The sequence below is a fragment of the Monodon monoceros genome, unplaced genomic scaffold, assembly GCF_005190385.1.
Source record: "Monodon monoceros isolate NGI ecotype Baffin Bay Population unplaced genomic scaffold, NGI_Narwhal_1 Super_Scaffold_13, whole genome shotgun sequence".
NCBI classification, from domain to species: domain Eukaryota; kingdom Metazoa; phylum Chordata; class Mammalia; order Artiodactyla; family Monodontidae; genus Monodon; species Monodon monoceros.
In genome coordinates, this window is record NW_021703769.1 from 25,949,944 (window position 1) to 26,022,032 (window position 72,089).

The following is a 72,089-nucleotide window of genomic DNA, read 5'->3' on the forward strand; positions in this document are numbered from 1 at the left end:
CAAAATGTTAATAATGGTTACTTCTGGTTTGTGAGACTACAGCCAATTTGGGGGGAGGGTGTTTCCTACAAAGTATTACTTTTTTTTTTTTTTTTTGTGGTATGCGGGCCTCTCACTGTTGTGGCCTCTCCCCTTGTGAAGCACAGGCTCCGGACGCGCAGGCTCAGCGGCCATGGCTCACAGGCCCAGCCGCTCCGCGGCATGTGCGATCTTCCCGGACCGGGGCACGAACCCATGTCCCCTGCATCGGCAGGCGGACTCTCAACTACTGTGCCACCAGGGAAGCCCACATTATTTTAATTGAAAAAAATTATTTTTCATCTAAACCACAAAACAAAGTGCTTAGATTAAGGTGGCAGATATAATGTTTTTCACTTCTTTACACTTGTCTGTAGTTTCCAAATCTTCTAGAATGAGTATGTGCTACTCATGCTCATTTGAGTATGATGAAAAAAATAAAGATTTTAATGCTTAACAGTATGAGAACACCTTTAATAATACTTCTTTTCATTTTACTTAAGAAGATTTGTGGGGGGCTTCCCTGGTGGCGCAGTGGTTGAGAGTCCGCCTGCCGATGCAGGGGACAGGGGCTCGTGCCCCGGTCCGGGAAGATGGGCCCGTGAGCCATGGCCGCTGAGTCTGCGCGTCCGGAGCCTGTGCTCCGCAACGGGAGAGGCCACAACAGTGAGAGGCCCGTGTACCGCAAAAAAAAAAAAAAAAAAAAAAAAAGATTTGTGGGATCCCCTCCCAAACGGCCTCAAAGGATGACCTGAGCTAGTTTTTACTAGAAGTATAGATAATAAAAGCCCTCTGCTTGATTCTTTAAGGTTTTCAGGTGGAGATTTCAGGACCCCATTAAGAAGCCCATCCCAATTTTCAATATCTCTTAATACTAAAGAAATGTACTCATCTACCATAAATCTTTCTCATCTCAATATAAGACATTTCCTCTATTCCTTCTCTGTGAAGAAGGAAAAGAAACTTTAAAGTGCATTTAAACACCAAAATTTTAAGAGTGGTGCTAATTTGATGAAATTGGGTTTCTTCATTTTCAATTTTTTATACTGAAAACATTAACTTACACACTGCCTCAAATGGCTTTTGTTCCCCCTCCTCTTTAATGATTGCTAATAACTGAATGTGAAGTTGAGGGTTTGAATAAATGGCTTTCACAGGCTTTGACTCTTGAATATCACAACCCACCATGTGAGCTGAGTAAGAAAATTGGCAGTGCCAGTAAAGCAAAGGAGCTTTCCCCAAGATCACACAATTAGTTGTTGTTGGAGTCGAGATTTAAACTTAAAACTCCTCATTCCAAATTCCTTCTAAGGCACTGTGGTAGCCAGCCTCCAAAATTCCCCCCCCGCCCCCGCCCCATGATTCCCAGCCCTGACATTCATATCCTTTTTAGTCCCCTCCCACTTTGAATAGGGCTGAACTATGGAACCAATAGGATATTTTGCAAATGACCACGTGTGGCTTCTGCGGCTAGGTCATAAAAGACACTGCAGCTTCTGCCTTGTTCTCTTAGATCACAGGCTCTGGGGGAGGCCAGGCACCCTGTCGTGAGGACACTCAAGCAGCCATATGGAGAGGTGACGCCTACACGGCCAGTAGCCCCAGACAAGCTTTCAGATGACTTCAGCCCTGGCTAACATCTTGAGAGATCAACCTCATAGGAGATCCAGAGCCAGAATCACCCAAATATGCTGCTCCTGGGAACTGTGTGAGATAATGTTTACTGTTTTAAGTCACTAAGTTCTCAGGTAATCTGTTACACAGAACTAGACAACTGAGAAAGACAGTGCCTCCCTTCTGCTTAGTTTGTACATTCTGTGAAAGCTGCTGAAAATCAAGGGACCCTCTTTCTGGACAAGCTTTACTTACACCTATTTATACAAAATTCTTTATAGCATTTCAGGGTGTGCCCAGACCCTCTGAAGCCAATATAGTAATGCTAGTAACAGTAGTACTCCCCCTTTTCTCAAAGGCTCAGAGAAATAAAACCACTTGTCCCAACTTGTGGAGCTACTATATGCCGGAGCCAGGATTGAAACCCAAGTAACCTAACTTTGCACATACCTCACACTCTTTGCCACCTTGCTCCTATGATCCCGGAGCCCTAGGTTCAGAACCACTGCTCTAAGCTAAGTAATCCCATCCCTTCTCTAACTTCTGTATCCTTCCCCTTCAATTACAGAAGTTGCATTTCTTTACCCTATTTTAATTGCAGTTCCCAAGTTATCCACTGCGTCCTAGTTCCCACCAAAGAGACAAAGTCAAGGTCACTGACTCTGAGGGCGCCCTGGTCTAATGGGATCACAGATGTGGAAACAAATAACTATACACATTCTTAACACCCACCATCAATTTTGGACAAGGATGAAGTAGCAAACGCTGGGAGGGCAGACTTCACAGAGCTGGTGATTCCCTGGTTCTTGAAGGCCCAGAGGAAAGAGGAGTGGCTCAGGGGAGTTCTAGGTAGAAGTGACAGTGCGTATGATGGGGGAAGGGGGTGACAGCCTCCACGTGTGTATGAAAGTACAAGTGTGTTCAGTTGGGGAGGGGTCAGCAGTCCAGTGGGGCAGGAGGACCCATGGGCAGAAAGGTGGGCTGGGGCCTAGTAGGGGCATAAGGGAGGGACAGGAGGTAGATCTCCAGGCTGAGGAGTTTTGATTGCCTCCTGTAACTACCAGGAATCAACAGAACTCTGATTTGAGCTCAGATACTGGCTCTTACCCAACTCTGTGGTCCCAGACCCAACAGCACAGGGCCTGACACAGAGCAGATGCTCTTTGTTTGCTGAATGGATACGTTCAAGCAGGACTGGGTGCTAACACTGGTCTGCAGTGGAGGGAGAGCAAGACGGGTGCAGTCGCCCCAGACTCCTCCTTGAATATTTCTTCGGCAAGGCCTTCTCTGCTGCCCTATACTCACTAAGTCCTTTACGCTCCCATAGCATCCAAAGCTTCCTTCAAAATGTAATAAGGAAAAATATAATTCACTCTTGACATTAATAATGACTTCCTCAATGTCTGCTCCCCAATTAGACTGTCAGCCAGATAAGGTCAGGGACTGTGGGCCTATTTACCGTCCTGCCCTCTGTCCTAGAAGAGAGGCTCTTCTATCCCAGAAAACAGTAGTACAGCATGGGGCACCTTCTTTAATTGGCACTGATAAGTTAGTACTGATACAAGCCCTGTGCTGAGCCCTGGGGACTAACAGTCCAATTAGACACAGTTCCTGCATCATATAGATGGATTTCAAGTGATGGCAAGTCAATATGGGAGGTGCCCTAGTGATAGAAACCTGGGATGCTCCTGGAGCTGAGGGAAGGGGATATCTCAAAGCTGACACTATGTAGAGGAGAAATTATTTCCCAAATCAACAATTATAGGGCTTCCTTGGTGGCGCAGCAGTTGAGAGTCCGCCTGCCGATGCAGGGGACACGGGTTCGTGCCCCCGTCCAGGAAGATCCCACATGCCGCGGAGCGGCTGGGCCCGTGAGCCATGGCTGCTGAGCCTGCGTGTCCAGAGCCTGTGCTACGCAACGGGAGAGGCCACAACACCGAGAGGCCCGCGTACCGCAAAAAAAAAAAAATTAATGAGTAGATACAGAGAACAGACTGGTGGTTGCCAGAGGCGGGGGTGTGGACAAGATGGGTAAAGGTGGTCAAAGGTACAAACTTCCAGTTATAGAATAAGTCCTGGGGATGTAATGTACAGCGTGGTGACTATAGTTAATATTACTGTATTGTATATTTGAAAGTTGCTAAGAGAGTAGATCTTAAAAGTTCTCATCACATGAAAAAAAATGTACAACTCCATATGGTGCTAGATGTTAACTAGACTTATTGTGGTGATCATTTTACAATATACACAGATACAGAATCAATATGTTGTACACCCTAAACTAATATAATGTTATATGTCAATTATATCTCAATTTAAAAAAATGAATAACTTTCTTATGTACTAAGAAAGTCACATTCACAACAACAACAAAACTTACACCATCTGGAAATAAAGTTAATATAAAATCACACATCTTATATAAAGAAAACTATAAACTCCACCAAGGAGCATAAAGTCTTGGACCAATAAAGAGCACAGCTTGCCTCAGGCTGGAACACCCTATAACGTGGATATTCATTATCTCAAAATTAGCCTATCCAGTAAATGTCATCCCAATCAAGATCCCAGTGAGATTTTATTGTCAAAGTGATCCTAAAATTCAACTGGAAAAATAGATGCATCGTTTTCATAACAAAAAGACTGAACATTTACTGACAACTTGCCATGTGCCAGACTCTGGCCCAAGGACTTTCTATGCATCATTTCATCTTCACAAAAACACTGTAAGGTAGATACGGTTACTATTAACTTTAAACAGATGAGGAAGCAGAGGTTCAGAGAGAAAAAAATAACTTGCCCAAGATTACACAGCTAGCAGGTGGCTGACCTGGGATTAAAGCTCAGGCTGGCTGAACGAACCCAAACTCTGCGAATTTAACCACTCCGCCATACTGCCAAAAGAAGTTTGAAGATGAATGAGTTGGGACTTGTTCTACCAGATACTAAAATGCATTAGGTAGCTACACCAAACTAAAACAGTACAGTTTTGACAAAGGAACTGACAGACCTATTAAACTGAACAGAGTACAGAAATAGAGCCAAGTGTATAAGGAATTATAGTGTACAATAAAGGTAACATTTCATATTGGTGGAGAAAAGATGGAAGTCAATAAACGGAACGGGACCACTGGGTCGCCATTTGGAGAAAAATTAAATTGGAGCTCCATCTTCCTCCCTAAGTTTAAATTCCACCTCTTAGATCAAAGATGTACATGTGATAAAAGAAACAATAAAAGCATTGGAAGAAAAAAACAAGGGAATGTTTTAATAATCCTGGAACCGGAAGACTTTCTAAACATGTTATAAAAGTTTTTAAAAAATCCGTCCAGTAAAATCAAGTCAAGATTTGACTTTATAAACTTAAAACTTCATATGTGGCAATAAAATACCACACACAAGGTTAAAGACAACCAACGAAGTGGAGGAAGATATCTGTCACATACATGACAAAGAGTTAAAATTCCTAATAAACAGGGACTTCCCTGGTGGCACAGTGGTTAAGACTCCGTGCTCCCAGTGCAGGGGGCCTGGGTTCGATCCCTGACCAGGAAACTAGATCCCACACACGTGCCACAACTAAGGAGCCAGTGAGCTGCAACTAAGGAGCCTGCCTGCTGCAACTGGTATGGTGCAACCAAATAAATAAATATTTTTTTTTAAAGCTTCCTAATAAACAAAGAGTTTTAAAAAGTCAATAGGAAACACCTGAATTAGAAAAATAGTCAAATAACAATGGCCTAAAAAGGCAATTAACAAAAGAAGGATCACAAATGGAAATAAATACTTGAAAATATTTTCCACCTCATTAGTAATACTGGAACTACAGATAGAAACAAAATTGAGATACCATTTTTCAAGAGAATTGAAATTTTTCAGACTGGCAAAGGTTAAAAAGATTGCCAGAACCTAGTGTTAACAAGGATATAGGGAAATGGGCATAATTTATGCACTGCCGGTGGGAGTGCAAATTCATATAGGCATTTTGGGAGGCAGTTTACCAATATGGGACAAAATTATAATGGGAAAACCCTTTGATCTAGTAATTCATTTATAGTGATTTATCCTAGGAAGGAAATTAAACAAGTGAACAATGATCTATATATAAGGTTGCTTTATACAGTATTGTATAAAACAAAATAATCTGAAAATGACTTCAATGACTATCTATAGCGTTAAATAAATTCTGGTATTCCATACAATAGATTACTAGGAAGCCATTTATTTATTTATTTATTATTATTATTTTTTCCTTCCTTTTCTTTCTGCGGCACGCAGGCCTCTCACTGTCGTGGCCTCCCCCGCCGCGGAGCACAGGCTCCGGACGCACAGGCTCAGCGGCCATGGCTCACGGGCCCAGCCGCTCAGCGGCATGTGGGATCTTCCCGGACCAGGGCACGAACCTGCGTCCCCTGCATCAGCAGATGGACTCCCAACCACTGCGCCACCGGGGAAGCCCCCTAGGAAGCCATTTAGAATAATAATATAAATCCATATTTATTAACTGGACATATGTCCATAACATATTATTGAGTGAAAACAGGACAGGTGTGTACTATGGACCCATATATATTATGAAGGTCGAACTAAAAGAGTTTGCATAAAGAGATATCTAAAAAACTGGCTATCAGCTATAAGAAATAGAATTTCCAGTGATTTGTAATTACTCCTTTAAGTGTTTTTGTATTGTTTGTTTTACCATCAGAATATATAACTTTTATAATCAGAATATTCAATAAAGCTTGCTATATTTTGATTTTGAAATAGCACTTAACACTTATTATACAACCTAGGAAATTTATATTATCACATTTATCATATATCAACCCTACAAGGAAGGTATTATTCATTCATTTTACAGGAAGGGACACAATCCAAGGCTCAGAAAGGTTAAGCAACTTGCAATGGAAGTATCAGGATTTGCACACAGGTCTGGCTGACACAAGAGCTCTTTCCATAATGCTGCACTGTTACTAATAATTAATAGTGCTATTAATATTTAATAATATATGCCTCTTATTGTATGCCTATTAAGTGACAGATCCTTGATGGATGTTTTCTTTCATCCTTCCAGCAACTCTTGAGAGCAGCGGGGTGGGTATTAACCCTCCTACCAAGGTGCAATAGCTTGCTTCGGGCAATAAGTGCTAACCCAGGTTTATCTAGCTCCAAAACCTCCCTGCGCCGTTTTGCCACATTTCCTGCTGATCTGGTAGAATACTGTCTTCACCTTGAGACATTGTTTGCCCCGAGGTCTTTGCTCTTCTACATGTCCTTGCATCTCCATCTTGTAGCTCTTTGGATAGATTATAGTGCTTAAATAGAGATTATGTATTTGACCATAATGCAAATGTTTTCTTTTACCATGCAGTATTTAAACAAGAATGTCGTGAAGTCTTAGTTTATCTGCTAATTTTATCACTCGGCTCAGAAGCCTTGGGGTCTCCCTGGACAGACTAAAACCAAGGCAGCCAGGATCCTACACAGTCTAGCCCAGAGTGCCCTGGGCTCCCTCCATTCACACTCCTGACCACACCCCTCCTGGGTTTTTCAACATAAAAGCCCCAGCATCCGGCAGCAGGACTGGCCCAAAGTGGCATTCAGTAAATGCTAGCTGAAGGGAGGAAAAAAGAAAACTCTACCATGAGAGACAAAGATTTCAACCAGGCAACTCGAAAGGGGCCTTGGAGGCTGAGTGAAATTTAATTGAGCGGAGATGAGGGTAGGCTTAGATGAAGGCAACATGCTCGCAAAGTCACCTGGAGACCCACCTCCATGCAGTGCTGTCCAGCTTTACAAAGTGCTTTCATATAATAATCGTAACAGCTACTGTTGACAGAATGCTCGCCACATGCCAGGCGCCAGGTGCTTTACACATCTGCTTTCTTATTCATGTATTTTATTTATTATGATTATTATTGTCTTTACGATTAATATTTACTTTCTGTCTCTCTCCGCTAGCTCCACACAAGCTCTAGGGGAGCAGGGATTTTTTTCCTGTTGTGTTCAAAACAATACTTACTGCTGAATACATTACTGAATCCTCCACAGAGCTCACAAGGTAAGGAGGACTTTTCATCCCCACTTTACAGATGAGCAACCTGAGGCTCAGAGGGGACAAGTGACTTTTCCAAAGGTAGAGATCCAACAAAAGGACAAGACTAAAAGTACATCCGTGGTCTCTCTCTCTCTCTCTATTACCTCTGCAACGACCTGGATTCAGAAATGTCCATTTCTGGCCTTGACGTTGGGAGCCGCCACCTGCCTGCTCCTTACTTGACTAATAATGACAACCACTCATTGAGCAACACTGCCCACTCACTGAGTACTTGCTACAGGCCAGGCACTGTTCCCAGTGCTTCACACATTTTGACTCAGAGCAACTTAGGAAGTACCTGCTATGATGCCTTTCTGGTAGTTGAGGAATCTGAAGCCCCAGGGAGGTTAAAAAAAGCCTTGCAATAATCATACAACTAGTCAGTGGTGAGTTCAGAATTCACAATCCAGCAGTCTGGGTCCAGTGCCCACGCGTTTCACCACTGCCCACGCTGCCTTCGTAAGATGGCAAAGCAGGAGTCAGAGCAGTGGGGGAGGGCTGGGATTTCTGGAGCACTTACTAAGGCCAAGGCCACTCGGCCTGGCCTGTTAGGCATGCTCTCCTGTATTCTTTTCACGTTCTCTTTCCAACCTCATAATCACCCTGTGAAGTTACAGATGAGGAAACGGGGAGTTCTGAGACCTTAAAAGCACCAGGCAGATGAGATAGAGAGTACATCAGTGGGCTGCCTAGGGCTGTGGGGTTGGGAGGAAATGGGGAGTGGCAGTCAATGGGTACTTTCGGGGTGACGAAAATGTTTTAAAATTGGTGGTGGCGATGATTGCACAGCTAGGTGAATATACTAAAAAGCAATAAATCATACATTTTAATGGGCAAATTGTGTGGTAGGTGAATTATATCTTAATAAAGCCTTTTATCTTAAAAGCGGGCTGGGGGGCACATGGAAGGAAGTGGCAGAGGTGGAATTTTCACCAGCTTCAGATCAAACACTTTGGAGCTACTGTTGCCTCTTCTTTTTCTCTCACCTCTCACATACAGTTATCAGCAATCAGCATGCATCTTAAGACATCTTACCACTTCTCTCCGCCGCTCCCACTGCCTGGTCCAAGCCACCACCTCTCCTCCCAACCACCGCTCCCCTTCCAGGCGGCCTCCTTCCTCTCCCCTTGTTCCCTCTGCTCTGTTCTCACAGAGCAGCCAGAGGGATCCTTTTAAGCATTCCTGTCGGATTTCCCTCTCTTACTCTCCACCTCTTTTGCTTAAAACCCTCCAATGGTCTAAAAATAAAATTCACTTACAATTCAGCCTTGGTCCCCCACCACCTGTCGAACCCCACTGCCTACTAGCCACACTTTGCTGTCCCCAAACACAACCCCACCTCCAGGCCTCTACACTGTGGTTCCATTTCCCTGTAATACTCTTCCTCCCAGTACCAGATACCTACACACTTGCTCCCCAGTTTCACTCAGGCCTCTGCTCGAATAGAACCTGTCACCACTGCAGAGAAGCCCCGGCCAACCTCCCAACCTCCCAACCTAACCCAGCCACCCCCGCCAGCTCTTCACTCTCTAACCCCTGCCCTGCCTTGCTGTCCTTCAGGGCACCTCTGAGCACCTGACAGTCCATTCTTTTTTGTTACCCATCTGTCTCCCCCACTAGAATGTGCCAACCCTGGGAGCAGGAGCTTCATCCTGGACCCCGAGGACTAGAGTGATGCCCACAACATAGTAGGTACTCAAAAAAATGAAGAAAGGAAGCTGGTGCTAAAGCCCTGGCTCTTCTCACTGCCCCAGGACAACCAAGCAAAGAAGACGGATCCCTGCGTTGAACACACCCCTCACGGAAATCTGCGCCCCCCGCCCCCAAGCACGCTCTGAGCACCGGATCTGAGCCACTGATCACTTTGAATTGTACATATTTGTGAATGACGATACCTCCCTACCAGAATGGGAGCTCCAGAAGCCCTGAGCCATGTGTAGCCCATGACATGTGGTACAGAGTTTGAACAGCATTATGTAAATCTTTTGTTCACTGGCCAAAGAAGATAAATTTCAAAACCAGTGGCAGAAGTTTAATTTCTCTGTTCCTAAACGTAGCAAAGGAACCACCTTCCATTCTGCTACCCTGAAAAATGCCTCAGCCCCATTCCTAGGGAACCAAGCCACAGTCAACCCTTGGAATGCCTTGGGTTCTGAGCTGTGCCAGGGAAAGCTCCTTGCAGAATGGAATTTGCCAACCGAGCCCAGAAAACCTGTGTGAACAGCAGGCAAACTTAAAGCAGCACTTAGTGAAACTGCTTCCTGTTATCTCAGAGAGAAATAGTAGCATGAGAGGCTGGCTTAAGGAGAAAACGCTGCAGTGCAATAAATAGGGCTGGGCGTCACCCCCGCCCCCGACAAACACCCCCAAAAGCCTCCGAGGGCTGCCCCTCTATCTACAGGCTGTGCCTTGGAGTTGAACCCCTTCTCACTCTCCACTCCCAGCACTCCAGGCCTCGGGTTCCCCAGCATGAGCCCCGTGTCTCGTTCATGCTGCTGCCTTCGTCTGGCATGTCCTTCCCTCCTCTCAGGCGAGTGAAACCCTACCCAATATTCAGGAGCACCGCTCAAATGCGGCCTCCTCTGTGAAGGCTTCCTCCACCTCTCCTGTCCTATCACTCCTTCCTCTGACAGAAAACACTCTGTCCTGAGCTGTGGGTGTCAGCACCGACCCAACTAGCTGATCCATCTAAGTGTCAAACCTAAGAAGACAACAGGACATGCCCTCAGGGAACTTATTGTCTAATTGGGGGAGACCAACGCAAAGAAATACATTCATCGCAAGTTGGGGAAAGGGCTAAGAAGGAAGCACGGTTTATTTAGTGAGAGACACCACACAGCCAGGTGGAGATGGGGGGAAACCAGAATGCGTGGTTGGGGAAGGCTTCTTGGAAGAGACGACATTAAACTGGTACCTGATCAATGAGTACGAGTGAGCCAAGCAAAGCGTGGAGAGAAATTTCCAGAGAGAGGGCACAGCACACGTGAAGGTGTCACGGCATGAACGCGCTCGGCATAACCCAGAACCAAAAGGAGGCCCGGGAGAGCAGCGGGAGGAGAGGAGGCTGGCCTTCTCGGAGGTCCTAACCACTCTGAATCACCGTCCTTCGGTGTTTTTGTCTCTCCCCGCCTCAGAAGGGCTGGAGAGCATTTCACTCCTCTCGGTCTCCAGTGCAGAGCAAGACACCTGGCACTCAACAAGCATTCAACAAGTTCCTGTGGGCTGCACTGTCCCCAGCCATGCGGGTGAGCCACTTCTCTCCCTGCCCGTTGCCCCGCCCCAAAAGCCAGTCCCCAGTCAGCTCGCCTAACCGAAGCACCCGGGGACGGTTTACCACAGGCTGCTGATAGAAACAGAGGATGAAACAGGAGCAGCTGTGAGAGCTACAGTTACGTCCTTGATAAATGCCACCGACAACCCAGTTGGCAGATGTGACCACCGCATAGTCCTTGGAGACCAGATTCTCAGGGTAAAATTCAATCAGATGGCAACTCTAGTACAAAAGGACCTGCCAAAATCACGCGCCCCGAGACAAAATACCAGTGTGAAGTTCAAAACAGTTTCCAAGGTCAACTGTTTTTATTCACAGTACTTCTGATGATGAAATGTATGCGTTTTTTCCCTCCACCCGATAATTAAGTCTCTGATTCTCCAGACACCAAGTGGGTGTCCTACAATTCAATTCAGTACTGACACTAACTCCCAGTATTTCAGGACTTGGTCCCACAAGACTGCCCCCACTTCAGACGCTAGTCCAAAGTCCCAGGTTGCCACTTGTACCTCTGACCAACCAGCTATAACTGTCGAGGGTTTCCACAGTCCTGTCCTCAGGTTAAATAATTACTAGAATGAATGGCTCACGGAACTCAGGAAAGCACTGTAGCTACTATTACCGGTTTACTATAAAGGATGCAACTCAGGAACACCCAAATGGAAGAAATGCATAGTGCAAGGTTGGGGGAAGAGCGTGGAGCCTCCCTGCCCTTTTCGGGCATGCCATCCTCCCAGCACCTTCGTGCGTTCGCCAACCTGGAAGCGCTCCAAACCCCCATCATTTAGGGGCTTTTATGGAGGTTCCATTAGGTAGGCATGATTGATTGAATTACTGACTATTGGTGATTAACTCAATCTACAGTTCCTCTCCCCTCCCTGGAGATCAGGAGGGGTGCTGAAAGCTCCGACACTAATCACATGATCGGTTCCTCTGGCAACCAGCCTCCATCCTGAACTTATCCATGGGTCATTTTATTAGCATAATCTCAGGTATGGTTGAAAGGGGCTTGTTAGGAATACCAAAAGATACTCTTATCACTCAGGAAATTTCGAGAGTTGTAGAAGTTTTGGGGGGATAAAGACCCTATATATTTCTTACTACATCACAGAAGGTTTGAGTAGTTTCTTGATTTTTTTTTTTTTTAAACAACCCGGAAGATGAGAAGACAACTTGGTGAGTCAGCAGGAATTTCCAAGTTGCCCAGCAACCCTGCCCTGTACCTCCCCTGATATATAGCCCCTGACCAACCCAGATTTCTGCCACTTTCAAGAACACATTCAGAATTCTTCAAGTCACACTCTGAACCCTTGCTTTCTGGCTAATGAGTTTTGATCTGTTCTCAACCAATAATTATACAAGCTAAGCTAAGCTAACTCATTTTGGAAAGAAAGGGGGCTATAGGGACATTACACATAGTTTGAGGCCATCTTATGAAGAGTTAAGAATCATTTGCCTATAGGCCACCGTCTTCTCTGTGCTCTTCACATTTCTTGTTGGTATATATATTTTTAAAGTCCTCTACTAAATTCTATTCTATAGTAGTTCTCCATGCTTCCCCCTAGTGAGGGTAAAAAAGGACTGCAGATAACTTCCTGTGAAATTCTACTTGTCTGTTACACGAGGCCTTCACAAACGCTGTTCCCTCTTTTTTTTTTTTTAATAAATTTATTTATTTTTGGCTGTGTTGGGTCTTCGTTTCTGTGAGAGGGCTTTCTCTAGTTGCGGCGAGCGGGGGCCACTCTTCATTGCGGTGCGCGGGGCTCTCACTGTTGCGGCCTTCTCTTGTGGAGCACAGGCTCCAGACGCGCAGGTTCAGTAGTTGTGGCGTACGGGCTTAGTTGCTCCGCGGCATGTGGGATCTTCCCAGACCAGGGCTCGAACTCGCATCCCCTGCATTGGCAGGCAGATTCTCAACCACTGCGCCACCAGGGAAGCCCTGTTCCCTCTTTAAACAAATTCCCTTCCTTACTTTCTTGTCCAGATAACTCCTTGTCCTCTAAATCTCACTTTATGCCATTTCTCCAGAAAGCCCTTCCCTTCTTTACTCGCCCAATCCAAATTAGGCCCCTGTTACTCTCTCATAATGTCTTATAATATCACTTTACGGCATTTGTCATGATTTGTAATTCTACTTTTGTGTGCATTAGGTTACCATTTACCCTGCCTCCCTCCCCATTAAAGCACAAGCTCCATGCAGGCAGGGACCATGTTGCTCACATCTCTATATCCAGTGCCCAGAACAGCATGGCACATAGTAGGTACTCAACATGTATTTGTTAAGTGATGAGCAGCTTTTCTACAGAGGCCTAGGGTTTTCTAAACATAATATGCCCAGTACTAGCTTCTAGTTTCTTAGGATACAAATTGTTCATGGTGTCTTCTGAACACAGGGTCCTGTCACAGCAATAACCATATTTTATTATTTTTATTATTTTTTGGCCATACCGCGTGGCTTGCGGGCTCTTAGTTCCCCGACCAGGGATTGAACCCGGACCATGGCAGTGAAAGCATGAAGTCCTAATCACTGGACCACCAGGGAATTCCTAATAACCACATTTTAAAATGTCTGCTCTCACCCACATACTTGAGTACTTGCTGCTTTAAATGTAATGCTAATCCTCCACAATGGCCCTGCCAGGTGGGGATTATTGGCCCTATTTTACAACAGACAAGGACCCCAAGGTTCAGAGAGGTAAACTAAATTCCTCATAGTCACACAACTAGTAAGCAGAGGCACAACCAGGATTCAACCCCAGCTCGGAGTCCACGGTCTGAGCTCCTTCTGCTGAGTCCCCACTCCTCAGACAGGGTACATGACCCCCAGGGGGACACGCCAGCAGGCCTGAGCATATGAGAAACCATAAGACCAACAAGTGACCCATTTCTGGTATTTTTTTTCTTGATGGTAAATAACATGAAATATTTCTGTGTTAAAAAAAGATATATATTTTAAAGTACAATATGTAATAAATTTAAAGAAACATAAAAAACAAAACACAGAAATTAAAAGAAATTTCCTGCCTGTCTCAGGAACCTTCATGGAAAAACACGAGAAGCACTTGTCACTCTTTCTTCATTTCATGTCCCTTTACCTCATTGCCATATTTTTAAAATACCAACATTCCAACTCAATCTTCATTTTCCATTCCCACCCTCCTTTCACTAGAAAAATTCAAATGTTTAGAGAAATTGTCAGTGTGTCAGCCACAGGCAAGTCATTTTCAAAAACGTTAGTCATTTATGAGGACACCTTTTTGTAAGTACAATAAATCTGACTGATTTTTATTACACATCTTAGTTTAGAATCACTTTTACATTCCTAGACAAAGAGATGATACAAATAAATATGAGTTGTAAAATTAGAGCCCCAAGTATTGGCATATTCTTTGTCTAAAGGTAGCCAAAGAGAAGGTCAAGATCAATAGTAACTCCAAAGAGCCATAAAGCCCACTGCCTCCTGCCTGCCCCAGGATCACTCCTTTCATAAATAACCTCAAAAGCATTTCATTCAAGAAACAAGGGTGGGGAGAAGGGGGGCAGGTTTCTGAACAGTACAAGACAAAACCCTGCATGACAGACAATAGCCAGGCCCACTCTTCTTATCCAGGTCCCTCTGAGCATTCCCATTATGGCTTTCAGAGAATATTAATAACCCCCTTTTCGTCCACTGATGGCGCTGAGATGGCCCAAGGCGTTGTTTGCAGTGAGCCTCGACCTCAAGTGGGAAATGTGAGACAGAACTGATATCCCACGTTAACAGGGAATCTACGCTTCTCAGAAACCTGGCAACGATTCTACATTCAGTGAAGGAGGACTTACAAGAGTCAGACAGAAGTGGGGCATGGCCCACGTCTGAGCTGCAGAACTCTCCTACGCCCTTGGTCGTGGAGGTGCGGGTGGTGAGATTCAAGCAGCATGCAGGCATTCGACAGAGGACAATCCAATATTAGGGCGGAGTCTTAAGAAAGTGCTTCATGCCTATGATTTGTGGCCTTGGGTTCTGAATCCAGGGGCCTGGGAGACATGGGATTTGAAATCTGAAGCCAGATACATTCCTACCAATCAGAGCAAAAGGGGGCCTCACTGAGGGGGGTTGCACACTCCGTCTCAAACTCCTTCTCTCAGATGAGCTTCTTAGATCCTGTTAGACTTGCTGCCAGACTTCATTAGCTGCTGCTGACTTGAAGGCCCTCAGATGGCTTGGAACATTCTAGCATGACTACAGACGTGAAAACCAGGTCCCTCAGTCGACTTGGTAGGTCTACACATTTGGCTCAATTCAGAGCCCAAAGCAGCAGCTTTCCGGCGGCAGCAAGACATTCTACTGTCTACTCTATTCGAACATTTCTCGGATCCATTTTGAGAGAAGAAAAGCACCGGAGACTGCTCTGGGACGGGACGGCTTCACCTCCACCCAGGGGTTCTTCTACTTTGTTTCACAGACCACCAGATGAACACAGCCAAGTACAAGGCAAGCCTGTTTTCATAATCCTGCCTGTCAACTTGGCTTTCTTCTTTTGCCTTCTTAGAAAAGTTCTATGGTCACTCAATCACCTATGGTCAGAACAGCCACCTCGAGACATCAGTATTCAGCTACAGTGTTATCTGCAATTTTCAATTCTCAGATTTGCCAAATGGATATGTTCAGCCTAGAGAATTCAGACTAGCTTCGAGGAAATGTGGTGCAAGAGAGAGGTGTAACCGGCAGGTCACCATCTTAGGCTACCCACCCATTATCTGGTTTCTGTTCAAACAGGTAAATTCTTAGTAAATAATAAAGAAGCCGAGTTTGATCCCGAGAAAGATGAGGGATGCCTCCATTATGCTCTGCGAATTGCTGAAAAGGGCCCTGGGTTCAGAAAGAATGGTTATAAAAAGGAGACAAGCTGTCAGACGACAGAGCTCCATTTGTAGAGCACTAAGACATTGCACTTGGTACCTCCTCTTTCCCACGGGTTCTGATCCAGAAATGTGCCCTGGGAACTGAGCAGCTAAGTTAAAGTATAACTCAAGGCCCACCTGAGTCGCCACCTTCCCGAGGCACCGTGCCAGCAAGGTGCGCCGGTGTGGCCGACTGGGGACGCACGTTGTCCCCTCAGGCTTGGCTCGTGGACTCAGACACCAACGTGGGAGCTTCCAGCCTGGATCAACCATTCAACGGGCCTTTAATACAGACAAAAGGCAACAACTGCACCGCAGCGTATTTCTAAAGTCGGGCAAGTTCTTGATCTCTCTCTCTCTCACAAACACACGCAGACACACTGGAAGCTTGTGCTTGCACACCCGCACACATTTATGAGCTTCTCTTAGGGGGAAATGAGTAACATTCACCTAATGACCAACGTAAAATGAAGCTTTGAATTTCAATAATACAAAGAACTAAAACTTACAAACCAAACTAGTATATGTAAACGGAAATTCCTAACTCTCTCCTCTGAGCCTATGCGATCGCACAGCCACACCTCGCCACCACCTTTGGCTCTGCCTGAGAAGAGCCACAGTTCTAGGATTAGGTGAGTTTTCCGCTGAAGGCAGGCAGGATTCCTCTGCATCCATCTGTTATGCCTTCCCTTGCCAATGCACCAAGCCTCTTGACTCTTGACCTGCCTAGTCACCCCAATGCTCTCTACGCAAATACGGAACAAAACGGGGGATGCAAAAGTGCCACTATGTGTCTCGTCCCCCCAGCTCTCGTCCCATCAGAGAAGGCAGAGCCAGCCTCCCTTCTCCCACAAATCAGGCCCACTGCAGAGCATGCTCTGGAGGCAGAGGATGGGCCCAGGCAGGGATGCTCAGAGCATGCGTGCATAGGGAAAATGGTGACAAATGAAGAGTAAAGTGACACGGTGTATGGACATGGCATCAACTTACAGATTTATGTCTTTGACAAGATGGTCATGGTTTTGAGGTTTTAAAGAAGCCGTTTCCCTAAACTCTCCAAGGAGGCAAAGGGAATGTTATTTCTATTGCCTCTGACATTGAATCCTTCTGGAGCAGAAGTCGGTAGCTTCCTCGAAAAACATCTGCTCCTTCAGCAGATCCCAGAGGGAGATCCACTTCTTACTGAGGGGCATGGACCGTGCCCCTCGGAGGCTTGGCTCCAAATGAGATTTCTCATTTCTACCTACAAAAACAAGCACCTGTTCAAGTTCTAGGGCTTTCGCTTTCCAACCTCAGTATCATTTTATCCTGAGCCTCCAAAGACTTGGTCCTGCTAAGGTGACTCCTGATTCTGCCCTATTGTTCAACAAGAAGGGAGCCCAGTGTAAAGAACAGGCTAGAAAGGAGAGGGGAGAGGGTGGGAGGGCAAGGGAAGGGAGAGGAGAAGGAGGCAAGGGAGAAGGGAAGCAAGGTCACTGGTCATTCTCTTGCTTTCCACTTCGGCTATCGCGCTTTACCTTACCCATGCATTTCTGAGATGCTAATTAAAGGACGGTTCCCAGAGGAGCTGAGTGCCAGATTATGACCAGCATGTTTCAACCAGATTAAGTTGGTTAATCTGCAAAGAGGCCATCGCTCCCCCCCAGGGGAATGGTTCTGAGTTTGGGCTCGAGTCCTCTCTGCGGGTTTTTGCTTGTCTCTTCTCTCAGAAGGCAAACGCTGTTTATACTCTGGGAGAGGAGGAAGTGGGTTTACTTTGGAACCAGCCCCCGAGACTGTGGATAAAGCTGAGATGCGGGGGTTCCTGAGGAAGAGGAGGAGGATCCCGACTTCCTTCCACTTTTAGGTCTGCAAAAGTCAAGCACATACGTACATTACACATCCCGTCTCTGACACAGATCAGATTCCTTTCCCATCCAATGCCATTACATCTCAGGGTGGCCTTGCCTCAGTGGACTTTCAACTGTAAAACCACCAGAGACTGGCACAGCTTGCCCCTCTTCAATGGCCAACACAACCTGCTAACGGAGGAGTGAGATCTCAGGGGAGGGCCTCTGATTCCCAGCAATTGTTATTCCATTAAAATCATATTTTGACTGTCTTCTCCAAATTGGTAAAAAATACTAAGTTTGCAGGTAGAATTCACTCCTTTTTTGGTTTTTCACTCAATTATTTTCCTTAAATTTCAAATCCAGAATTTAATAAGATAGAATTTCTAATTTAGCACCAAATTAAATCCTTGGTCATTTAAACTGAGGCTCAGAGCCTGGGTTGTGGATTCAGATAGACCTAGGTTAACTCGGGCTCTGCCACTTACTTCCATGATAAACAAGCACTTTTGCCACACTCTCCCCTCATTTGTCCTTGTTCAAACATGTTCTGTTCGAACATAGGTCACCAAAAGCCACTCACCTGGCCTTGGGTTTCTTATTTGCAGTGCTTTCAAAGGATGATGCGTCCACCTGTATCTCATCTTCATCCTGCAGAGCCGCATCCAACGCGGCCTGGACTTTGGGGGCAATGGCGGGCCCCTCGTAATCTCTGGTGGTCCGGCTGGGCATGTCCAGCTCCAGCAGCACGATGTTTTCTGCCTGCAGAAGCAGAGCAAAGACCAGCTAGGATGGCCTCCAGTCACACAAAGGAAGTTCAAGCAATCTAAACCCAAGAACAGAACCGCAAATTGCATGCTACTCAAAGCCTACCAAGGGCCCGCCTGGAAGAAGTGATGTAGTTTTATAACTTTCTTCCTGGTGCAATTACAGATGATTTTTATTTTCTTCTCTATGCTTTTCTCTATTTTCCTTTTTTTTTTTTTTTTTTTTTTTGCAGTACGTGGGCCTCTCACTGTTGTGGCCTCTCCCGTTGCTGAGCACAGGCTCCAGACGCGCAGGCTCAGCGGCCATGGCTCACGGGCCCAGCCGCTCCGCGGCATGTGGGATCCTCCCGAACCGGGGCACGAACCCGTGTCCCCTGCATCGGCAGGCGGACTCTCAACCGCTGCGCCACCAGGGAAGCCTTACTTTCCTTTTTTTCTTTTTTAAAAAAAAAAAAAAACAAAAAAACACCCAATGAACATGTATTCTATCCTAAGGGGAATAATCAGGGGAAAAGAATAAATTAAGTAGAACCCATTTATTGTAGACAATGTGAAAATACAAAAAGATACGCAGGAGAAAATAGTAGTCACCAATAATCTCCCCACCTACGGCAGCTTTGATGAACTTTTTGGTTGCAGAGGGAAGGAGGCAGGTATGGTGTATATATGTGGAGGGTGTGTGTTTGGCAGTATATGTGCTTATTACCACATTTTAAAAATCAGACTGGGCCCTGCCTCATAACTGGCCTTGGAGATAGATTCCCTCACTTGATATCCCGCGGTGGGCCTTTACCTAGCTCCTAAATACCAAGTTGAGTGTGAAGAGGGAAGAACACCCATGGTTCTACATCTTCCCCTCTAGCTCCTCCCACGCAGTGGAGTTCAAGCCCCAGGGCCCCAGAGGGGGCACGAGGGGCCCCAGCTGGGAGAAGGTGGGGGAAAGAATGGGGTGGCTCCACTGATCAATTTTATATGTTGAGATACTGCATAACATTTCTCTTATGGAGCCGGTCCACTGCTAAAAATCATCTGAGAGCCACTGCTTTAAATTCTACCTTTAGATCAAGGTAAGCCACCTGGAAACCTACATATTTGACTTGCAGGCTTTAAAATCATGTTTTTGGCTTAAGACATGAAATAACCGGCACTCTCTGAAACTGCTAGAAAAAAGTTTCTGAGGATTGTGTGACACATCACTCATCCTCCACTACATAAAACCTCACCTAATACATCTTTTTTGCTTTCGTTTTCTTTATGTAAAATAACTCAATGCCAGGAAGAACAGTGCCTGAGGAGCTAACTAATCCTATCTGTTTTGCTCTGGCTGCTAAGGGAGATTCAAAAACATTTAAAATTTTTTAAGTGAAAATCTTTCATTATAAACGTAATACAGGGAATCCCCTGGTGGTCCAGCGGTTAGGACTTGGTGCTTTCATTGCTGTGGTCCAGGTTCGATCCCTGGTCGGGGAACTAAGATCCCATAAGCCACAGAGTGTGGCCTAAATAGATAAATAAATAAAAGTCATACCAGTTCCCCACTGACAGTTAGAAAATACAGATAAGCAAAAAGAAAATTTTAAATGAGTTCACTTCCATTAACCAGCGACAACCAGTTCACATTCTGATCTACTTCGCACCAGATTTTTCAATTCATAGATACACTTCCAGTACCAATTGCTCTATAACTTAAAAACACATGTGTCTCCTGATTCATCCACTTACCAGCTACCTGACCTTTGAGCCACAGCACTGAGCGGACAGAGCAGGTGAGAGGGCTCAATTAGAGAAAGCAGCCAAGTGCCAAGTACAGTGCCCGGCACACAGCAAGTGCTTATCAATAGAAGCCTGTACGGTGTTTTTATTGTAAAATATGTTTGAGTCATTAAACAGTCATCAATTATGTCACTTCAAATAACTACTTGACTCACACACATTATGTTAGACGGAAGGACCGCCAGCTCTTTAACGCATTTCCATCTCCTGTTACTAGACATCTACTTTCCTTCCCATCTCCCCGCGAGGCCATTCTGAAGCTCATTATTGGCTACGTGGACAGTATGTTTGGACTCTCCTCCTTCCCTCCTGATTTGCTAAATCTCATTCTCTTTTACCTTTTTATTTATTATCATTTGTTATTTATTAATTATACTTATCTATTATTTGTTATAATTGTTATTATTAATATTACTGTCCTCAGGTCCCTCTGGAAAAAGGATACAAACTGTGACTTTGCAGACCGGTGCCTAAGGGTTTACATAAATCTAATCTCTTCTGAGAGAGAGGAGAGAGAAACGCGAGTACAATCCTCTCACCCTGTATCGAGCCTCTGGGCGAATCATCATGGACATTCTCGCGTGCTGGCTCAATGGTCTCTTGTATCCCACAGCTGATACCGGCCGCTTCATCATCTGTGGACTCCTGGAAATGGACTGTGGTGGTCAAAGCCCTGGCTGGAGTGTGTTCCACAGTCCCAGGATCGGTACTGTGCAACCAGCACTCAGAAAACTGAGCCTTCTTTAGCTAGAACCCGAAGCAAGGAACTCCCTGGACTGAAGGCTGACATGTAAACGGGGCAGGAGCTGCTTATATTTTCTGCTGGAGTGGCTTTCTGATTCAAGTGTGAGCGTCACGCATCTCTCAAGCTGGAAGGGCCCTGAGTCATCCTCCAGTTCTTCGACAGCAGGCACGAAGCCTAGCTGTAGACACTCTCCACCCCCGCAGCCTTAGCAGACATCTGCCATCTTTCCAGCGGAATCCAGATGCAGACTGAGAATCCTTCTCCACATTGCCAGACTGACACGTAAGAGAACACCTATGTACCGCCCCTCCCTTGGCCGAGCAGTTTCACTTGACAGCTGGGGGAGCTGAAAAGCAGGAACTTGGGAAAGGTCATTAGTTCACTGTGATAAAATCTCCCAATTCCTAATACCATACTCATCACCAAACTTTTACCTCATGCACTTATGGCAGCCACAAAGACCTGCAATTGGCTCCAAGTTTAAATGGATCAAACTGTGTTCTTACCATAGCTCTCTGGCCAAGCCCAGCTTATCAACATTCTTTCCCTCCTCCCCACCTTAAAGTCTACTTGAAGTCATTTGTGACTTACTCCAGTCTGGTTATAGGATGTAATTTCCAATGATCTTCCTCTTCATCAAAGAAGGATCTATTCATAATTTTACTTTTTTCTTCCAAAGGGATGAAGTTTTCTATAATAAGATGCCTGTAAGAGCACACATACATGGGTGAATAGATGGAGAAAGAATACGAAAGGGGTGTTGGCTATCTGGTCCCACGTGAAGTAAGTAATAGGTAAGGGTCAAGTCACTCAGCAAACATTTACTGAGCAGGTACTATGGGCCTAGCCTCATACAAAGAGCTGGTTTACAGATATGAATGACACTTGGTTCTGCCTGAGATAGACAAACACTCTTAGGTATGCTGACAGGTCTGTCCTAGGAATATGGAAAGGTCACTTACGCCCAAGGAGTAGCAGCTTGAGGAGGTGAAAGGACTAAAGAGGAAGGCAATGCCTGGGCTACGCTGGAGTGAACACGTGCTAAGTGACGTATTTTGGGAGGGCCACTGGTACTGCTAAGCCAGCTCGTTAACTTCCAAAATGCTGAAAACAGGTTAGAAATTAAACTGCCTTCCTCCAATCCTATGCATTGTTGCCCAAGGTGGAGAACTCCACATTCTAATCACCAGAACAAAGAGCAGAACGAGATGGATTTCAGTCCCTTAGACCCCTGAGAATGAAGACCATTCCTGAGAAGAGTCTCTGCCTAAGAAGCACCCAGGGAACATGGCAAACAATGAAACTGGAACCCACTGGGTTGTGTCTCTCCATGGTGATGACGACCTCCTGCCCCCTCTCTGTGTTCACTCTTTCAAAACCTCAGGATAGAACAATGCCAAAGGGGTGTTAACGTGGGAGAGACACAAAACAAACACCACAGAGGTGTAGGGTGCTATGAGAAACGGGCTGACTCGCTGTTTATTCAAAAGATATTAATTAGAGGGACTTCTCTGGTGGCTCAGTGGTTAAGAATCCGACTGCCAATGCAGGGGATACGGGTTCAAGCCCTGGTCCGGGAAGATCCCACATGCTGCAGAGCAACTAAGCCCGTGAGCCACAACTACTGAGCCTACGCTCTAGAGCCTGCAAGCCACAACTACTGAGCCTGTGCGCCACAACTACTGAGCCCGTGCGCCACAACTACTGAAGCCCACGCACCTAGAGTCCATGCTCTGCAACGAGAGAAGCCACCGCAATGAGAAGCTCACACACCGCACCGAAGACTAGGCCCCGCTCCCCGCAATTAGAGAAAGCCCGAGTGCAGCAACAAACACCCAACACAGCCAAAAATATATATAATAATAATAATAATTTTTTTAAAAGATATTAATAAGAGACATAGCAATGAAAATGGCTTCCTTAAAGAAAAAATATTTTGGAGAGAAGAAATTTTCTCTTTATTTGATATTTAAGAAACTATTTTTTATAACATATATATATATTTTTTTCTTTCTGATTTTAAAGGTCCTATTTATACATTAGAAAATGTAAGAAATACAATTACACACAATTTCACCACCCAGAGATACTCTTATTATTTTGGCATATTTTGTTCTGACCTTTTTTCTAGGTGTACATGCCTAGAAAGAGGACTGACACACACATTTAATATTAAGGGCTCCTTTCCAAATTTAAAACTTAAACATTAAAAGAATCTCTTTGAAAAGTTCCTCTTTTTTTTTTTGACCACGCCTCGTGGCATGTAGGATCTTAGTTCCCCGACCAGGGATTGAATCTGTGTCCTCTGGAGTGGAAACGTGTAGTCTTAACCACTGGACCACCAGGGAAGTCTCCTGGAAAGTTCCTCTTTAAAGAAAACTTCGAGCAGATGTGGTGGAAGAACCGATATTAAAAAAACATCATTTTGCAAAACCCCTAATGAAATAATGCAGCCAAACAAAGATCATTGCTGGCTGAAACCATTAGCTCAGTGGTTCTCAAGGCAGGCTGCACATCAACAGCAGTTACAATATTTTAGCCGAACCTCATGAGAGATCAACGGTTCTCAAAGTGTGTTCACCAAACCAGCAGGAGCAACAGCTGGTACTTGTGAATGCAAATGCTCAGGCCCCACCCCAGACATACTGAATCAGATTCTCTGGGTGTGGGGCCCAGCAATCTGCATTTAACAAGCCCTTCGGATGATCTGGTGCCTGCTGAAAGTTTAAGGACCACTGCCCTAGACCAATGAAATTAGAATCTCTTAGCAGGGACCCAAGCATCACTATTTTTAAAAACTCCTCAGGTGATTTTGGTACGCATCCAAGGTTGAGCGCTCACTTCCAGTTACAGAGAAGTAAGGGAGATAGAGCCACAAGTTAAACGGCACTGTGAAGAAGCAGACTGACAAATCCAGAGCGTGGGATGTTTCTATAGGCTATCTGCCCTAGACTTTTCAACAAGTCAACTATGAAAAAAAGTTTTTAACAGGAAAAAGGATTGCTCCAGATTAAAATAAGCTTAAGAGACATAATAACCAAATGCCATATGTGGTTCTTATGTAGATCTTAATATTAACAAACCAAGAAAATCTGAATATGGACAGGGTACAAGAGAAACAATGTTAATTTTGTTAGGTGGAAAGATATCATTACGTACGCAAAAATCTATTTTATTTCTTCTACACTACACTAGCAATAAACATTCTGAAAATAAAATTAAGAAAACAATTCCATATACAATAGCATCATAAAAATAAAATACTTAGGTATAAATCTAACAAAAGAGGTGTGAAGACTGCACTGAAAACTATAAACATTCTTGACAGAAATTAAAGAAGGTTTACATAAATGTAAAGACATCCCATGTTCATGGATCGTAATACTTAATACTGTTAAGATGACAATACTCTCCAAATTGATCTATACAGTCAACACAGTCCCTATCAAAACCCCAGCTGGCTTTTTTTTTTTGCAGAAATTGAAAAGCCAATCTTAAAGTTTATATGGAAATGTAAGGGACCCTGAATAGCCACAAAGAATCTTGAAAAAGAACAACAAAGTTGGAAGACTCACATTTCCTCATTTAAAAACTTACTACAAAGTTACAGTAATCAAGACAGTATGGTAATGGCGTAAGGACAGACATACAGCTCAATCGAACAATACTGAGAATTCAGAAATAAACCCTTACATTTATGGTCAACTGATTTTCAGCAAGGGTGCAAAGACAATGAAAGAAGAGCCTTTGCAACAAATGGTGCTGGAACAACTGGATAGCCACATACAAAAGAATGCATTTGGAACCATACCTCAGACTTTACAAGAAATTAACTCAAAATGGATCGCAGACCTAAAGGTAAGACCTAAAACTGTAACACTCTTGGATAACCTAAGAGAATTGCAAACCTAAGTCCACAATAAAACTTGTACACACATGTTCACAGCAGCATTATTCATTATAACTGAAAGGTAGGAACAACCCAAATGTCCATCAACTAATGAATGGAAAAAATGTGGAATATCCATACAATACCATATTGTTCAGCCATTAAAAAGAATGAAGTGCTAACATGCTACAACATGGATGACCCCGAGAGCATGTTAATTGAAAGAAACCAGTCACAAAAGACCACATATTGTATAATTCCATTTATATGAAAGGTCAAGAATAGGCAAATTTATGGAGACAGAAAGTAGACCAGTAGTTATTAGGCTGGGGTAGGCGGTAATGAGGAGTGACTGATAATTGGTACAGGGTTTCTTTGGGTGGGGGCGGGGGGCACACACAGATATTCTAAAATTAGATTGTGGTGATGACTTTACAACCCTGTAAATGTATTTTTTTTTAATGACTTGTAGGGGAGTTCCCTGGTGGCTCAGTGGGTAGGATTTCGGGCTTTCAGTGCCGGGGCCCAGGTTCAATCCCTAGTCAGGAAACTGAGATACTGCGAGCCACGCGGCACAGCCAGAAAAACAAATGACTTGTATACTTTAAACAGGTGAATTGTATGGTATGTGAATTATATCTCAATAAAGGTTTTTTAAAGAAAAGCACTGTGGTCATGTATGTAGGTATACAGGAACGAGATAACATGAGGTAAGATTTGCTTTAAAATATTTTTATGAAAGATAGAAGACAAAAGATTGTTTATCATGGAATCTGGGTGATGGGTATTTGGCTGTTCATTATACCATTCAGAAAATTCTAGTTAATAAAAGATTCCCTTTTATCAATAGATAGAAGCCTTCTTTAAAGGCAGGAAGGTAGAGTGGATAGGAACTTGGAGATCATCTCAGTTAACAGATGGGACCCAGAGACAGAAAATAACTTTCTTTGGAATAAACAGAAGACAGACAAGGTGGCAGGAGATGGGGTGGAGAGAAGTAGGGCCCTGTCCTCAGGGGTGTGTTTCTGACTGAACACACAGCAACCCAGCAAGTGCTAGGGGAGCCCTGGAAGGCCCAGACCTTACTTGAGTTTCAGCTCCCGGGTGAGCTCATTCTGTGTCTGTTCCAGCTCCTGCCGCTCCTTGATGTGCTCTTCTTGGAGGTCATGGATCTCTGCCTTCACTGCCTGAAGCTTGGAGAAGAGCTGGAACCGACAGGAGAGGCAGGTGAGAGGGGCAGCCCTCTGGACAACAGAGTTCTCCCTCTGCCCCAAGCCTCAAGGCACCTCTGCCTGGCCTCGTTTCTTTCATACCTTTTTGAGCTTCTTGGTCTTGATGTCCACCTCTTGCTGCAATGAGCTGTACGTCTCTTTCAGTTCCAAGGTCTCCTCGTCGCGGCTTTCCATCTGTTGCTGGATTTCTCTTTCTCGACGTTTCTGAGCAACATCGCAAAATCGATCAGTGTGCCTAGAGACAAGGTCTATACAAGAATATGGGGCTGGGGGCTCCAGATCAGGGTCTCCCGCCAGGAAGGGGCTGACACACTTCAGTTCCGTTCCCTTTGAAGAGTCTAATACAAGAGATATTCGCTCTGTCGCATTAACACACCTCACCCCACACCATTCTCTCCAAAAAGGCATGAAAAGTTACCTGCTCTGCAATCTCCTGCCGTTTCTGCTCCAGGATTTTCTGCTGTTCGTTTGTATGATCTACTATATTTTTTCCTCCAACAAGCAGCTTACTCTCCATGGCCTTTGTGAGGAAAAAGTAGAATCCATCTGATGAGCGGTCTCCCTCAGAACACAGCTCCTCACAGGGAAGCCCATGAAAGATAAAGAGCTCAGGACTGAGCCCAAGGGGATGAACTCTGGGGGAAAATATAGTGTGCTCAGCTGTACCCTTCCCATCACGGGTGGGGCTGAGGCCGCTTCACTGGGGGCTTTATCTTGGAAACACTGAAGATACAGCTTCCCCAGACATACATGAATTGCAGCTTTCTTTTTAAAAAACACAGTTTGGGTTTGTTTGTACAAAGTATTTGACCCCACTAAGAACCTATTAAGCACCTCCTATGTGCTAGGCACTGAGGATGCAGCTGTAAATACAAATCACAAAGCTGAGAGTCCACTGAGGGCCACAGACAAGCAAGCGGCCTCTTACCCTATGGAGTCGGATCCCATCAGGAGGAAAAGACCGAGTAATAAGGGGAGAGGCACACTGGAGGGAGAGAATTCTGGCTTTTGGAGGGAGTCAGGGAAAGCTTCCTGTCTCAAGGAATTAGCTAAGAAAAAAAATTTTTTTCAGAGGGTAGGGTAGGGAGTGGTGATACATGAAGTTGGCAAAGCAATCAGGGGTCAATTCAAAAACCTCCAAGCCCTGTTAAGGGAGACTAAGCTTGACCCTGAGAACCGCAGGAACCACGGACGTGTCCTTTGAGCGTTAGGGTACAAAATCACACTTGTGTTTTAGAAACAAAACTCCCCTGCGACAGGAAGAATAACTGGAAAAGGGCAGGCTGGGTGCAAGGAGAGCAGACAGGAGGCAGTTTTAAGGGTCCAGGCCTGGGCTAGGGCAGCAGTGGTTGGGGAGAGCAAAGTGGATGGGTCCGAGAGAGGCAGCATTCAGAGGCTTACGGGAGAGGGGCAGCAGCTAGCAATGATAACCCTTCGGAGTCTGGCTAGACTGAGAAAAGGCAGGCAGGAGCGGACTCTGGGTGGCCGCGGGCATCTCCGTGGAAATGTCCAGTAGGCAGAGGCTATCGGGCTGGGATATTAGGAGACAGCTCTGGGCTGACTATACAGACTGCAAGGCTTCAGCATTTAGGTGGTGGCTGAAGCCAGGGGAAGGATTTGCACCTGAAAAGCATGGAATCCAAAAACCCCACAACCTTGCTTTTAAGAAACTTATACCCCTGCCGCCATGTTTCAGGGAGCGCTTGAAATTTTCCTCTTCTCTCAAAACAAAGGGGCTGGACTGATTACTAACCCTCCCCTCACCACACACACCCTTCCGCCTCTAAAATTCTTTTCTCCTGTGATCTTACAGCATCCAGGGATGGAGAAAGGCAGATGTAATGTCATTCTCCCATAAATAAAACTTGTAAGAGGTACAGTGACCTTGAGGTGATGCTGAGTCTTGCCACACTAGGCTTCTGAGAGCTGCCCAAATATCCCAGGTTGTTTAGAGGGTCTAGGCGGTTCCTGGGCTTGAATAACAGATGTGATCTTAGAAAACAGCATGGAGGGGCTTCCCTGGTGGCGCAGTGGTTGGGAGTCTGCCTGCCGATGCAGGGGACACAGGTTTGTGCCCCAGTCCAGGAGGATCCCGCATGCCGCGGGGCAGCTGGGCCCGTGGGCCATGGCCGCTGGGCCTGCGCGTCCGGAGCCTGTGCTCCGCGGCGGGAGGGGCCACAGCAGTGAGAGGCCCGCGTACCGCAAAAAAAACCAAAACGGCATGGAAATCAAACATGGGTACACCCAGTTACACAAGTGCAGGAGTGAGGAGGGGTGAAGTGACATAATGGAATCCCATAGTAAGCCCCTCCCTGGAACACAGTTACCTCCTAATTGTGTTGTATGTGACTCCATTTTCACACCAGGTCTTGAAAGTCTTGGAAAGGACCCCTGCCTCTGAAGTAAAATAGGACCCAGCTCTGTGAAAGGGCTACTTTGATGCCACAGATAAAGTACAGCTTCGTATGGTCGGGGAAGGGGAAGCAAGAAAGAGATCACTTGTCATTTTTAAATTAATAAACACAGATACATCTTAGAGTAGAAATTGAAGTTTGCACCAATTCCATAAGACAGAACTTCAAAGGAATTCTGGGCTGTGGTCGGGCGTTGGCCACCCTCAGGTTTCCAGAGCTAGCTCTGCACTCTCTTCTGCCATTAAAGCCCTGTGGCAGCCCAGGGTCCAGGCGCCTGATGGAGTTGTACACTGTGGACAGAAAGAGCACTCAGGACACTCACAGGGGGCGCCTCCACGCTCTACAATACAATTCAGCCACTGCCACACAGTGGTTGACTGCAAGGGAGCCTCTGGGCGGGGGGTGGTGACGGAACTGTTCTGTATCTTGCTTAATCAGAGACACAGCATATGAAAACCACGAGGAGATACCAGTGTATATCTACCAGATATACAAAAAGTCAAGTCTGCTAATCACAAGTGTTGGTAAGGATGAGGAACAACCAGGACTCATACCCTTCTGGTAGAAGCTTCAATTCACAGGGCCGCGTTAGAAAGTGACATGTCACTGTCTAGCGAAGTTGAAGCCACACACACCCTAGGACCTGCCGGTGTCAGGCAAGAAACTCTCGCGCACACATGTTCTCCTGGAGCCAAGTACAAGGAATTCAGGGCAAAAAAAAAAAAAAAGAAAGAAACAGAAACAACCCACACTATCAGGAGAATGGAATACCACGGAATTCTCAGAACAATTATAAGGAATGAATCACAGCTTCAGGCATCGATATGGATAACTCTCATTAACATAACATTTAGCAAATAAAAGTAGATCACAGTAGTGGGATTCCATTTATATAAAAGATAAAAATTATGTGAAACTAAAACTATCTTTTATGTAGAGATATATATACACATTTGGGAAAACTATAAAGAAAAGCAAGGAAAGAATAAACACCAAAACCAAGATAACAGTTACCTCTGAGCGGCGGGGACACAAAGAGCTTGTAAAGCTATGGATGCTGTTCTGTTTCTCATACTGGGCCGGGGCGGGGGAGGGGGTACATGGGTGTTAGTCTTATTGCTGTCAAAGAAAAATTGTTTTTCTTCATCCAATTCAACAAATGTTCCTTGGACACTGGGTATCACAAACCCTAAAGAGACACCATCCTTCATATCATTTTTTTGGATAAAACAAGAAGGTTTGAAAGAAAAAAGACCACGCCTAAGGCAGGGTACAGTACCTTGATTTTGGCGCCCAGCATCTCGGCAGCATCCTTTTCCCGCCGCAGATCCTCCATCTTTTTCTCCTTCTCCTTCAGCAGCCTCATCTTCTCCTCTGCAACCAAGCTGTGGTCCTCTACAATGGCCCGCTTCTCGATCTCCAGTTTTTCTTGCTGTTCCCGCCAGTAATCATCCTTATCATCCCCTTCGTCCTCACCCTCTTCTCCCTCCTCCTCCTCCTCTTCCCCACCCCCACCCCCGCCACCACCTTCCCTCCGCTTCTCTCGCCTCTTCCTTCTGCCAATGGACCGTTTTTCTAGCTGGGCCTTGAGCCGAGCAATCTCTTCCTGGAATTCTCGAAGGAGGGCATCCTTAGGGTCCTCATTGACCCTTGGCTTGTTCTTAATGTTCTTGGCACGGTTGGCGTATCTCAGAGTGGTTAGAGTCTCTTCTACGTTGTACGAGGCAGGCCCCACGTTGGCCACCATCACAGTTTTAGCATTGCCACCGAGAGAATCTTGGAGGAGCCTGGTAAGCTTTGAGTCCCGATATGGAATGTGAGTGCTTTTGCCGTCCACCAGGGCAGAGATGACGTTACCCAAGGCTGAAAGGGACAGGTTGATCTTGGTAGCTTCCTTCAATCTTTCCCCTTGCGCACCGGTCTTGGCCTGCCGTTCGCTGCCAGCAAGATCTACAAGGTTCAATTTCCCTACCCGGATATGGTTTTCGCCATCGAGGCCCACCTCACTGCATTCGATGGTGATGACAAAAATTGCATGCGAACGGGAACTGTGCTCGTTCATGTTGGTAGCACCGACAGAACGGTTCTGGTTCCCCACATTCATCACGTGCTCTATTTCCTTCACGCTCTTGGTGACAAAGGAAGACAGGTCTTTCACGTACACTCCAGTGTCCGGCCTCTCCTTGAGCTCAAGCCTTTTGGTCTGATCCTTTGAGAGGAGATCTCGGATCTCCTCCTGGTAGATCTCTAAGTAAGAAGCCCTGACCAGGTACTGTTGATTCTGGGATCGAGAGATATGGGTGAAGATGTGATCAAAAGAGTTAGGGATGACCCCTCTTTTTTCAGGGTCACCCCGGACTCCTTCCATCGTGTAGGTTTTCCCAGTCCCAGTCTGTCCATAAGCAAAAATCGTCCCGTTGAAACCCTGCAGGACGGAGTCCACCAGCGGTCGGAACGTCTCGTCGTAGAGTTCAAACTGCTTGGCGTTCCAGTCGTAGACGGCATCAAAGGTGAAGGTCTTGGGCATTTCATGGGCCACTCCCTTGGGGTTCTTCACCGACACCTGCCCCAGCTTCACGTCCACATCCACCACCTTGTCGTACGAAGCAGCCTTTTCCTTGCCATTCATGGGCCGACAGCGAACCACCACCCGGACTGACTCTGAGCTTTTCAACTTTGACATGATGAGCTCTGACCGGGTCGATCTTAAGGGCTGTGAATCCAAAGTGAGTCTCACAATGCTAGGGTCCTATAGGAAAAACAAAACAGAGTAAGCAAGGACAGTACAGCTGTCACTGGGGGCTGCTGAAAAGCACATGACACACCCAGGTCCCCTCCGTCTTGACAACCTTCCGACAGCTGCACTTAATAACTCCACTACATCGGATATTTCCTCATGGGATCTTAACCAGCTGCAGTGGGAAAAATAAAAGCACTAGTCCACCTATAGTGTTAACTAGCGTGTCCTCCCTTCAACTGATACTTTATCTTATACTACAGGCTGAGGCAGCTGGAAACTTTATAAAAGCCTGGGTAATCTGACGTGCTGTGGAACTACTACAACCCCTGCACAGAGCCATTTGGAACTATCTATCTAAATTTAAAACGCACGTCCCTTTTGATCTAGCAGCTGTATTTCTAAGAATTTATCCTACAGATAGAAGGATATCTGTGTTGCGGCATCATCTGTGGTAGCAACAGATTTCAGGCGACCCCAATTCCCATCAAGAGGGGACTGATGAAGTAAATTTAATATATTTAATATATACAAATCCTGGGCAGTTACTAAAGAGAATGTGCTAACCTAAACGCAATCCTAAAAGAAGATATGTCGTTACGTGAAAGACGCAGGTGAGGAACAGCGTGTATAGTACAGTTTACGTATGCATGCTACAGTGTAAGTATACATGTAAAGGCGGTAACAGTGGTAGCCTCAGCAGGGGAACTACGGGCCCCGATGACACTCAGAGGTCTAGAGAGAGGAAAATGACTTTTCACAATACAACTGTTTGTACTGTTTGAATTTCCTATCTTGTACTGATAATACTTTTCCATTCTAAAATCATCAACTATGGCTTGTGCAAAATGTATTCAAATAAACAAGGATGTGGGGTAATACATTACAAAGAAAGCACTTGTCCAATCAATAAATTTAATACAATTTGAATGCAAATACGAAAACAGATGTTAAGAAATTTTTAAATAAAACCAAAAACAGAACTTCATTTGGTGCTGAAAAACTCAGGGAGCAGAAGCAAGTATGATTAAATGGGTCCTTTGGGAAGGGGTAGGGAGCAAGCAGATCAGAGCAAAGCGGTATGTACGAGGACCTTAAACTCCCGAAAACCTCAGTGCAAGGGTTTTTAAAAAACAGGTAATTCACATGGTTCTTGACTCAAAAGGCCCTTTGGTGACAGGTCTCTCTCCTTTACCTGTTCTCCAGCCACCCGGTTCCCTGCTTACAAGGTGAGTGTTATTAGATTTGTATCCTCCTGAACTAGTTTATGCATAGCACGCAAATATGTATTAATACATACTTACCCTCTCCCTTTTTACACAAGTGTAGTATGTTATACACAGTAATATGCAGTGTCCTGCATCTTGCTTTTTTTCATTAGACAACCTATCTTGGAGTTCGTTCCCCTCAGTAAATGCAGAGCTGCCTTATTCTTTATGACAGCAGCAAACTATCCCTCTGTATGGAAGCACCATTATTTATTTAACCCCTACCCTAGCACTTAAGCTGTTTCTGATAATGTTACTGTGAAAAACCTAGGACCACATCCTTTCATGTGTGGGAAAATCTATCTGTAAGGATAAATTTCTAGAAGCGCAATTGCTGGATCACAGGATATACGCATTTGTAATTTTAGTAGCTACTTGAACAGTAATAACAGGGTCCTTTTTAGTTGTGAGAATGACCTATTCTTTGCCAACGAAAGGTGGGAAAATGCGAAGCAGGGCTGGGCCGCTCTAGGTATACATGCTGCAAGTTAATAAATACAGAGTCGATATGTTCCTCCGTTGGTCTTTCATAAAAACATTGTTCTGCTGCTAAGCGCATGGAAACATGAAAAGTTACTTTTCATACTTCTTCTAGTTGTTATATTAATAGAATAATGTTGTCTAGAATGCAGAACCAGAAGACCTCTTACCCTCTCTTCACCCATTTTCTGTAAAATCTGTAAAACAGGGGTAATTCTTTGTTTTGGATGCTTGTGAGACTAAAAGCCACTTACAAAGGTGGAAGTACTTTGTGAACTAATATAAAGCTGGATTAAAATTAACTAATACAGTTTCATCCGAAACCCTTGTCAAAGGGTCATTCCAGGGATTACTAGTGAGCCCTAATTTTATGCATTAAAAAACAGAAAGGGGTGGGTGGGGAACGGGTCACTGGAGAGGATCAATTCTTTTACATTACATACCCGGGAAGAGGCCGAGCTGTCCAGCTTTTACCTATCAAAACAATGTGGCCCCAAGCCTGTTTAATAAAGAAAGCCTGCGGCAGGTTTTCTTGCAGATCTTGATGTTCAGGTGCTTCTGTTACAGCTGCATATATTTTTAAGCTCTCCAGAACAATAAAAACAAAGGAATGATAATGACCTACAATAATCTTAAAAATCTTTTAAAAGAAGTAATTCCCAAAGCCTGAGTCCCCTTAATTAAATCTCCTTGATTTGGAACACAGAACACCATTTCTTTTCTGAACTCACAGAGCTCGGCTGAGCTAGTCATGTACTACTGACATATTATTTCAGGAAGATGGACTAATTTAATTTCCTGCCACCAGGGCTTAAAATCTCGCTGTGGGTCCTCCTCAAAGGAGAAGGTTTTCTTGGAAGGATGCCCTGATTCTCTTTCTTTACTTTATTACCTTCCTTCTCCTTCTTCTGGTCAGTCTAATTACAGTGATAAATCTTTAAAGGAACTCACAGCATTGCCAGGAAAGAAGGAACCGCAGGTCAGCAGTTCAGCATTTTTGTCCTGAATACTTTTTCTGCTAGAACTTGTCATCTCGATGTTAACAACCACTATTTGAATGGCTACTACACGAGAAAAATTGAGTCTTCCCCTAACTTCATCTCTTTTGTCCGCTGAGGAAATCAGTTGCACATTTCTCATGGCAGCCACCCTCTTCCAGAATCTTTGAGGACTTCCCTGGTTGCGCAGTGGTTATGAATCCGCCTGCCAATGCAGTGGACACAGGTTTGAGCCCTGGTCCGGGAAGCAACATGCCACGGAGCAACTAAGCCCGTGTGCCACAACTACTGAGCCCACACACCTAGAGCCCGCGAGCCACAACTACTGAGCCCACGCACCTAGAGCCCCTACTCCACAACGGGAGAGGCCACCGCAACGACAAGCCCACACACTGCAGTGAAGAGTAGCCCCTACTCGCTGTAACTGGAGAAGGCCTGCGTGCAGCAACAAAGACCCAACACAGCCAAAAATAAATAAATAATTTTATTTTAAAAAAAAACTTACATGATTGGATTCACGCTCTCTCACCCTTGCTAGCTGTCATGGAGTCCACCTCAAATTCTAGAACCAGGTGCAGACTGGATGCTTAGTAACTACTGGCTTCCTATAGAGATTCTAGAACAGAGGTCACAGACTGATCACATTCTACCTGCCCCCTCTGCCCCAACTAGAGAAAGCCCGCATGCAGCAACGAAGATGCAAAAATAAATTAATTAATTAAAAAAAAGAGAGAGAGCGGTGTTGTTAAAAACAAAAAACAAAAAAAACCCCCCAGCAATTCCACGTCTACATTTGTGTATGTCCTGGTGAAAAACCTTTGCACCTGTGCACAAGGAAACACAGACAAGGGTGCTTCCTGCAGCACTGTTAAAATAATAGAAAACTGGAAACAACCATCCATTTATAGAGGAGCTGAAAAATAAAATATGGTATACTCACATTACAGATAGTATACTATTCGGTAGTTCAAAGGAATAAATTAGAGCAGGGGTCAGCAAATGACAGCCCACAGGCCAAATCCAGTCCATAGCCTGTTTTAGTAAATAAAGTTTTATTGGAACACAACAATGCCCCTTTGTTTACATATCATCTATGGCTGCTTTAGCTATAAAATAGCACAGCTGAGTAGCTGCAGCAGACAGTATGGCCCACAGAACATAAAATATTTACCACCTGATCTTTCACAAAAAAAGTGTGCCAACCCTGAATTAGAGTTATATATATTTACATGGATAAATAAATAGGTTGAGTGGAAAAGCAAGCTGCAGAGTGACGATTATGACTAAAAACTTAGAAAACAATATGGTGCTCATGGATTTGCATTAATGTATACATAAGTATTCCCCCAAATGGGTAGAAGGATATACAACAATTTATGATAGTGGCTGTCCAAGTTGGGCAGGGTGAAATGTTAAGAATGGGACAAGAAATGTGAAGAATTTTTCAATTTTATCTGTAATATTTTATCATTTCTCCTAAAAAAAGAAACAGGGAATGAGACTTGAAGCAAATAAGAGAAAATGTTAATAATTATCAATTCTGTTTCCTATATTTTTCTCTGAATGTTTAAGATTTCTCAAAAAAGAAAAGAAAAAAGAAAACCAGCAATTTCACATTGAAACAGAAAAACCAGATTTTCTGCTTCTCTGGAATAATGGGAATATCTGACAGCCCAGGCCCCAAGTGGCAGCAATGGGAACTGAGTGACGGCTGCCCCTCTATAATGGGCCCGGCCACCCAATCCTCCCCAGCCCACACTCCCTACTGTCTCACACCCAGCATGCTCTGCTCATTTATACTGCCTGCCTGGGTCCTGTAGGCATCCCTGTCCATGACCAAATTCATGTATACATGATCTAATTGAGAAAGGCCTGCCATGTTAGTCCATCTCTTTTTTTTCTTTTCAATATTTATTTATTTATTTATTTGGATGTGCTGGGTCTTAGTTGTGGCACGAGGGATCTTTGTTGCGGCATGCATGTGGGATCTAGTTCCCTGACCAGGGATCAAACCCGGGCCCCCTGCATTGGGAGCGTGGAGTCTTAACCACTGGACCACCAGGGAAGTCCTAGTCCATCTTTTAAAATGACATTTACCAAGGCTCTGTAATGACATGGAATATGCTTAGAATAAATGAAAAAGCAGTTTACAAAATTGAATGCATGCAATCACAATTGTATAAAAATAAGATACACATCAAAACATTAATGGTGGTCCACTTTGTGTGATGGGACTACATATAGGTGATTTCCCCTGCTCCTTCGACATTTCTATATTTTTCAAATTTTCTGTAACAAGCATGTGGTATCTTCAAATGGGAAAAAATAAAGGTCTGGCAATTCACCAGAAACATCCCTGCAAGGAAGAGCGATGTGCGGTCACACAAAGCACATACTAATGCATCTTTAATCAATGCACTCCAATGCAACGTCCTCTAAGATCTGACCGAGCAACCATCTGCCAACTGCCTGGCCTAGAGTTCAAGGACTCAAGAGTGTCTGAAAGGCAGCCCAAACTACGGATCACAGGGGCCATCAGGAAAGCAGCAACACTCAGGCAAGAAGATAAAAGTGACTCCCTATTAACCAGCCCAAACCAAGTCCCTGGGCAGGTTTCTCTAGGGGAAGCAGCTGTTTCTACTCTGTATCCAACTCATCACCATCAACACTACGTTCTTTCTCAACTGTTGCTAATTGTTTTGAAGTATCAGGACTCCTTGTCTGCAAACCCTGAACCAACACCAAGAGAGCAATTCCAACTCTGGGTCTTTGGTTCCCATGACGGTCAGCTATCAAAATGTGAATTACACAATTTTCAGAACAAGATTATTCATCTCCAGTTGAAAAAATAACATCACTGTCCGGAGAACTTTTAAAAGGACATGGAATGTGTGTTGAGGGACTAGTCCTATATTTGCTTCTATTTACATAAAATATATCTGAAGGGATATGCAAGAGCCAGATAACAACAGTGGCTGCCTGTAGGGAAAAGAGCTGGGTGGCTGAAGGCCAAGAGTATAAGGGAGGCTTTGCAGTGTATATCCTTTTATACCTCTTGAATCATGTAAATATATTACCTAGTCAGAAAAATCAAATTAGGGGAGAAAAAAGATGGAAAAAATCTGTAAAATTAACTACATCCAGGTGTTAAAACTCATTTTTCTCTTTTCATCTATCCACCATGAATATAATGTAATAAAATGTTTTAACTGATGAACAAAGGGTCCTAGTTGTAAAACTATTTGTCTTAACTTCATGGTAAAGCTTCATAAAAGAGTTTCTATGAGGTCTACAGCAATGGAAATCCTTAACTTTCTAATGTCAATGTAGCATGTCACATAGCCTCAGCCATAAAAGCATTCAGAGCAAAGATGTCAAAATAACAGACTAATAAAATATATTCTGGGGACTTCCCTGGGGGTCCAGTGGTTTAGACTTCGCCTTCCAATGTAGGGGGTGTGGGTTCGATCCCTGGCTGGGGAGCTAAGATCCTACATGCCTCGCAGCCAAAGAGCCAAAACATAAAACAGAAGCAATACTGTAACAAATTCAATAAACACTTTAAAAATGGTCCCCATCAAAAAATAAATAAAATATATTTATTTTAGTGTAATATAGTGTAATAACAGGCACTGTTTATAAACACAGGTCATCTGTTTTTTGTAAGCCAAACAGTTGTGTGAACGGTCTAAACACTTTCAAACTGTCTCTTAAGTACACATGAGCCACAGAATCTTAAACTGGCTCATACTATTTGAGGGCATCTGAGCAGTCAATATCAAAACACCAAAATGCAATACTCAAAATGTAATACTCCCTTGAAACAGCAACTCCATTTCTTGGAACTATTTTAAGGCCTTCAGTGAATAACTGAATACATGTGGAAGATGTATGTACACCTTCATGCTTATCTCAGCAGCATCTCTAACCACTTAAATACTCATTGATAAGGGACTGGTTAGATTATGACACATCTCTACAATGGGAAATTATGCAGTCATTAAGGATGGCAATATAGGGCTTCCCTGGTGGCGCAGTGGTTAAGAATCCGCCTGCCAATGCAGGGGACATGGGTTCGAGCCCTGGTTCAGAAAGATCCCTACATGCCGCGGAGCAGCTAAGCCCGTGCGCCTAGAGCCCGTGCTCTGCAACAAAAGAAGCCACCACGATGAGAAGCCCACGCACCGCAACGAAGAGTAGCCCCCGCTCACTGCAAGTAGAGAAAGCCCGCACGCAACAACGAAGACCCAACGCAGCCAAAAATAAAATAAATGAAATAAACTTATAAAAAAAAAAAAGAATGGCAATATACTTCTAAGTATTTACACATGGGAAGATGTTCATGACATTTTGTTGAGTGAAAAAAAGCAGGCTACCAGGGACTTCTCTGGTGGTGCAGTGGTTAAGAATCTGCCTGCCAATGCAGGGTTCAATCCCTGGTCTGGGAAGATCCCACATGCCGCGAAGCAACTAAGCCCATGTGCCACAACTACTGAGCCTGTGCTCTAGAGCCTTCGAGCCACAACTACTGAGCCCGCATGACCCAACTACTGAAGCCTGCCTGCCCAGAGCCTGTGCTTTGCAACAAGAGAAGCCACTGCAATGAGAAGCCCGCACACCACAACAAAGAGTAGCCCCTGCTCGCTGCAACTAGAGAAAGCCCTCGCGCGGCAACGAAGACCCAACGCAGCCAAAAATAAATAAAATAAAATAAATTTATATTAAAAAAGCAGGCTACCAAACAGAAGACTTACTATGATGTGATTTATGTTTACATGTGTACATGCACAAGTGCAAAGAAAGTTGTGAGTGAGACAGTGTAAAGTCATGATTCAAAGCATGAACTTTAGTATTATTCAACGCGTCAGCATTTGAATTTCTGCTCTGCCACTTAGCTATAAAATCTTGAGAAAGTTACATTAAGTCACAGTTTCTTCTACAAAAGGGGATTAATAACAACACCTACCATAAAGAACTGTTCTAAGGATTATTAAGTAAGCTAATAAATGTTAAATGGTTAGCCTAGTGCAAGATGTGTAATAAACACTCAAGAAAGGCAAACAATATTGATCTCTGGGGGGTGAGCTTGCAAGTGATTGTTTTTGCTTTCTTTGGGCTTCTTCACAGGTGCATGTATTTTGTTTCTTACAATCAAGCAGGGGGATGGCAATAAAGCTATTTTTTCTTTGGGGAAAAAAGTCTAGTAACTTGGTTTCAGCTTACACATCTTAGGAAGACAGGCTACTTATCTGGAAAGAAACCTAGAAAGGTCACGGATAAGAAACATGAACAACTAAACGCCTGCTCTGAATTCAAATTGGCGCCAAGCACTCCCTGTCACTTGATGACCCCAACAGGCTACCAAAGAAAGCATTTAACTGATAAGGGGGAAAAAGAGGCAAAGAAATCCTATTTTGTGAAACATTCATAACATACATTCATAAAAAATATATTCAGGGCTCCCTGGTGGCTCAGTGGTTAAGAATCTGCCTGCCAATGCAGGGGACACAGGTTCGAGCCCTGATCCAGGAAGATCCCACATGCTGCGGAGCAACTAAGCCCGTGCGCCACAGCTACTGAGCCTGCACTCCAGAGCTTGAGCCACAACTACTGAGCCCAAGAGCCACAACTACTGAGCCCAGGTGCCACAACTACTGAAGCCCACGCACCTAGAGCCGGAGCTCTGCAACAAGAGAAGCCACCACAATGAGAAGCCAGCGCACCCAACGGAGAGTAGCCCCCCACTCGCCGCAACTGGGAAAAGCCCGCGCGCCGCAATGAAGACCCAACCCAGCCAAAAATAAATTTAAAAAATAAATAAATTTATTTTTAAAAAATATATATATATTCAAGTCTAGAGGACGCTAATTCAGAATCAATGTGGGTCTGGGGCTTTGTTGTATTCAATAGTCACAGCTCATAGTACATTAGGAACTTAATGTATATTCCTCTTCTAACCCTCAAAATCACCTTATGAGGAACAGTATTAGCCTTATTTTAAAAATAAGGATGGGAGGCTCAGAGAAATTAACTGGCTCAAGGTCACACAGCAATTAAATGGAACAGTCAGAATTCAAAACCAGGTTTGTCTTATTAAAAGACCCTAATTTAAACTTATTTTAAACACACACACATGCCTATACACATGTGTATTAATATATGAATAGATTAAAACAATTCAAGTTGTACATACAGTGAACAGGTAAATCTTCCCCCTACCCCTGGGGAGATACTCGAAGCACATGCAAGCATTAACGTACCTATATTGCTTCCCTACCTTTTTTTTTTGTTTTTAAACTCAAGTTTAAGTATAGTATCACCATTCTCTATCTTACTTCATAGATCTTGGGGCCCCCGCCACCCCCACCCCCACCCCCACCTTTTAAGTAGCTGCCTAAATGCCATGGTACAGTTCTCTTGTAATGTATTTGATTAGTCCCCTGCTGAGGGAACCTCTCATAGTTTCCGGTCTTTGCTAGTGCAAACAATGCTGCAGTGAATATCCTGAACATATAACTTTAGCTACACACGAGGGTTCTTCGTAGGAGCTATTCCTGGATGTGTAAACACTACACATGTTCCTTTTTGACAGAGGGCACCATCCTACCCACTTCCCAGGCTGTACCATTTATCCTTCCACCAACAGTGCACCGACTGCCCACACAACCCCAATGTCCGGGGCTCGTGCTCTGAACCACCACAAAGCTATGAAGCTGGAAGAACCTGCCTGTCAGGAACTTCTCATTCCATGTACTGATCCAGGAAAGAAATGAAATTGTTTCTCTGCTAAACATTTACACTCTGATGTCAGAGACTTAATCAACCAAATACAACATTTGGCCCTTGAGTAGGGCCCTTTTCTGGATCTTGATTCAAACACACCGATTGTTAAAAATGTATGAGACCATCAAGGAAATTTGAACATTAAGGAATGTTAAGGAATTATTGTTACATTTTTAGGTGTGGAAATGGTATTTTTTAAAGAAGGTTCTTACTCTTAGAGACACACACAAAAGCATTTTCATATAAAGTTTTTTTTAACATCTTTATTGGAGTATAATTGCTTTACATTGTTGTATTAGTTTCTGCTATATAACAAAGTGAATCAGCTGTATGTATACATATATCCCCATATCCCCTCCCTCTTGCATCTCCCTCCCACCCTCTCTGTCCCACCCCTCTAGGTGGTCATGAAGCACCGAGCTGATCTCCCTGTGCTATGCGGCTGCTTCCCACTAGCATATAAAGCTATATGCTGACTGGGACCAAAATAATCAGAGGTGAGGTGGGGTGGGATGAATAAGAGGTTATAAGTGAGACAGAACTGCCATGTGCTGCTAACTGCTGGAGCTGGGTAATGGGTCCATGGTTCATTACACTATTCCATTTTTATGTATGCTTGAAAGTTTCCAAGATAGGGGGGAAAAAAAAAAGATTGCCCTCTGACCAATGCCTTTTAACTTTTAAGAAAATTTTAATTGTGGTTAAAAAAAACCCACATAATATAAAATGTACCCTCTTAACCATTTTTAAGTGTACAGTTCAGTAATGACAACGATATTCACATTGTTGTGTGACAGATCTCTAGAACTTTTTCATCTTGCTAAACTGAAACTCTATACCTATCAAATGGCAACTTCCCATTTCCCTGTCTCCCCAACCCCTGGAAACCACCATTCTACCTCAGGGTTCATCCATGTTGTGTAGCATGTGACAAGATCTCTTTTTTTTATAAGGCTAAATAACAACCTATTGTGTATATGTACCACATTATCTTTATCCATTGATCTGTCCACAGACATCTGCGCTACTTGCACCCCTCATCTATTGTGAATAACGCTGTGGTTGATCACAGGTGTACTCAATGACTTGTCCTTTGAATCAGACTGCCATGCAGCTGGGTAGAGAGCCACAGCAAATTCTACATTTAAAAGAGGGAGGTGGCCTGGAATAACAAAAAAGAGATTCAGACACACCTGGGAATGAAACCCAGTCCAACCATTCCCAGCTCTGGGACTCCAGGCAAGTTCCTTCAACCAGCTAAGCCTATATCCTCCTCTGCAAAATGGGACTACCACAAATGCCCTGCTCCTTGGGGCTGTGTGAGGATTAGAGGAGGACAAGCATGACAGGGCCTGGCCCACAAGAGGTGCTTCTGCCCTGACCCAATTTACAGGAGAAAACAACCTGAGACTTGGAGAGAGAAGCAACATGGCAGACTGAGTTAATCGGCAGCAAAGTAAGCAGGAACCAGGGCTACCGGGCTCCAAAGTTCATGGCGCTTTTCCACACCAGCGTGTCCTAAATGTCAGTCATCTGATTGTCTCTTCACAATTTCTGCCATATCCATACACCACCTGTACCATTATTTAGTTAAGATTTTGCTTTAAATCTACTTTAACACTTTTTTTTTTTTTTTTAATTTATTTTTTTGGCCATGCTGCACGGCTTGCAGGATCTCAGTTCCCTGACCAGGGACTGAAGCCAGGCCACAACAGTGAAAGCCCAGAATCCTAACCACTAGGCCACCAGGGAACTCCCAAATTTCTTTTTAACAGAAACTTCGTATGACTACCATGAATGGAAAACCAGTATCACTTGTTGTAAATAGAAGGTAACTGAAAATAAAGACAAACAACCATGTTACTAAATTCGAACTAGATACTGTAGCTTACCTAAGGCCAGAGGCCTGATCTCTCTTGGTTAGAAAGCCAGTAGAAGGGTGAGATAGGGAGGGTGGGAGGAAGGCTCAAGAGGGAGGGGATATGGGGATATATGTATGCATACGGCTGATTCACTTTGTTGTCTAACAGAAACTAACACAGTATTGCGAAGCAATTATACTCCAATAAAGATGTATTAAAAAAAAAAAGAAACTAAGAAAGCCAGTTTAGCACGTGTTAAGAAAGACTGGAACCAAACAAATACTCTCCTTGACGTAGTCAAAAGAACCAAAAGAGTTTCAAAAGGAATAACTCTCACCGTGTCGTTCAACATAATTTAGGATGTTGTGTCTGAGTGTCAACTAAAATCTTCTGTTCCACCTGGTTTAGCTCCGGAATCTAAGGCCATCCATGTCCCCAAATCAGAGTCCCGTTATCAAGATCCCTGGTGATTGGTGCGTACATGAATGTTGGAGAAGCTGCCCACATATGCTACCTTTATCGTAAACAGTTCCCAAAGTTGATCAAGCAGAATGTCCCATAAATCACAGAATTTGCTTCAGTAATATAACGAGTTATATACATTTAAAAAAATCCCCTGCCTAAAGTCCACCAGAGCTGTCATGGTTCACTGTCCAATTCCATAATGACATGCTCTCACAGCTCATTCAGTGCACAAAACTGATCATGTACATACAATATTCCTGGTTAATGCAGCCAACAGTCTGTTCATAGAATGAAGGGTTTAAATGTTAAAGGCTCAGGTTCTGGGTCCTACTCATAGGGAATTCTGTATCAAAAAGAAAAACAGATTAAGAAGCAGCAGCAAAGAAGGCGACAAAAACTATGAAAAGATACCTTATGGCTTGTGAATTATACCTCAATAAAGCATTTTATTTTTTTTTTGAAGATATTTTTAGGGTCCTAATCAAATTTTAAGAAGGAAAATGTACAGTTCTCCTTTTCAACTTTTTAAAGTTCTAACTTTCCGCAAACTAATTTATTTAGAATTGTTCTCTTATGAGGCTGAGAGGGAAGCAAAGATATTCACTACAGCACTCTATGTGATTATAAAAAGCCAGAAACAACGTCAATGCCCAATGCTAGGGAAAGTTTACTAGCTCATAATTACTAAACATGGGAAAATGGTTATGAAATGTTACGTGAACATTTCCAAATGCAAAATGGGAGATACACTTTGAGAGCAACTACCTAAAAAGATAGCTGTGCAAGTGGACAAGTAAGCTGAAACTGAGTCAGGATACCCTTTGCACAGGTAATCCCTCTCCACCAAACTGCACTAATGTCTGCCTTTTCGACTTTATTTAGACACTACCTTGTTAAAAACATTATTTAAGGAGGCTGCCTTTATAATTAAAATTTTTTAACAATGAAAGGATCTAGTTTAAAGAAATCATCAGAAATGTAGACAAAAGTTTATGCAAAGAAAAAAAAATGTTTATGCAAAGATAATCTTCAAGATGTTCTCTGTAGCATTATTCATAGCATTTAAGTATTGAAACCTGCCTAAATGACAATGACTGGGGAAACAGGTAAGAACTGCACATTCATGAGATAAAATACATTTAGGAATATATTTTCCTTTGGACAGTAAGATGTTTTAACAGTAGTTATTTCTGAGTGAATCTTTTCAGGGTTTTCCTCAATGGAAATTATTTTTATAATTAAAAAAAATTCTATTAAAAAATGCTGGCAATTGAAGAAGTAAGGAGGGAAAAATACTATATATTTCTTAGGCTAGAATCTGACCTGCTATTGCAGACCGTGCAAAACCAGTAACTATTTCCACCAAGAACTATCTTCTTGCTGTTATCTTAAGTAACTTGAGCTGACACTTTGTCTTACCTGGATGGAATCTTTTATGATTTACTAGCTAGATTTCTTTGCTTAGGTTACTGAAATGTGTTATCAAGTAATGGTTACTGCAGTCCCCTAAGCTGCTGGAGACAGTACTATGAGCTTTAGTTTCTGTGTAACTTATGTCACACACAAAAGCCCCAAAGCAAGCCCTTCCTGAAACCACTGCTGAAAGGGATGTTAAGGACCCCAGAGCGGGTAACAGCATATCCGGTCTCAGCTCCCAGTGGTCTATTACAATCTCTATTTCACTTGGACTCACTTCCATTTATACACTATGTTCAAATATGACAAAATGCAACTGCTGCAAATATCTTGCCAAAAACTTAAAAATAAAACCACACCCACCACAATTATCACTGGTGCTCTCTAATGCAAACTATGATTTAAATAAATCAGCATACTAAAAAGATAGATCTGCCTGTGTGTGAAGAGTTCAGTGTCTGCTATCAGTGTGACAAAGCGAAGTGTCACCAAGATTAACTGAAGCCTTAAACAAGAACATCCCAAGCTGCAATGCAGATGTGTGAGGCTGATAAGATGAGCTGATTGCAACGATCTCTGACTGCCAAGAAACAGCTCTAAAAGCCCCACCCTGGAAGGTCTGGGAGAAAGCCCTGCATGAAGTCACCAAGGAAGAGGAAAATATTACCCAACTCAAAGCTGTCTTTCAGGCAGCGCTGGAAGAGCCTTGGAAGATTATCCCACGTCCTTATTTTGCCTATACAGACACTGAGGGCCAGAGAGGCTGAGTTACTTGCCTCGGGTCACACAGCAAGTGGCAGATTTGCTATTAAAATTCATGTCTCCACCCAGATCCCACTGCCTTTTCACACCAGAATTTCCTGTGGTGGCACAGGCCTTGACCAAGAAATTTTTCTAAGACTGCAGAGATAAGGGATGTTGAAGGCAAAATAATGAGCCCACATGGCAGACAGGGAAAACTGAGGCTTGACAAAATTGAATCTTTTACAGATAAAAAAATGGGTAAAAATATTCTTTGGTGACAGAAGATAGGGTAGTGGTCACCCTTCTGGAGGGAGGTGAGGAAGGCTTCTGGAGTGCTGCTCATGTTCTATATCTTGATCTGGGTGGTGGTATCATGGGTGAGTTCATTTTATGAAAATTCAACAAACTATACAGTTACAATCGTCTAATTTTTCTGCCTGTATCTTATCCTTCAATAAAAACATTACATTAAGAAAAGAAAAAAAAAAAAACGGAATCTTTTGCAATTAGTCAGCAGGTGGCATAGGGCTTTAGCCACCCTCTCCTCACCGGTGCAGATGTTATCACCAGAATCAAGAAACAGTTCAGGGCCGAATGACTCAGAATACAAGCTCTCAGTTCCTACCTGCTTCATGTTTCAGCCCTGAGTTAGAGCTAAGAAGGATGAGAGGTAGCCTATCTCACAAATCAGATTATCTATTTGTTGCCTATCAGTGAAGTAACTGACACTCATAGTTATGTTAAAATACCTCGAGGGTTTTTCCCCTGATTTCTTCAAACATTCTATGAAGTCAGTTTTCTTCATCAGCCTTTAAAGTTATTTACCCAGATGCAGAAGAGAAAGAAAGGCTTTTGACAAGATGTCAGGGATGTACTGCCCACCTGCAAAACAGATGAACAAGTGAGTGGTAGGAAGAGCAATGGACCTGGAATCAGACCTGGGTAAGTTATTTGACTTTTCTGTGCCTCTACTTTCCTCTTCTGGAAAATGGGATTCATAACAGTCCTCATGTTACAGGGTTGCTGTGAGGACTAAATGAGACGACATGTGCAAAGTGCTGAAAACAGTGCTTGGCTCAATAAATGTTAGCTATTTCTATTACAGGTAGACCTCGGAGATACTGCAGGTTTGGTGCCAGACCACCATAATAAAGCAAATCTTGCAATAAAGCAGGTCACACAAATTTTTTGGTTTCCCAGCGCATATATAAGTAATGTTTACACTATACTGTAGTCTACTGAGTGTGCAAGGGTATTATGTCTAAAGAAACAATGTCCATTAATTAATGTACACTAATTAAAAAATACTTTATTGCTAAAAAATGCATCATCTGACAATGCAGGGTTGCCATAAACCTTCAAATTGTAAAAAAAAAAATGCAGTACTTGTGAACCACAGTAAAAAAAAGGTAAGGCTGTACTATTATTATCATTATCTTTGGCAAGTCCTAGTTTTGCTACTTATTACCAAAGGAGTACACCTCAAGCTTTAATGTACTCAGGAGACACCCGGGGGTCTTGGTAAAATGCAGACTGGCTTATTATATCTAGACTTAGACTCTGCATTTCTAACAAGCTCTCAGGGCACATGGGTGCCTCAGTCACGCAGAACACACTTTGAGTGGCAAGGATCTACCGAACCCAGCACCTATCGGGTGCTTCATATTACTGACCAAAATGAATGAGCCCTCAGTAGCTCAATGCTTCATCTGTAAACTGGGGATAACACACGTGCCATGTGACCTCAACTGGCTGAACGTCAGTACACAAGAATGCACAGGAAAGAGCATTCTAAACTGCAAACAAAGCTATGCGAGCAGAGGTGGCAGGATTATCAGTCTTGCTATTCGCAATGTTGAATTTACAACATTGTGAAACCTAAATTTACAGAGGCAATTATTAGCATACGTTAAAAGGCGGCTCGAATTCCCTTGCTAGAATTCTAGCAAGAACACAACAGCTTCTCCAGGGATTCCCAAATCAAAAGCTCTGAAGCTTTAGAAATGTCATTCGATGGCCAAGAAAGAACCACTTTGGCAGGGAGAGCGTGGCCATTTGAGGCACTAAGCTTCAAGAGTGATTCCATTCTCTCTCGCAGAGATGGCCAGCCTCCTCCCAGCTTTCATCAGCCAAGATCTCAAGTCAGGACAGCAATGCCAACAGCATGAGACAGATGGGCACTGCCCTGGCAGAGCCCACACCTGCCACTCCACTAGCTGGCAAAGAGCCAGACTTCGAGAAAAGCAGGGCTTCTGGATGTTCAAGGTGGAGGCTTCAAGAAGATGTACCTGGCTACCTTCCTGCAGTATAAGCAGGGATCTCCTCCCCAGAGGCTGTAAGTACGATGTTTACACCTGTGCCTCTCCTCCAAGGGTTCACAGGGAACCAGAGCTAATTCTTCCACACAGGGCACCTTACCAAAAAGTTCTCTCATCATTTTAGAGGCAGATGGCACCACCAACATCTACCTAATTGATCAGGCCAAAAACCCAAGAGACGTCTCTGATTCCTCTAGCTCTTCCCCTCAACCACCATCCTGCTGGTTTCACCTCCATGACACATCCCCAATCCATCCTCTTGTACCATCTCCACTGTCACCACCCTAGAAAGCCGCCATCACCTCTCACCTGGCCTCCTAACTACTCTCCTGCCTGCCATTCTTACACCCCTTAAAATTCACTGGCCACAGGGGCCAAAGTGATGTTTCTAAAAAACAAAAAACAGATCACATCACTCCCCTTCTTAAAGCCTTCAATGCCTTCCCATTGCTTTTGGAATAAAGTCCCACCTCCTCACTCTAGTCCACAGGCCGTAGATGACTTGAGGCCTCACCCCCAGCCCAGCCCCCACTTGGCCATCTCACCATTCTCCCCTCCCCGCACCCCAGCCCACCTGCTCCAGCTGCTCTGAGCCTTCTTTCAGTTCCCAGAACTTACTAAGCTTATTCCCACCTGAGAGCCTTTACTTTTGCTGTTCCTTCTGCCATATTCTCAAATGTTTGGCCCCTTTCTGGCAGCAAGTCTCAGCAAAAATGTCACCCCCTCAGAGTGGCCTTCTCAGACCACCCAATTAATTGGCAGCATCCCCATGGGGAAGTCACTCTCCATCACATCACTGTTTTATTGTTTGCACAGTACTTATTTCCATCCGAGTGACCTTGTTCATTTATTGGTCTTATTTTTCCGCCGCTGCCACTAGAATGGAAGCTGCACGAGAGCAAGGACCTCACCTACCTCTCTACCATCACATCCCTAGGCTAGAACTGGGCCTGACACATACCAGGTGTTCAGCAAATGCTGAATGAATGAAACTGAGGCAGTAGAGGTAAAAGCACTGAACTTGGGGTCAGAACGCCTGGAGGTCAGTGTGAAATGGGCCACCTACTAGCAGCCTGGCCTGTCTTACCTCAGGTCCCTTGAGTGTAAAATGCGAATCTCAATCTGCACCTTCCCTTCCTTGCAGGGTTACCGATAGACTAAGTGAGTGAAGACACGTTTAAGCATTTTTGTAAACCATTAAGGCACCATAAAGAGAGCACTGTATTATTAGCCAGCATAAGAGAATGCTCTTTCTTAGGGACCCATAAATCAGTGGATGAAAGGGCTTAGAGAGCAAGCCAAGGCTTCTAGCCCAGGCACCCAACAGAAGCATGAGGACACAAGAGATGTGAATCCGAAGCTTTACTCTGAGGAGGGCAAACACAAGATATGGATTCATTTAAAGACATCAAATTCATTTCAAATGCTAGTAATAGGGCTTCCCTGGTGGCGCGGTGGTTGGGAGTCCGCCTGCCGATGCAGGGGACATGGGTTCGTGTCCCGGTCCGGGAAGATCCCACATGCCGCGGAGCGGCTGGACCCGTGAGCCATGGCCGCTGGGCCTGCGCGTCCGGAGCCTGTGCTCCGCAATGGGAGAGGCCACAGCAGTGAGAGGCCCGCATACCAAAAAAAAAAAAAAAAAAAAAAAAATGCTAGTAATATGCAAATTAAGCTCTGAGGTCCTTGAAGAATGTGGAGTTGGGGCTGATCTCCACATGCTCCACTGTGCTTGGCATAAAGAGATTTAGTAAACATTTACTGAACTGGGGGTCGGACTACCAAACCTGGAATCCTATCATCAGCTTTCATTTTTCTTTGCAACCCATTCTGGCATGGGATTACAGGTTCCTGGGGCAACTCTGTAATACTGACATTTGTGACATTTATATAATACTATGACAGCTACTGTTTCATGCATGCAATGACCCTGTGAGGTTGACAGACCTGGTATCGTCAGCACATGCTTTAATTTATTCATTCACCAATCATAAATAGAATATAAAGTATAATACAGGTGCTATGTTAAGCCCAAATAACAATAATGTTTACCAAACATGCCGGGCACTTTACATGTATTAGGTGCAAATAAATCCTCATAACAGCCACATATAGTGGATACTATTATTATCTCCCTTTTACAAATGATGAAACTATAGCACAAAGAGATGAAGTAAAATTATTCAGTGGCATGCAGCTTGGAAGTGGCAGAGTCAAGATTTGAACCCAGGCAGCCTGATTCCATGCTTTTAAACCACCAGCATGCAATCAGAATTGTACAATAGCACCAAAAGGGCCTACCAGCCTACTCCTCTCACTTTAAAGAGGAGGGGGCATGGGGACAGAAAAGCCCCTTGTAAACATTCCAACTTTGTTTTGAGGTCCCCACTTTGGATGGTATCTATTTAAATGAACCTTTATGTAAGATCTTGTTTCCTTGCCAGTGAAAGAAAAGCCTCTAGCCAAAGCAGTCAGAAGCAACAAAAGAAGACCCTTGTGGCTTTGTAACAGCTACTGCTGAGAAATCAGAGATATCAGGGTACAGGGAAGAAAATACAGGATTTACCTGGAAATGTGTCCAGCTCCATCACTTAATAGGTATAAAATTCTTAGGCAAGTCATTCACTTTTCTTAGCCTCAGTTTCCTCATCTTCGAAATGGGGATGACATCACCACCTACCTGGCAAAGTCTATGTGAAGATTAAATGAGATAATATACCTGAAAAGTGCTTCTTAATCATATACAGTTGACCCTCAGTATTTGTAGGGGATTCCAGGAGCCCCCTTGGATACCAAAATCCACGGATGCTCAAGTCCCTTATATATAAAGGTGAAGTATATACCTTCCTTGAAAAAAAATCCACATCCACACAGTTCAAACCTGTGTTGTTCAAGGGCCAACCAGACTTGTAAATAGCTATTACTGTTTCAAGCACTTCTCAAAAGACATAAAGATAACTCTTTGTCTTCTGGAAGGGTCAACAAGGCCTAAGTAGAAAATAAAACCATAACCTCAAACAACTACAAGGACTTGACCCCAGGGTTTCCCCCACCAGGACTACTTTGCAGAAGTCCACACCACCTCCCTTTCTCTGAGCAGAATGGAGAAGTAAAACTGAGGGTGGGGGGGATGTCAACAGGGGGAGGAATATCCAATGAGCTGGTGAACTGCACACCTAAATCCTACCTGTCTCAAAGTCAACCCTTCCAGGAAGCCTTACCCAAACCACCCCTCATGCCTCATAATAGCTTGCTGAGCACTTACTATGTGCCAAGCTACTTGACATACCCATCTTACTGGATTCCCACAGTGGTTCATTAACGCATTTTACAGATAAAGAAAAGAAGGCTCAAGGAGATTAACTTGCCCAAGGCCACACAGTTACTAAGTGGAGATGCAAAGTCTCAAATTCAGACACTCGGACTTAAAGTTGGACTCTTGGTCCTTCTCCTCCCCATTTAGGGCACTTTCAACATACACCTCTCATAATCTAACCACTCCGAGCAGCAAGTGATAGGACCCCATTGTGCAAAAAGGTCAACTGAGGCCAAGAGGGGAAGGGACTTGTCCAAGGTCACACAGCGAGCCAGGGGCAGCGCCGAGGTTTGGACCCCAAGCTTTCGCTTCCCCGCCTTCCTCCCGAGCTGGGTCCCAGACTCCGACCCCTCGCGGCCGGGTCTGGGGGTCGGGCCGCACCCCTGCCCGGGGGAGGAGGGGCGAGGTCGCCCGGACTGCCTGAAGATGCCCAGGAGGCAGGGCAGAAGATGCTCCCGCTCCTGGAGCAGCAAAGCCAGTCGGTGGTGCTGCCCCGGGCCTTCGGGAAGATCCCAGGCGGCGGAAGGATCGGCCCTGCCCGGCGGTCGTTCGCATCGTCGCCGACTCACCTGCAGCCCGAGCCGAACACGGGCGGCGGCGGCAGCGGCGGCTGGGGCGGCTGCGAACCGTGGGCTCAGCCATTCCCCGCTGCCCCGGATGGGGAGAGACCGAGGCCGCTCACTTCCTTAGCAACCCGGCTCGGCGACCTACTTCCTTAGCAACCAGTGTCACTTTCAATAACTTTATTGGGACACGAGCGGCGGACATGGAGAGCCGGGCGAGCCAGGCGGGGAAGGGCCGGGCCAGGTATTGGCGCTTAGTAGGTATCCAGCCAGCAGTCTTCGGTCCTTTCACCCATCTAAGGGGGTATGAGACGAGCGCGACATGGCCTGACAACCACCTGCTAGTATCTCGTGCCTCGGTTTCCCCATCTGTAAAATGGAACGCACTGGCTTGGTTGCGCCATTTGACCTTTCCTAAAGCGCTTTCACATCTCAAATTGCTGAGATAGCTCCCATTTAGGGCCCACTCGGTGACTCAACCAAAAATTTAGGAATCATTTCTGTCCCTTCCCTCTCTTTCACTCCCCCCACCCGGCCCCCACATCCAATCAGTCACCATGTCCCTTAGAGTACTCCTCAAATATTTCTCCTATCCACCTTTCTTCATCGCCAGGGCCACCACATCAGGCCAGGCAGAGCTCCCCTCACCTCTAGGCTGCCTGCCTTCTCTGTGCTCTGCTTCTACTCTGTTGTCCAGCCCTGACCTGTCAATCTATTTTCCACAAGGTGGCCAAAATGATCATTTTAAAACATAAAACAGATCGTGTCACATTCTGCTTAACACCATTTAATGGACTCCCACTGCTTTTAAAGTCAAACCCAAAGCCCTTACTACTTTCTACAAAATCAATAAAACTCTGTTCCACCCCCATTGGCCTGGAACGCCAGGTTCCATACCCGCTCCCCCCAAGAACTTGACCTGCTGTTACCCACTATGCAGAAGCTCCTGAGAGCAGGATCCCTTTATTCATGGTTACATCTGCCACTCTTGGTCCATAGTAGGTGCTCAGTAAATATGTGTTGAATGAATGAATACCTGGAATGCTCTTCCCCACCCCCCAGCCCCTACTTTTGCCTAGTGTGGTAGATATTGCTACTTACTACCCCACATTTTTTTTCTGGCTCCTGAACACACAACTAGACTACATTTCCCAGCCTTAACCTGTGGTTCAGACCAAGTTCTGGCCAATTCAATGTGAATATGTGCCATTCTCAGGCCTAGCCCATAAAAACTTCTCATATAGTTGTTCATACTGTCTCTGCTTTAATGTGAAGGACTTTAAAGGACTTTGCCTTAAAGTGAAGGACTCCAAGGCCCTAGGAGATGGCTGAGTTGCAAGGTGGAAGGAATCTGGATCAATGAGACACCCCTTAGAGGACAGCTGTCCCAAACTGGACAAGAAAATAAACTTTTATTGGACTCTGCTATTGAGACGAGGAGGCTTTTTGTTATAGCAGTTAGCTGGCCCCAACTAAGATACCTGACTTTGAATCATCCCTTGGGTCCTCATTTACTTCCCTTCACCTGTTAACACCCTACTTCCCTACCCAGCATTATTCAATATAGTTAAATCAATGAATCATGTTTACCCTATAATAACTACAAATTTTGTTTCTACTGAACCAAATAATATGTGTTTATGTTTATTTCTCCCACACCTTTTGGTATTTTTTGAGATTGATAATTACCTCGATTTTTTTTCCATTTTCCTTAGTTTTCTTTGTAGCTATTATTTTTTTTCCTAAATGATCAACAAATCTTTCTGTCTTGAACTTCTCTTAGAAGTTGTATTTAATGGACTGAGCTTCTAATTTTCTCATTGTTTTTCTCTTACTTTCCCTCTTTGCGGCTTTTTTGTTCTACTCTCTTGGGAGATTTCCTCAACCTTAGCATCCATTTCTTCTATGGAAAGATTCTGGGCTCACCTTTCAGTCATCAGTATTCCTCTCTGCAGACACTGGTCAAAACTTCCTCTTCCTGTTAAGTCAGTTAGTACTTTCCCTTCTGTCTCTGTCTGCCAAAAGTTTGCTGAAATCTCTGCACTGCTAATGTCTCCCTCCTGTTCTATCCACATTATGGGCTGATACATTTTTTATTTCTTACTGTCATATAAGCAGGATTCAAGGAGAAAAAAATAAATACATGTCATGTATTCCAGGCCAATCAATACACCATGTTTAACTAGATGTCTTTATTACTTTAAATTTTAAAAAACAGGTACATAAAGGGGTATAAACAGCTAGTTCAGATAAAGGGTATAGGAAACATGGCTTTTAAACATATGAAAAGATGCTCTACTCACTCATATTAAAGGAAATGAAAATTGAAATGACGTTGAAATTTTTTTCACTTATCAGGAAGAGAAAAACTTTTATAAGGCGCTGTTGATGAGAGTCTGGTCTTGATTCTGTCCTTAGTAAGCTGTATAAAACTGTGTAGATTAGTAGTAGTAGTGTAGATTTAGTAGAAGTGTAGGGCGATCAATTCATCCTTGTTTGCACAGAACTTTCCCTATTTTCGAATCAGTCAGAAGTCCCATCTCCCAAGAAAACCTTAGCTGGGCAAACCAGGATGGCTGGTCATCCTAGTATGGGAGGGTAACACTTTGATATATTACCAGTATTTTTCCATTTTCCACCCAACTTAGACATTGAAGCATTTATTTCTCAAGGAAGAGTTGTTTCAGGAGAAAGATAGGGAAAGGACTTTCTGAGTTCCAAAATCCTGGAGAGGGGACTCAGGACATGGAGGAAGCCTCGAGAAGTCAGAGCAGGGCTTCCAACCTCCAATTCTGGAGATTTGCTCATTTGAGTGAGAAGAGATATGGTGAGAATGCAACAGTGGGGAAAGAGGCCAGCGGGGCTGGGACAAGGGGTCCTGATATGGAGAGATCATGTGAACCACAGCAGAGACCCCTTCCCCCAGAGCAAACTCCAGCCTAGAAACAATCTGATCTAATTCCAGTGAGCGCCATTGTGTCGGTTCATTATAAGCAACAGTAACCAACTCTGACTGATGATAGCAGAAACAATGTATTAAATGAGAAGTTCAAAAACCATCAGGAAATTTCTAGAAGTGTCCAGGAATGACAAGACCAGGTCATGTGAGACCACGTACTACTGAGCTAGTCTGGTGAGGACATCGGATGCCCAGTTTTCACCACAGACATCTGGCCATGAGCACTGTCTCAGCATCATTCTCACCCACCCTCCCCATGAGGATTCCCTGCAGTCCCAGCTTCTTTGTGACCCAAGCTCTGATTGGTCAAGTCTGACTCACATGTCCATCTCATACCTGCAGTGGAAGCTATAAAGGCAAACATCTGGCTTTTTGGCTTCTGTGGTGGGAGAAGACCCTGCCTTCATTTACAAAGTGAGAATTCCTTGAATGTAAGAAAAAGGGGTTCTGTTGTTAGGCAAGAAAAAAATCCCATTATAACCAGACATCCCTTTGCCAAGGAGCTCCGTCCATCCTCCTCCTCCTCATTGTCACTCAGTGAGGACACCTCTCCTCAGCAGCAACCATGTCACCCAGTGGCCACCCAGCTGGAATGAAGCCCACTGTGTCATGAAATTTTGCTCAGTCCCCATCTGATTTACCCTGTGAAGGCATCCATTTTAATGGCCAGGAGCGTCATGAATCCCCCGTGACGGAGGAGAGCACTGGATGCCTGGGGGGTTAGGGCAGAAGGCGAGTGAGGAAAGGAAGCAGCTGGCACCTATCACGGGTGGGACAGAGCGGAGCCAGCTTGCAGTCTCCTCCCAAACCAGGAGAAAGACAAAACGCAGCCCAGAAACCCATGGATAATTTTATTTTGATCTCACCCAGGGAAGATAACTTCCGATGAACTCCCTACAGGGTTGACAAACGGCAGATGGCTGGCTCCCCATGCAAGAGTAAAATCACCAAATTTCCTTTCTTCTCTGACATTCTAGAGCAGCGCTATCCAACAGATCTTTCCACAGTGATGGAAATACTCTATATTTGATGGTGTCCAATACAGTAGCCATCAGCCATGTATGGCTATTGAGCACTTGAGATGTGGCTGGTACTACCGAGGAATTGAATTTTATTTATTCAATTTGAATTCATTTAAGTTTATTTACATGGCCACGAGTGGCTAGTGGCTACCATATTGGACAGCACAGCTCTGGGATGTGAAAAATGACAAGCATGACTGTGGGGTCCAGATGATTTTGGGTTTGCATCCCAGCTCCGTCCCTCACCAGATAGCTGAGTGACCCAGTGCAAGTCACATTATCTCTCTGGGACTCAGTTTCCTCATCAGTGAAATGGGGCTATTAATGCTACTGCTCAGGTTTATTGTGAGGATTAATGGAGATATAGAGTGGGACAGTGGTTGGCACTTAGTAGGCGCTCCAATAATGGTGAATCTCTTTCCCTCTTTTATTGGGTGAGGACCATGGTGTCCTCCAGGAAAACAATAGTTGCAGTGTAAAGAGTCATACTGTTTAGGAGAGTTTGGTCTTGGAAATTTAATACCTATTGGGGGAGAGGCTTGGAAAGGAATCGTGTAAAAAGACAGCAAAGGTAAGTGAAATGAGTCAGACAGAAAAAGACAAATACCATATAACCTCACTTATATGTGGATTCTAAAACAAACAAACAGCAAAACAAAACAAGAACCAAGCTCTGGATATAGAGAAAGGATTGGTGGCTGCCTGTGGCAGGGGGTGGGGAGGTGGATGAAATGGGTGAAGGGAGTTAAAAGGTACAAATTTCTAATTATAAAATGAATAAGTCATGGTGATGTAATGCAGAGCATGGCGACTATAGTTACTAATTCTGTGTTGCATATTAGAAAGTGGCTAGGAGAGTGGATCTTGAAAGTACTCATCACAAGAAAAAGAATTTTGTAACTATACATGGTGACAGATGTTAACTGGACTTATTGTGGTGATCATTTTGTAATATATATAAATAGAGAATCATTACATTGCACATCTGAAATTCATATAACGTCATGTCAAGTATACCTCTTTGGAAAAAACAAAAAAAGAGACTGCAAAGGGAATGATTTATTACAATGCAAGGAGGTGGCATCCCAGAGCCCGTTTCAGGAAGAAACGAGATGCTGGGTTTGGACTGAGGCCAAGCACCTGAGACACACTTGATGGTCCTTGCTTGGCTGAGTGCCCAGATTCAGTATGGATGAGATGCTGGGATCTGAGAGAGGCTCTAAGGGCTGAGAACCAAGCTAGTGCCTTCTAAATTCACATCTTGATGTTTTCTGAAGAAAGCCAGACAGACGCTGGCTGCTAATTGCTTCCTCCTCAGGTACTTAACTGGCTGGACAACCTCAGTGAACCTAGTTCACTTTTCTGGACCTCATTTCCCTACTTGCCTCCTGCAGGGTTGCTATGAGAATTCCCCCAGAGGATGGGTGGGAAACTGCTTTCCCAACTGTAAAGCACAGTAAATGGTGGGGGATGAAGAACCAACAATGATGATTAAAGTCTCAGAGCCAGAAGGAGGTCGTAGAAGCCTGATGACAGAACCAGTACTAGAATCGACGTCCCAGGATGGAGTTTTGTCTTGTATCTGTCCTCTGTGTTTAGCACAGTGGCTGGCACATGGCAGCGCACAACACATGTATTTAAAAATATATATTATCACCATTCACCTTTCAAATTGGCAGATTTTTTTTTTTTTTGCGGTACGCGGGCCTCTCACTGTTGTGGCCTCTCCCGTTGCGGAGCACAGGCTCCGGACGCGCAGGCTCAGCGGCCATGGCTCACGGGCCCAGCCGCTCCGCGGCATGTGGGATCTTCCCAGACCGGGGTACGAACCCGTGTCCCCTGCATCGGCAGGCGGACTCTCAACCACTGCGCCACCAGGGAAGCCCCAAATTGGCAGATTTTTATAGCATAATACTAAGTGTTGGCAAGAAAGGAGAGAAGAGCACTTTATCCCACTGCTGATGGGATGAAATTGGCACAAATTGTAAGGAAAATTAACATGATGACTAAGAGCCATTTGAGTAAGCCCATACCACCTCTAGAAATCAATTCCGAGAAAATAATGAGAGATGCTCCTAAAGAAGTTCATCCCAGCTTCACTTACAACTGGGGACTATTATATCCAACATTAGGGGAATGGATAGATAAACTAAGATATGTCAATAAGAGGGAATATTATGTTGCCATTGAAAATGTTTTTTGAAGAGCATCGAATGATATGTGGGAATGCTCCAGAAAATATAATGAGGGGTAAAGTAGAATATCTATATACATTAGGAAAACTTTTAATGCTCCAGGGTGGTCATCAAGGCAATCAACAGAATGAAAAAGAAAACTTACAGAAAATATTTGCAAGCCATATATCTGATAAGGGGTTAATGTCCAGAACATATAAAGAACTCCTACAACTCAACAATAAAAGACAAATAACCCAATTAAAAATTGGGCAGGGACTTCCCTGGTGGCACAGTCGTTAAGAATCCGCCTGCCAATGCAGGGAACACGGGTTCAATCTCTGGTCTGGGAAGATCCCACTGCCACGGAGCAACTAAGCCCGTGCACTCTACTACTGAGCCTTCGCTCTGGAGCCCGTGCGCCACAACTACTGAGCCCACGTGCTGCAACTACTGATGTCCGTGTGCCTACAGCCTGTGCTCTGCAACAAGAGAAGCCACTGCAATGAGAAGCCCGTGCACCGAAACGAAGAGTAGCCCCTGCTCACCACACCTAGAGAAAGCCTGCACACAGCAATGAACACCCAACACAGTAAAAAATAGATAATAAAAAAATAATTAAAAAAATTTTTTAATTGGGCAAAGGACTTGAATAGACATTTCCTCAAAGACGGTATACGAATGACCAACAGACACATGAAAAGATGCTCAATGTCACTAATCATTAGTGAAATGCAAATCAAGACCACAAATTAAAGAATATAACAAGTGTTGGTCAAGATGTGGAGAAATTAGAATCCTTATGCATTGTTGGTGGAAATGTAAAATCGTGCAGCCTTTCTGGAAAACAGTATTGGGTTCCTCAAAAAATTAAAAATAGAATTAACATATGATCCAGCAATTTCACTTTTGGATACTTACCCAAAAGAACTGAAAGCAGGGTCTCAAAGAGGTATTTGTACACCCACGTACATAGCAGCATTATTCACAATAGTCAAAAGGTGGAAGCACCCCAGACGTCCGTGGATGAATGAATGGATAAACAAAATACAGTATAAACATACAATAGAGGTGCTTCCCTGGTGGCGCAGTGGTTGGGAGTCCTCCTGCCAATGCAGGAGACACGGGGTTGAGCTCTGGTCCAGGAAGATCCCACGTGCCGCGGAGCGACTAAGCCCATCCGCCGCAACTAATGAGCCCACGTGCCACAACCACTGATGCCCACGCCTAGAGCCCGTGCGCCGCAACAAGAGAAGCCACCACAATAAGAAGCCCACATAACGCAAGGAAGAGTAGCCCCCGCTCACCACAACTAGAGAAAGCCCACGCGCGGCAACAAAGACCCAACACAGCCAAAAATAGTAAATAAATAAATAAAATTTAAAAAATACAATGGAATATTATTTAGCCTTAAAAAGGAAGGAAATTCTGATACATGCTACAACACGGATGAACCTTGAGAACATTATGCTAAGTGAAGTAAGCCAGTGCAAAAAGATAAGTACTGTATGATTCCACTTACACAAAGTAGTCAAAAATCATAGAATGGTGGTTGTCAGGGGCTGGTGAGAGGGGAGAATGGGGAGTTGTTTAATGGGCACAGAGTTTCAGTTTCGCAAGATGAAGAGTTCCGGAGACTGGCTGCATGATAACATGAATGTACTTAACACTACTGAACTGTATATTTAAAAGGGTTAAGATGGTAAATTTTATGTTATGTATATTTTAACCACAGTTTTTTTAAAAAAGAAAAAAATAGTGGCCTTTGGCTCTTTTCACCCTACTCCACCCTTCCACGCAAGTTGTTTCCTTGTCCTTGCACTTGTCACCTTGTTGCAAGATGGCTGCTCCAGGCATCACACGCTTACGCCAGCATCTTGCGTGAGAAGAAGCAGGGGCAGAGGCTTCATCCCAATGAGACTCTGTCTTTCCATCCAGGCGGGGTGAGGCAGCAAACTCACCACCCATGTTTCCTGGCCAGGAGTGGGCCAAGCACACACTTCCAGCTGTGTCCAATAAAACTTTCTGCAATGATGGAAATGTTCTATGTCTGTGCTGTCCAATACTGTAGCCACAGTCATGTGTGGCTTTTGAAGACTTGAAACGTGGCTAGTGCAGCTGAGGAACTACATGTTAGATTTTATTTTTAAAATTAAATAAATTAATTTGAATTTTAAAAGCCACATGTGGGCAATGGTAACCAAATTAGACAGTGCAGCAATACAAGCTAGAAGGGGGGTAAGATGAGCATGAGTGGCCCAGAGCAGTCATGATTCCTCTCCCTGGACAGGCTGAACCTTCTTTGAGATCAAGGCAACTCCATCACTACCTAAAAACAAAACTGGGGCTTCCCTGGTGGCGCAGTGGTTGGGAGTCCGCCTGCCAATGCAGGGGACGTGGGTTCGAGCCCTGGTCCGGGAAGATCCCACATGCCGCGGAACAGTTGAGTCGCTGCACCACAGCTGCTGAGCCTGTGCTCTGGAGCCAGCGCTCCGCAACAGGGGAGGCCAGTGCACCGCAGCAGGGAGTGGCCCCCACTCGCCTCAACTAGAGAAAGCCCGGGTGCAGCAGCGGAGACCCAGTGCAGCCAAAAAATAAAAAAATAACCCAGAGCCTTAAAACAAAACAAAACAAAACTGAAGTTCTGTGAACAAGGGAGAAGGGTGTGTGTATTGAGTAGAAGACCAACAGTATCTGCTACAGGTATGCTACTGTCTGATCACACATTTGGTTTAGAAATACGTGTGTGTGTGTGTGTGTGTGTGTGTGTGTGTGTAGGCATAGAAAAAGCTGGAGGAATACCCATCCAATATTTACAATGGTCATTACCTTTGGGTATTGGCATTATAGTTGATTCTTATTTTCTTCTTAACACCTTTTCATATTTTCTAAATTTTATGTAGTAAACAGGAATTATATTTATTGTGAAAACTAAGTAGCTGCCATTACACACTTATTAGAACGGCCAAAATCCAGAACACTGACACCACCAAGTGCTGGTGAAGACAGGAAGCAGTGGGAGCTCTCATTCATTGCTGGTGGGAATGTAAAATGAATGGTACAGCCACTTTGGAAGACAGTTTGGCAATTTTTTACAAAACTAAACATACTCTTACCATATGATCCAGCAATCATGCTCCTTGGTATTTATCCAAAGGAGCCAAAAAGTTATGTCCACACAAAAACCTGCACACGGATGTTTAAAGCAGCTTTATTAATAATTGCCCAAACGTGGAAGCCACCAAAATGTCCTTCAGTAGGTGAATGAATAAATAAACTGTGGAATATCCAGACAATGGAATATTATTCAGTGCTAAAAAGAAATGCTCGGGACTTCCCTGGTGGTCCAATGGTTAAGAATCCGCCTACCAATGCAGGGGATGCAAGTTCGATTCCTGGTCAGAGAACTAAGATCCCACATGCCATGGAGCAACTAAGCCCGTGCACTCTGGAGCCTGCATGCCACAACTAGAGAGCCCGCATGCCGCAGCTACTGAGCCTGTGCACTGCAACAAACGATCCTGCCTGCTTCAACTAAGACCCCATGCAGCCAAATGAATATATATATATTTTTTTAAATAAATAAGTTTATTTATTTATTTTTGGCTGCATTGGGTCTTCGTTGCTGTGCGCGGGCTTTCTCTAGTTGCAGCGAGCAACTAGAGAGCCACAGCAACTTTGTTGTGATGCGCGGGCTTCTCATTGCGGTGGCTTCTCTTGTTGCGGGGCATGGGCTCTTAGGTGCGTGGGTTTCAGTAGTTGTGTTGTACGGGCTCAGTAGTTGTGGCTCATGGGCTCTAGAGCGCAGGCTCAGTAGTTGTAGTGCATGGGCTTAGTTGCTCCGTGGCATGTGGGATCTTCCCGGACCAGGGCTCAAACTCATGTCCCCTGCATTGGCAGGCAGATTCTTAACCACTGCACCACCAGGGAAGTCCCTAAATAAATATTTTTTTTAAAAAAGGAAAAGAAGTGCGCTATCAAGCCATGAAAAGACATGGAGGAAACTTAAATGTGTATTACTAGGTGAAAGAAGCCAATCTGAAAAGGCTACATAATGTATGATTCTAACTATGTGACATTCTGGAAAAGGCAAAAGTATGGAGACAGTAAAAAGATCAGTGGCTGCCAGAGGTTAGTGGGGAGGGATGAATATGTAGAGCACAGAGTATTTTTAAAGAAGTGAACATACTCTATTATGACACTATAATGGCAGATATATGTCATTATACATTGTCCAAAACCATAGAATGTACAACAAGAGAGAACCCTACCGTGAACTATGGGCTTTGGGCAATAATGATGTGTCCATGTAGTTCATCAGTTGTAACAAATGCACCACTCTGGTGAGGGATGTTGATGGGGACAGGAGACAACTTTGCTGTGAACCTAAAAGCCTGCTCTAAAAAAAAAAGTCTTAAAAAATAAACTAAGTAGCTGTTGCGGTCTTAAAGGATATCATTGGCAACCCACCATCCTGGCCCTGGTGATTACAGTTCCTGGGGTGGCCACCACTTGTATGGTCATGAAGGTCTATCGCTTCCCTTTCCCTCCCCTGAGCAGCAAGGCTATCTCTGGTGCCCTGGGAACAACCAGATTCAGGCTCTGCACAAAGATAGCATCCGACACAGGGGTGGGCAACCCATTAGAAAATCATTTACTGAAATGATTGTGGGCAGGGCATCACTTTAGGAGCAACAAGACACCTGAGAATGGCTAAGATGTAGCATCTGCACTGAGCTAGGATTCTGGAAGCAGGGGGAATCTTGGCTATACCAATTCTGTGTAACCTTGGATAACTTGCTTTCCCTCTCTGGGCCTCAGTTTCTTCATCTACAAATTGGGCGTGACTCCTGCTGTATGACCTTATAGAATTCCTGTGGGAGAGTTGATAATGAAGTGCTATAGTGAAATGCTTCATTACTTAATGGCCCTATGGGAGAAGCAGGCTGATTATTCTAAAGGGCAACTGAAGACTCCATATGAGGATTGCGGAGTGGGGGTAAGGGGGAATCACCAGGTTTGGAGCCAGGCAGATCTGGGTTTGGATCTCAGCTCTGCCACTGATGGTCATGAGGCCTTGAACAAGACACTTGATTGCTCACAGCCAGTGAGTATCGAGCCCAAGGAGCATGGTGTGATATCAAAGTTCAGGAACCTGAGAGTCAGTCAGACCTGAATGCAAGACCCAACTCTGCCATTTATCAGCTACATGTGATCTTCTGGCTTTTCCCAAGGAGAATCAGAAGTAAAGAAATTCAAAGGCACATTCTTGACCAGTAAGGAAAGTGGGATCGGGGATGAAAATAGAGGGAGCACATAGGTTAAGGAGGGAGACAGATAATCCACAGGTACAAGGTGGTGGCCTAAGGTAAGGAGACCAAGGGGAAGGGCATGGGAAAGCTGAAAGGACATTTATGGGGCATTTACAATGAGTCAAGTACATCAATCCTTACAGTCCCCTATTATGAAGGTACTATTATCATCCCCACCTTACAGGTAGGAAAACTGGCCAAGGTTACATTTTTGTCACATGAACGCAGAGCCCACACTCTTTCCTCTGCCTACAGCCAGGTGGCCCCAGCTCATCCCTGCACTTCTCTCAAGTTCTCTGCAAATACTGGGGATGTCTCTACGGCAGCAAGACTAAAAAATAGCCTATTTTCCTCCTCCCCCGCAACTCCCAGATTTGTGGAGAGGAGACACAAACTCATACTGATTTGAGATGAGGCCTGGGAAAGCACATTCAGCACACCACTGACTAGCAAACAGTGATGATTTTCGGTTATCCCTTTCCCTGCATCTGCAGATCTGCCCTGCCCGTAACTCTCCAATGGCTCCCCCTCCCCCCCAAGGCACATAGCTCCGAGGCTCCTCCCACCAACACGGACAACCTCATTGTTGGCCGTATTTCCCATGTTTCTCTGGCTAGGTTCCATAAACCCACCGGCCTCTCTGTGCCTTTCTTCCAGAGGTCCTTCTCCCCTGGAATGCCCTCTTCCCTGGACCCCTCTTCCCACGCACACATGACAGATCTCTCTTCACATCTGTTCATCACCCCCCACCCCGCCTCAAAATAGGATCCTGCAAACTTCCTCTTTCAGCTGGGTTTTGTTTCAACCTTGCACGAAGGAAAATGCTGTATGTGCTGGCACCTCAGAGAAAAATGTGAACTGCGCATCTAACAATTAAAACCAAAGTCCCCCTTGAAAACCTCGGAAGTTACCTCAACCACCCTTATCAAAAATTACCTTCATAGGGACTTCCCTGGTGGTGCAGTGGTTAAGAATCCGCCTGCCAATGCAAGGGACACGGGTTCGAGCCCTGGTCCGGGAAGATCCCACATGTCGCGGAGCAACTAAGCCCGTGCGCCACAGCTACTGAGCCTGCGCTCTAGTGCCTGTGAGCCACAACTACTGAGCCCGCGTGCTATAACTACTGAAGCCCGTGAGCCTAGAGCCTGTGCTCTGCAACAAGAGAAGACACAGCAGTGAGAAGCCCATGCACTGCAACGAAGAGTAGCCCCCGCTCGCCGCAACCAGAGAAAGCCTGCGCACCACGGCAACGAAGACCCAACGCAGCCAAATATAAATAAATAAATAAATAAATTTATAAAACAAACAAACAAACAAAAAATTACCTTCATAGGCAGAGCTGCGAACAGTGCATGGAAGCCTGAGAGAGGCCCTCATAATAGTTTAGTTATTTATTGCATTTATTTAGCACTGCATATTTATTTATAAATATTTGTTTATTATTTATTATTTATAAATTTTTTATTTATTTATAGCTCTGCATTTATTGGGTGTTTCCTTATGCCAGGCACTGTGGTAAATACTTTACAGTTTATCTTTCTCTTCACACATCTATGTCTTTAAGAGGTGGGAACTATTATTATCTCCATTTTACAGATGAGAACTGAGGCTTCAAACAATTACCCAGTAAGTGGCAGAGCCAGAGTCAGTCTGTTGTAATCCAGTTTCAAAGCCCATGACTTTGGTGTCTCTGGGCCCACAAACTGGTGAACTGTGGGAGCATCTGCCTGTAGTTGCGTTTTATCTGGCCTGCTCCATGTTTTAAAAAATAGAGAATTAACTGCCGACATTTAAAGACTAGGAGATTTCACATATCAGTTGGGATCTTCAGCTTCTGTTGAAATATCCAGGGAATTCCCTGGTGGTCCAGTGGTTAGGACTCCGTGCTCTCACTGCCGTGGCTCAGGTTCAATCCCCGGTCGGGGAACTAAGATCCCACAAGTCATGCAGGGTGGCCAAAAAAAAAAAAAAAAAATAGAAGAAAGAAATACACAAAGACTTGGCCACACTTGGCCTGGGTTCCCACATGGCAATAATTGGCTGGGAGGAGTAGCAACTGTCCCCCTTAATCAGGATGTGTGCATTCCACTTTGCCATATACTCGCCAGTCACCTGCAGACCTACCTCATTTATTTTCATTGCCTGCCTGGCCCTTGGAAGCATGTGAGTTTGTACTCCTGGGTCCACACTCTCTGATAGCTGTAATTTCCTTGCAGTGTAATAAGCTTCCCATCACTGGAGATGTGCAAACTGAGGCTAGCTGGCTGTTCGGTATGGGTGTTGGAAAGGGATTTCAAGAGGTAGCTGGAGAACTAGATCAGGTAATGTATATAATCCCCTCCAGCCCTGCAATGCCAAATATTTACTTAAGACTTTGCAGCGTATATTGTTAAGAACTAACTTCCCCCTTGGTCTCAACTTACTGTTTCAAACTTTCCTTCCCTTCACCTTGGTTTCTTGATCTATTTATATATTTTAATCATATGGTTATGTTATATCAATTCTAATAAGCTTCCTCAAATCCTTTTTGGAACAAGGCATGGGGAACAAACAAATCCAGACATAAATATTTACGTACAGGGCTTGGTTCCAGATACTGAAAAGAAAAAAAAGGAAAAAGAAAGAATTAAAAGTTGTAACAGCAAGTTATCTCAGTTTCACTGAGATGTTTGGGCTCAAGGAGATAAGGACCTAGGAGTCTGGGATGCAGCAGCTGTGAGCATGTGCCTAGGAGGTCCCAACCCACTATCTCAGGAAAGGCATCCTCAATGTTTTATTCTCCATTCTCTATTTAAAATAGATTAAAAAATTTTTTATTTATGGCCGCATTGGGTCTTCGTTGCTGTGTGTGGGCTTTCTCTAGTTGTGGCGAGCGCGGGCTACTCTTTGCTGCGGCACGCGGGCTTCTCACTGCGGTGGCTTCTCTTGTTGCGAAGCATGCGCTCTAGACACGCATGCTTCAGTAGTTGTGGCACTTGGGCTCAGTAGTTGTGGCTCGTGAGCTCTAGAGCGCAGGATCAGTAGTTGTGGCGCACGGGCTTAGTTGCTCCGCAGCATGCGGGATCTTCCCGGACCAGGGCTCGAACCCGTGTCCCCTGCATTGGCAGGCAGATTCTTAACCACTGCACCACCAGGGAAGCTCTAAAACAGATTTTAAAATCATATAACTAATTGTGGCAGTTTAAAAAAATTACTTCAGTTTCCTTAACATTCCTCCCATCAAGAGGGAGAATCTGTGTCCTCTTTCCTTGAATCTGAGTAGGCTTGTGGATGATTTAAACAATACAGTGTGGCAAAGTGATGCTCAGTGACTTCTGAGACTGGGTCATAAAAAGACATGCAGCTTTGCCTGGTTCTCTTGGAATATCCTCTCTCCAAGAGATATTCCTCCTGGGACACAGCTTCCATGCTATGAGAAAGACCAAGCCACAGCGAGGGCCCATTTGTAGGTGTTCCAGTCAGTGGTCCTACCTGAAGCCAACATCCCAGCCATCCAAGCGAGGCACCACAAATGTAGTCACTCCCAGCTGTTTTCGTCCCCCAACTTAGGCCCTTAGACTCCTTGGAGCAGAGACAAACCAATTCTGCTACGCCCTGTCCACATTCCCAACCCATAGAATCTGTGAGCAGAATAAAAGGATTATTATTTTACAACACTAAATTTGGGGTGCTTTGCTACATAGCAACAGAAAATTGGAACAGCAAACCCAACAAATGATTCAAACTATAAAGAAAACTATAGTGTAAAAATGGTAAGTTCCCTTTCACAACATTTCATTCCATCTCCCTTCCCAGAGGTAACACTTTTAACAGTGTCAAATGTATCCTTCCAGACCTTTTTCTATACATTTACATATATATATAATAGGAATATGTACATTTTGTTTCTTTATTAAGTGCAATTATATTAAAAGGCAACTTGCTTTTTTTCTATTAATAATATCTCAGTGATCTCTTTAAATTTACAAAAGAATTTGAATTGGTGATCTATTCACATACTGTGGTAGACAGCGTGTAAGATGGCTCTCAATGACACCCACTGTATTCAAATCCTTGTGTAGTCCCTTCCCGCCCTGAACCAGCAATGGCTTGTATGGTTAGAATAGGGTTAGAATAGGATATGGCAGAAATGTTGGTGTGCCACTTCTGAGGTTAGTTTTTAAAAGGCACTGAAGCTTCCATCTTGATGTCTTGGATCTGGGGAAAACAGCTGGCACATCAGGAGCAGCCCTATGGAAATGCCTACGTGGGGAATAATTGAGACTTCCTGCCAATAGTCACTGGGGAACTGAGGCCTCCTGCCAATAGCCATGTGAGTGCACCATCTTGGAAGGAGACCCTTCAGCCCTAGTCAAGACTTCAGCTGACTACAGCCCAGGTTGACATCTTGACTATAACTTCATGAGAGACCCTGAGCCAGAACCACTCAGCTAAGCTGATTCCAGATTCCTGATGCTCAGAAACTGGGTGAAGTAATAAATGTTTGTTGTTTTCAGCTGCTGAGTTTTAGGGTCATTTTTTCACACCAACAGATAACTAGTACAAGAGGTTTGAAATTTTTAAAAATAAGAAAGAGAATATAGCAAAAGCTCTTTGTCACTCCTACCTCTAAACACCTGGTCCCCTATCCTCTCCCAAATCCCCCAGCTAGCTTATAGAAAGCCCTTGGGAAGCATTAGATTTATTATCTGGGATACAGAAGCAGATATCTTCCTGGCTCCTCTTATAGATCATTTGACCCAAGAAAGGCTGCAGCAATATGGCATTCTCTTTCAGCAGCTGTAAAATCATGCCCTTCTTTCTCCACAGGAACTGGGCCTTTTCAGCCTTGATGCCACCTTTCCCTGCCAAGGCCTCAGTCTCCCACGAGCGTCCCCACATCCTATCTCAGGTCTGGGGGTGGGGGATTCCCCTCCTTGCACACCAGTGGAAAACATTACCTGGCCTTGTTCTTCAACCCATAGAAATCAGAAATCAACCACTCACTTCCCAACATGTAGTCTCAGCCTAGTCCCTGGCCTTCTTGCTGAGGGGACCCACCCTTCATCTTGCCCCAGCCTGGCATCCTCACCCCAGACAGCCCAGTCTGCTCCCAAGGTATCGCCCATGCTGATCCCTCTGCCCTGAATGCTCTGCCCCCAGCCCACCCTTCTGAAAACAGCCACGTATCTTTGAGACTCAACCCAGGGGCCATCTCTGTGAAGCTTCCCCAAACATCCTTACAGGCCTCCTTGCTTCCAACCTGGCCCCCACCCCCACCCCCGTCAGTCCATGGTCCACTTGACAGCCAGGAGGATGGGTGCAAAACCTGAGGTAGTGCTTACTTCCAGTGAGTTGGAGAAACAGTCTCCACCCTGCCTCTGCTGCTGAATGCAACTCCAAACCCTGGACAGAAGATATCGAGCAGCTCTTGAGGGCCCAGAAAAGTCAGCAGTAGCAGGCAGATTGGGGAAGACCAGCAATCAAAGTACCACCAAACTGGCAGTGAGTTTACACTTTTTTTCCCTCTGTATTCCTTGGGCTCTCTCAATGCAGTTCCAAACCTAGAAGTGGACGCCAGCATGACAGAGAGAGTGTCAGGAGAAACCCTCTAGTTCTAACTCCAGAAACAGGAAAGAGGTCTCCTAACACTCAGAAAGACTGGCGGTGCGGGGGGGGGGGATTCCTATTTCCTTTCTTTTCTCCGTTTTCTTGTGTCCTAGTCCCCAGGCCATCCATGGCGGCGAGATGGTGGCAGGTGCCTCCAGGAGCCTGAAACTATGAGGAAAGCGAAACTTCCTCTCTAACTGGAGGAGCTGTGTCCTGAGATGTTGGGATGAACCCCTACTGATTTTCAGTTGTTGGAAATGCACATCAGGGCCACGTAAATAAAGCCCCAGGGAGCCAGAGAGTCCCAGGGAGACAGCACTGAGGGAGGAGTTTGGGAAAGTGGCCCTGTAAAGTTATCAGTGGGCTTCTGGGCTCACCTGCTAGCTGCATATCAGTGGATCTAACCTAAACAGCATACCACAGACTTTGAGAACTGAATCATGAGAGGCTGCTGCCTGAGCTCCAGACTGGCCCATGAGTGGCACGCAAACAGAGCAGATGCACATAGCACCGCTGAGGGTTTGAAAACAGGGTTGACACTGGAACTAAACCCACAGAAGGCAGGTGGAGCTGAACCCACTGTGCCAATTGCCTGCTAAGACAAAAATATCGATATATCTGTGGGATTTAAGTGAGATCCATTGCTCGTAACATCATATTCAAAATGTCCAGGACAATTTACCAGCAATACAAAAAAGCAGGAAAGTCTCAACTCACATGGGAAAAGTCAATGAAAAGATGCCAACACCAAGATGTTGGAATGATCTGAAAAAGACCTTAAAGCAGCTGTTACAAAAATACTCCAAGGAGAGAATGGGGAGTATTTAATGGGTATGGTTTTAGTTTGGAAGGAAGAAAAAGTTCTGGAGACGGGTAAGTGGTGATGGTTGCACAACGATGTGAGTATACTTAACGCCCCTGAACTATACTTAAACGTGGTTAAAGTGGTAAATCTTATGTATGCTTTACCGCAATCTTACAAAAATACTCCATGTAGTAAGGATGAAGATTCTGGGCTTTCTCTAGCTTTTTCATAACAGACAATCTCGAATGGATATTTTAGAACTGAAACGTCCAAAAACTGAAATTAAAGACTCAATGGATGGGCTAAACAGCAGAATGGAGATAGCACAGGAAAAAAAAAAATCTGTGGACTTGAAGGCAGAGCAATTGAAATTACCCAATCTGAACAACAGAAAAAAGATAAACAGGGTCCATGAGACCTGTGGTACAATATCAAAAGGTCATCAGAGTAGCAGAAGGATGGGAGAAAGAGTGCAGTGCATGGGTGTTTATAGCAGCTCTATTCGTAATCCACACTTCCCAATTGGAAATAACCTCTTCAATGGATAAATCAATAAACAAACTGTGGTATAGCCATACAAAGCAATGCAGCTCAGCAATACAAAGAAATGAGCTATTACTTGCAGCAACCTAGATGAGTCTCAGCGGCATTATTCTGAGTGAAAGAAGCCAGTTTCAGAGGTTGATGTACTACTGTACGGTTCCTTTTATGACATTCTCAAAGACAAAACTATAGTGATACATCAGCGGTTACCACAGGTTAAGGGTGGGAAGAGCGTGTCACTACAAAGGGAAACAGGAGGGTTTTTTGAAAGGTGATGGAACTGTTCTGCATCCTGTTTGTGGTGGTGGTTACGCAAATCTACACGTGTTAAAATTCGTAGAACTATACACCAAAAAGAAGTACATTTTACCGTATGCTAATTAAAATAAAACAAAATAAAACTTGTGGTAGTCAGTCTCAAGCTGGCTCACAGAGATCCTCACTGCCTTGTTTTTATGCCCCTGTGTAGTCCCCTCTCACATTGAATAGGGCTGGCGGGTGGGACAAATAAAAATGGCAGAAGTGACAGTGTATGACTTCTGAAGCTGGGTCATAAAAGACACTGCAGCTTCTGTCTTGGTCTCTTGAGTCACTCACTCTGAGGGAAGGCAGCAACAATGCTGTGAGGACACCCAAACAAGCCTGTGGAAAGGAGCTGAGGCCTCCCATCAACAGCCAACCCCAACTCGCCAGCCACACAAGTGGGCCACCTTGGAGATGGAGCCTCCAGCCACGGTCAAGCCTTTAGATGAGTGCAGCCCTGGCCAATACTCACTGCAACCTCATGAGAGACCAGAACGGCTCAGCCAAGTTGCTCCCAAATTGCTGACCCACACAGAAGCTGTGAGAGAGAATATATGATTATTGATTATTGTTGCTTTAAGAGACTACATTTTGCGGGCTTCCCTGGTGGCGCAGCGGTTAAGAATCCGCCTGCCAATGCATGGGACACGGGTTTGAACCCTGGTCCCGGAAGATCCCACATGTCGCAGAGCAACTAAGCCTGTCCGCCACAACTACTGAGCCTGCACTGTAGAGCCCGCGAGCCACAACTACTGAAGCCCATGTGCCACAACTACTGAAGCTCGCGCACCTAGAGCCCATGCTCCGCAACAAGAGAAGCCACCACAATGAGAAGCCAGTGCACCGCAACAAAGAGTAGCCCCCGCTCACTGCAACTAGAGAAAACCTGCGTGCAGCAGTGAAGACCCAATGCGGCCAAAAGTTAAATAAATTAATAAGTAAATAAATTTATTTTTAAAAAAAGAGAGACTACGTTTTGGATTACTTGTTATATAGCAATAGGTAACTACAATCCCGAGATATAGGTCAGATCATGTCGCTCCCCTGCTCAAGATCTCCCAGTGGCTTCTCACCTCACTCACATAAAAACCAGAAGTGAGGTCCACTCTGATCTGGCCCGTGCCCCCCTCATACCTCACCCTCTTCCCCTCCTCCCTGTCCCTTAAACATGCCAGGCTTACCCCCACTCCAGGCCTTCTGCATTTGCTGTTCCTTCTGCCTGGAATGCTCTTCCCAGGTATCCACACACTCACCCACCTCCTGAAGGTTTCTGCTCAAATGCCACCTGGACACAGAGGCCTTCTCTGACTACCTCAGCCACTCTCCTTCCCTTTACCCTATTTCATTCTCCTTCATGGTCTTCATCATCTCCTCACACTTTATATATTTTTTCCTTAGCTGTTTCTCCCCACTAGAAAGCAAGCTCCATGACAGGAGGGACTCAATTCATAACGGTTCAATGGTTTAATTTGTATTCCCATTTTACAGATGACGACACTGAGTCCCAGTGATTACACACTAGATTAATGTTAGGGTAGGCTGTGCACCCAAATCTTGGGACACCAAACCTAGTGCCTTTTCTATAGAATTACCCAATCCAAAGTCCTCATTTTCTAGTTGAAGTGGAAACAGGAGTTCAGAGAGGGCTGGGGACTTTCCTGCCACAAAGAAACAGTTCTCTGTACCCTCCCCTTGTATACAACTGGCCTACTCCTCAGAAGCTTAATCCCCGAGGCAGGAGTGGTTCTTTCCCGCCAGCCCATCTCCCAAGTGGGCTGAGCGCTCAGCTCCTGTTTGCTTACTGGCAATGGCTGGGAGAAGACGGTCTCACTGTGAGCTAACACAGCACTGAAATGCCAAGGAGAGAAGTAAAGGAAGTTTACAGCAGGTGGCGCCTGGCAG

The 72,089-nt window shown here is 44.5% G+C and overlaps 1 protein-coding gene across 2 annotated transcripts; it reads right to left on the minus strand.

Annotated features, from left to right (window-relative positions):
- Nucleotides 1–14,226: 14,226 nt before the first annotated feature.
- Nucleotides 14,227–51,570, minus strand: KIF3B (kinesin family member 3B). 2 transcript variants are annotated; one of them, XM_029221172.1, is made up of 10 exons: nucleotides 51,487–51,528; nucleotides 50,168–50,291; nucleotides 29,813–31,282; nucleotides 26,538–26,639; nucleotides 26,201–26,323; nucleotides 25,974–26,092; nucleotides 21,590–21,703; nucleotides 20,793–20,898; nucleotides 18,297–18,475; nucleotides 15,604–17,732 (listed from the first exon to the last, which is right to left on the minus strand). In XM_029221172.1, exons 3-10 carry the CDS (start codon nucleotides 31,214–31,216, stop codon nucleotides 17,636–17,638), a joined length of 2,244 nt encoding a protein of 747 aa, XP_029077005.1. In that variant the 5' UTR covers nucleotides 31,217–31,282; nucleotides 50,168–50,291; nucleotides 51,487–51,528; the 3' UTR covers nucleotides 15,604–17,635. The 2 variants fall into 2 exon arrangements, with proteins under 2 accessions (XP_029077003.1, XP_029077005.1); XM_029221170.1 differs by lacking the exon at nucleotides 50,168–50,291 and having other exon boundaries at nucleotides 14,227–17,732; nucleotides 51,487–51,570.
- Nucleotides 51,571–72,089: the final 20,519 nt, after the last annotated feature.

Excerpts from the sequence above, each read along its gene's own strand:
- KIF3B (XM_029221170.1), bottom strand. The coding sequence starts at position 31,216 with ATGTCAAAGTTGAAAAGCTCAGAGTCAGTCCGGGTGGTGGTTCGCTGT. Across the intron at positions 26,093-26,200 it reads AGACCAAGAAGCTCAAAAAG|CTCTTCTCCAAGCTTCAGGC; the intron begins GTATGAAAGAAA and ends TGTCGGTTCCAG. Across the intron at positions 18,476-20,792 it reads GCCCAGAGGCTCGATACAGG|GCAGAAAACATCGTGCTGCT; the intron begins GTGAGAGGATTG and ends CTGCTTCTGCAG.